General features: G+C 40.4%; 2 protein-coding genes across 2 annotated transcripts; one reads left to right on the forward strand and one right to left on the reverse strand.

Moving 5' to 3' along the window:
* Window positions 1–35,084: 35,084 nt before the first annotated feature.
* LOC129727516 (protein PTCD3 homolog, mitochondrial) lies at window positions 35,085–37,317 on the reverse strand. The gene is made up of 2 exons (XM_055685416.1): window positions 36,867–37,317; window positions 35,085–36,807 (listed from the first exon to the last, which is right to left on the reverse strand). Exons 1-2 carry the CDS (start codon window positions 37,221–37,223, stop codon window positions 35,146–35,148), a joined length of 2,019 nt encoding a protein of 672 aa, XP_055541391.1. The 5' UTR covers window positions 37,224–37,317; the 3' UTR covers window positions 35,085–35,145.
* A 9,758-nt stretch (window positions 37,318–47,075) lies between these two features.
* LOC129731348 (uncharacterized) lies at window positions 47,076–48,116 on the forward strand. The gene is made up of 2 exons (XM_055691248.1): window positions 47,076–47,169; window positions 47,243–48,116. The coding sequence occupies exons 1-2, from the start codon at window positions 47,155–47,157 to the stop codon at window positions 47,735–47,737; spliced, it is 510 nt and encodes a 169-aa protein (XP_055547223.1). The 5' UTR covers window positions 47,076–47,154; the 3' UTR covers window positions 47,738–48,116.
* Window positions 48,117–72,089: the final 23,973 nt, after the last annotated feature.

Below are 72,089 nucleotides of genomic sequence, written 5' to 3' on the forward strand. Positions count from 1 at the left end.
TTCAATGCATCTAAGATTTTAAATTCTTCACTAAATGAAAATCCCTCATTTTCCCCAGAACCAACAATTTTTTTTTCTATTTGCTTACTAGAATTTTGAAGGAGCGAGCTGTGATAAATAGTCTGAGATTTTTTTTTTTAATTTTGAATTAATGAACGATGTTTGTAAATATTTTACAACAATATCAATTACTAACTCTGATTAGGTATATGATATATAATTGGAAGCAGTTAGGAAAAACAGGAAAATTAATTTAGAGATTACCGTTAATATTGAAACAATTTTGAAGTATTTTATATAAAGTTAACTAAAAAATGATTACACTGTCTGTCATAGCCAAGGGAAGAAATCACGAGTAATGAAAAGAGAACAGTTGTATTGTAATAATTATATATTTTATATTCAATCTAATTCGTTTAACATCAATTCGTAAAATGCTTTCCATTCGTCGTTATTAACAAAAAACAAGATATTAACTTAGAAAGCCTAAACACTCTTTGAACGCGTCTGTTTGTCCTCGTAGCCTAGAACGATGTTGGAAGCCTACGGCTCATGGTGCAACCTCTCCACTCACTTCAGCGCGGCACTCCGTCGTAACCATGGGAAGTGAAGTCGATTCCTGCTGCTGCGGTTCCCGTTCGACGTTCGAGCAGCTTGGTAAGCTGCGATTCTTCTCCTTGAGCCGCTCGTTGACTTCACCCTGATCTTTTTTCCGCCGCTCATTAACCTGCTGCACATACAGCTGATAAGGTGTTGCTTTTTTCGTCGGCATCTCCAGCATCCGGTAGCTTCGTCCAGCCATCAGCATCGGTAGGCAATAGGCCTTAATGGGGACTGGCATAGGAGGACTGTTCTGTTCGGCAATCTTTCGATCAATATCCGCTTTCTGCTTGAAGGTGTGCGTTGGAAACCAGTTTGGAGTGCCACCGCCGGAAACTGCTTCGGGAATGCGGGGAAAATGTCCTGCCCGAACAACCGCACAATCCAGATGTTTCTTCCACCGGGAATATCCACTAATGTCATCCTGGCAGTCCCCAACATACAGACAACACGGCTTAGCGTGGCCGTGTTCGCAATGAGCGCAGTAACTTCTGGTGGGGCTGGAACTGCGTCCAATCGGAATGTTCTTATTTCTTCGCAGTAGCACACGCTCCATCTGGAAATCTTCTTCGGCGTGTTCGATTACACTGGTTGCACTATCCGATGACACATCTATGGCCGAGTTGTTCAATTGTTTCCTACGTTGGAACGATCGTTGCGCAGATCTAGGCTGATGTTGTTTTGGGTAGCTGCACGGTACTTCGACGCTGTCGGCTTCTTCGTCACGTAGTTCCTGATCACTGAGCGCCGAATAGCAACTGTCAATCGAATCAGTCCTGCTGATAGTCGCGGTTTTCCTCACTCGACTGTTCGCTGCACCCATTGCTATTGACCACAAAATGGTGTTCGCTGTTCGAGAGACTTATGCTACCACTAAGGGCCAGCAATCAGATTTTATAAGTAGCTGTCCTACCTAGCTCACGGGTAAAGTATTTACCGATTTAAACAGCTTATTATGGTGACCTTAGCGTTCGTGAACAATATTTTACCTATCTCTGAATAACATTCGGTGAGGGTAATGGAATCAACAAAATATCTTTATACACTAGAGATAGGTAATGAATGTAGTCTAGATCGCTTTCTCTAATCTTTTCAAGACGCCCCTCAACGAAAGGAGGTAAAAATGTTTTTGTGAATTTGACAAGAATTTCCGCTTTAGAAGCCTTTTTAATTGCTTCCGTTTTAGGTAAATCAATTTAATTATAATTTCTTCCTTAAATTTCGTTTCCAAGTGAAGAATTGAAAGTGCCAATGAAGTAAACAGCTACTTTTTTGAATGCTCGAAATTAAACAATCTTTTCTCACTCCACCCAAAAATGTCTGCTCTTGTGCTTCAGAATATCGCAATATTGTGCCATAAGACATAATTATAAAAAAATCTTATATAAAAACTTTTGTAATAACTTATTTGACCAGATATAATCCACCAGAGTGTAGAATGCTTTTTGTTCTACAATACTCACTCTTACTTACCACTTGTTACTCTCTAATTCTGACACTTCCTCTTCATTTCGCTCTCTCAAACATCTAATTGAAACTTTGTATGACTTGCTTAATTATTAAAATTAACTGACTATTCAAAAAGTGGCCGCTTTGCCAGTATTTCTTCTGCAAGATTTATCCTTAGTGACATTGAAAATCATAGCTCGTTTGAAAGGCCCAGACTAGATATTTAAATCTTTACCAATGTATGTACTTTTTACCAAACTGTTAAGTTACGACCGGCAATTCTGATCAGTAATAAACAAAAATAGGTAATAAATTTCAAATGTATGCGAAATGCGAAAAAAACGCACAAAAAAAATGAAAAGGTAAAACTTACACATGAGCACTGATATGAATGACAAGCGTATCACTTACTTTAATAGTGTTACTGTTAATAATATGAAGTGCGGAGTACAGAAAACACCTTGGCAATATCACAATAGATCTGAGCTCTGGTCGCAGTGATGAGTCCACACAGAAAAAAAACTCGTGCGGGGAAGCAGATGAAGGCGAAACCAGACCTTGACAGGATACGGATTTTCGGATGCTATGACATGTATCCCAAGACCGAGAAACGGTAATGGTTGGCTACACTCCGAATACCAAATACCAGCTTAATGAAAAACTGGCGAGCAAAATCGTTATTGCCAGAGACGTCAAATTTAACGAAGATTGTTGCCCTTACACTAAGACGGAATCACTGGTTCGCAAATCAGTAAGTGGCTTCTTGTTCAAAGTTTACGGCCACAGTTTCGCGGTCAAGCAAGAAGCACGTGGCATTGAGCGCTGATGTGGCTGGAGTGATTTGATAAGCCGGGTATCTGGATGATGTTGGTGTTAAGATTGTGCAACCGGTGACGATCCATGAGGACAACCGTAGTTTCATAGGGATGGCTCAAAACCTGACATCGAACACCATTTTATATACGACCACATCGCAGCTGAATGCCTACAAATGAAACCTATTTGAACCGAAAAGCTGTTGGCGGACATCTTCACGAAGGCGCTGATTCAAAGACCTACGACGAACAGTTTGGCTCCACAATCAAAAGGGGGTGGCGAAGTAGGCACTGCCAAGCGAGCGTTCATGGAGAAGATTTTCGATCATTCCCAATGGAGACGTGCAATCATTGAGATCGTTTTTCGATTAACTGTTCATCCTTCGTTACCGTTTGCCTTAGTATTTGCCCAGCGAGCGACGGATGAAAAAAACCGCGCCAGAGTTCACATGTTAGCCACGGCTGTGACTCGTCAGAGCGTAGGAAGATACCGGGAAGCTAGAGCTGCTGAAAAAAGACTCCATCGCCGGAAGAAACGACAGCATTGAGAGATGCGAGAAGCTTCTACAAGAAGACAAATGAAATCAGGAGTCGGAACGTGTCAGCCCTGTTACCGTTTCAAACCTTTACCCTATTATACCCATGTAGGGAGATTGCGTTTCATGCACTGAGGCACAGTATAGTAGCGTTCGGGATGTATTGTATGCAGAAATTGGTTGGGTGTGCGATAAAATTCAATGCTCCTCAGATTAATTATAGTTGAACTTCAAAACAATTATTATTAAAAAAGTTATGTAATTTATAAAGAACGATAAAATAACGAAATATCAACTCCTAGATTATTAGCAAGTAGGTACCTATAAAATAAAAATGTAATGGCTAATTTAAAAAGAGCTCGCGGTGCAATACGCAATCCCCAATTCTCCACACAGAAACAATCGTTCATTGGGAACGCAAGAACTGCAGTTCAGTGGCTAAGTAAGCCAGGAAATAAATAAAAAGAGCAGGTCAGTTCTTCCTGGGAAACCGCAGCGACGATCACTTTAGATCGATACGCGGAACTGAAAAGTTTACCCAAAAAGTAAAAGGTTTGTTAATATACATTGTCGAAAATAAGGTGAATATATCATAAAAGGAGCTACGGATTGGTAAAGAGTTGGTGATATAAATAGAGTCAGGTAGGCGATTTCAAGGACGAATCTCGATTTCTTATCCTGTACGAGTTAGCAACTCCGGCCCTAACCAACATATATATATGACACTGAGAGAGCCTTTTATTTGACCTCGTGGTAGGACCCATTAATTTTACGGGCATAACGTGGAATGCTACCGGAGAATTGGCACCGCCACCTGCATAGAACGATATCAGAAGAACAACAGTAAGCCGCCCGCGGTTGAAGCCCCGCCTTCGAGGTCACATGCGCTCGAACTGGACGCTGTGACGGGCCAGGGTAAAGCTCCTGCAGCAGCGAAAGAAGACCGCTACAATCGTCCAGAGCTAGGGTTGACATCGCCAGCTTACCGAGTGTCGGTCGAATTATCTACACTAAACTATCGGCAGCTCAGCAGAAAATACCGCCCAGCGGTCGATCCCCGCCTTTGAGGTCACACGCGCTCTGGTTTGGGGCTGTGACGGGCCGGGGAAGTATTTCCAAGCAGAAGAGCAGCATAACGCGAGCAGCAGCAGAACGGTCGGCCGGCCCGCGATAGATTGCACCGTGAGTCATAGTACTAAGTAAAGTGGATAGTAATAAAGAGGTTAAGAGGCTGTGGTTTTTTTGAATTACATTGATCTGAAAGTAGACCCGGAGCCGACCCTGAGTGCCTTCGTGTGTCTCATAGTCGAGCAGGCGTAAGTCCCCAGAGGAACGACCAGGGACTTGGGGCTTTCTAGCAGCCTGCCCTTCTGGCAGGTTGAGCGATAACAGCCCCTCTCATGTGCTACGATAGGGAGGGGAATCTGATTACCGATAGAACGGAGGTGACCAGGCGTTGGAAGGAGCACTTTAGTGTGTTTAAATGGTGAAGAAAATAGCGTAGTCGAAATGAGCAGGATGGTGATTGAGGATGATGGCAAAGCTGTGAACCCACCATCCATGGACAAGGTTAAGAAAGTAGTGAAAGAGCTGAGGAACTGCAAGGCAGTTGGTAAGGATGGCATTCCAGCCGAACTTTTGAAGTAGAATACTTATCTCAAGAAGTTCGGCTACATAGGGATGTGAAATGAAAATCTAAAACCGAAAAAAGTGAAAAATATGTCCAATTTCAAATGCTAATAAATCGGTTAGTATTCGATGGATTTCCTTCGTTCTTGCAGCAATAGATTGGAAAATCTTCTAAGATTCTTCCCAAAAGAAGATAATTGTAATTTAATTTTTCACACTATTGTACTATTGAAAATAGTCAAGCCTTGTCAAAACGAAAAATTCGACCTCTGATTGGTCGTTATATGATTGCTTCCCAAGCACGGTCGACAGAATCATATACCTTGCAATTTAAAACATGCTGTTTGGCCTACACAAGAGCCTGTTTCAGTCGAAGCCGCTCAAACCTTTTTGGTCTAACCAAAATTTTGAAAAAGAGACCCCATTCCCCAACCCATTCCTCCGCTTGTTCCGTCCGGGGAGGGTGAACTACTCATAACACCTGTGAAAAGGCAAACGCGCTGGGGCAGCAGTTCGTGTCGTCACACAATTTGGGACGAAACATCGTCAGCCCTCTCGAACTGGCTGTTTCTGAGGGAGTTACCATGGTCGACAATTCGAACAGTTTGGTCCCAGAGGAAGCACGAGTTACGGCGGATGAGCTCACCGGTCTAGCGAGGGGATCTAGGAATATGAAGGCTTTGATAACACATTTAACCTTGTTAGCCTTGCTGCTCAGAGGTTGGGAGAAAATATGACGGATGGGGGAGTGAATGTGAGCCTCAAGCTGCTTCTATACCAACCACGCAACTCTTATTCTTGCGAGCAGGAACTAAGGGAAAGTGAACCACCTAGCGGACCTCGACCATGGTGGAAAGCTTTGCCAAACATGTACTTGCTAACTATTACTTGCTCAAAAGCTTCTGTTCTGGGCACCTTCTCGTTAAATCAGTAGCGACGACGGGTGGAAACTCCTTTCGAGTTACGAATACCGGACTAAGTGACGGGTGTAAATTAGTGTGGATTATAAAACTTGCGTACATACATTTAACTTATAATATATTCATCCCGATTCGATACAATATTGCTCTTAACCTAGGTTTACTTGCGCTTTTCTGCCTGTGTAACTCTCATTGTACTCTTTCCAATTTTCCGCGGGTCGACCTCGCTGTACGGTTTTTTCTGCTTGCTGTTCCCCTGCTTTGGCTCACCGGCTTCGGACCACCGGTTGGGTACACCGGCGTTGGCAGCTACTCGTATCAGGGTATCTCTGCCGATAACCTGGGCGGGATCACGTTCGCGTGCACTCCGCACGACTGTGGCGTATTGTAAAGCACCGCTCCTGCGGGGTGGGGAATATTGGGCCAAATCGAATGGCGACCTGGCGACGAGCCACTGTCGGGAAAAATATCTGAGGTAAAACCAGAACAAAACACAAAAAGGCCCCTCCAAGGACCTGTTCGGGGACAATTAGTAATGATTTCAGGCTCTCTTAAAACTACGTTACACAGGCGTTCTAGTATATAAATATGAAATTTTACCTTTTTCTTGTACTATATGACTTTTCTTTAACTTTTAAAACACCCTCTTCAGCGCTTCTCTCTTCTTTGTATTCGTTGCTAGTACACTATATTCATTTTAAATAGAATTTAGATTAGATTTAGACATCGCTTTGTTTTACACAATCAACTTTTACATACAATAACTTTTTACTGAAATGACCTTTTCTTTAGGTTTTCACACAATTAACTTTTAAATCGTGTCTTTTGTTTTTTCACACAATTAGCTTTTATGTCCTGACTTTTCCTTTTGTACTTTTCTTCTTAATTTACACGGATTTACACCCTTGCTTTTCGTTTCGTCTTTTAGAATAAAACTGACTTCGCGCGCACTTCTAACTTCGCTACTTGTTCAACGTAAAAAGAGCGTTCACAGCTTTAGCTGAGCCTTATAAACCCTCTCAGGTTTCCCGCATTTTGACGTCTTTCTCTCTCTTGGCAACACTTCCCGGTCGTTACTTAGGATGGCCCGAAACCCTTGTGGCAAAATCTGCCAAAGTGCATCTGCTCGCAGACCGGTATGAGCGACCCCTCCGTCCCAGACGCGAAGCGTCAGACTTGGAGGGATATCACCCATACAGAGTGGAGTAGTCGTGGTTGTGAAGAAAAGCTTGCCTCCGTGAGTGACCCCTCCGTCCAAGACGCAAAGCGCCAGACTTGGAGTGATATCACTCACTTAGGGGGCTTTTTGCAGAGTCGTACTAAGGGAGTGAAAGGTATATCTGAGCAGCGTTAGCTTTGATTATTGTTGGCAGAGTCAACACTTTGGATTTGGAACCAAGGGTTACAACCTCGAGCTCAAGCACTTGAGCCACGGCTCATTTGCTTTTGTAGCACGTGTTTTCAACCGGTACTGGGAGCTTGACTACTTCCCTTCAATAGCAGCTGGAAAATTGTGATCAATGTGGCTAAGACCCTGGTCGTTCGAGACACATTCGAGATCGCCTAGGCTTGTTCCTGCTGACGATTGCAGGATACGGTGCGGTGGCTCCCTTATAGAGTGGTCCAACGTGGTGGTTTATCTTGGGACAGTCATCTGATTTTTCGGGCACATGTTGATAAGACAGTGACCAAATGTAGCATCCTCATCAGGGCATTGTACCTCCTGATTTGTAGGACATCAACATTGTGTCTGAAGAATAAGATGGCTGTCTACAGACAGATCATTCACCCCATGTTGGAGTACGCAGTACCGGTTTGGAAGGGCTGTGCGCGGTCATACAAACCGAGACTCTAGCGCGTCCAAAACAAAATTCTAAAAATGATTTTAAACCTACCCCCCTGGACAAGAACAAGCGAGGTGCACGAGCTCGCGAACCTGGAAACCTTGGCAGTGCAATTTGACCGGTACTAGAAAATGAAAAGAAACCAAAGTTGATATGCATTGAAGCAAAACACTTGCATTGTAAATTCCTTGTAAATTACCAAAAACAGAAATACATTGAAAATTTATTCAAAAAAAAGTAGTCGAAGCCGCTCATAATAGTTCTAGACAGCGACAACAGCAGTCGTCCTCCCTCAGCAGCAGCACTAGCAGTGCAGTGGATACCAGCGATGGCGGATACCGGCCGCAGCTGTGGCGTAGCAATGGATAGCGCACTATTTGCAGCGGATTCCAGCAACGATAGCAGCTGGGCCAGCTGATGCAGGGACAGTGGATACCAATGGCAGCATATAGCGGTCACAACTGTGGCATGGCTATGGATAGCGAACTAGTTGCAGCGGATCTCAGCATCGATAGCGGCTGATGCAGTGAGGCACTTTAGTGAAATGCAGTCTCTGTGCTATAGTGGGCACTAGTAAATGCATGCAATGAAAAGTTGACTCATTTTGACAACACGTGAGCCGTCTAGTTTTGAGTGTTATATCAGCATTTAACTGTTTACTTTATCACAACGAATACTTTGTTCGCACTGTCAGTGATAACGCAAAGATGTAATCGGCATCTTATCCGATACTGAATTGAACAACAAATTATCCCTTTCAGGATGAAATAAAAACCTGATGATTAAAGCGTTAATGTTTTCTCTTGAGTTAATTTACATTTTTAAATTTGTAAAAGTTATAAATTTTACTTTATTTCCGTGTCTCAGAGCGCACTGAATTATCTTTTCCTTCAGTCATGAGCACGGCATCCGAAAAAAATTTCATCTAAATTTAAAAATTGTCAAGCCCCAAAAATCAAATCATCACAAGCAACTTACTATATTATTGAAAATGGTCAATCCTTGTTGAAGTGCAAAATTCTATTGATCTGATTAGTCAACGTTTATTTACTAGAAAAAATGACTGACACGCAAGCAGCCGGGTTATCTTTCTTGTAAAAGTATTCTACTTCAACCTTGTGGTTGTGGCTTCGCACACAACTCTCCTGTCATTTTTTAAATTCGGGAGCGAACAGCTGTATCGTGCTTCACACCGGATCATGCTGAGAGTGTGGTCCGATGAAGAATTGCCTTCGGACTGGTTGGAGGGTTTCATATGTCCAATCTATAAGAAAGGCCACCGCCTGGACGGTAGTAATTATCAGGGCATAACCCTTCTCAACACTGTTTACAAAATTCTCTCCCGTATTCTGTTCTATAGACTGAGGCCGTTGTCGTAGACCTTTGTTGGCGATTACCAATGTGGTTTTCGAGGGAAACGCTCCACGACGGACCAAATGTTTAACCTGCGTCAGATCCTAGATAAATTTCGAGAATTTAACCAGCAGACGCACCATCTGTTCATTGACTTCAAGGCAGCGTACGATACAGTAAAGAGAAATGAGTTATGGCGAATTATGGTCGAACATGGTTTCCCAACAAAACTAGTTAGGCTGATACGTGCCACTCTTCACAGTGGTCTGGAACTGCAAATAGTCGGAAAACGTAATACGCATGTCGTTGGAAGAGTTCATGCGCAAAACCGAGAATTTCGTAATTTTTTATGAAGTTGACAGTTTTGTTGGAGAGGTGAAAGTTTTGTATTAACATTGCAGCAGTATGAGAGCAGACCGTAAGAACTTGGAAGAGTTAAATCAATCTTATAGACCTGCTAGCAAAAGCCCGTTCATTCTTCCCTGTGACTGAGAAAGCAGTTAAATTGCACTTGCTCTACCATGAAAACATGCACGATTGAAGGCTCGTTCAGCACATTACGTCGGGTGAAAACCTGGCTGAGGTCAACAATATTTGGACAGCGGTTGAGTGCCCTCTGCTTGCTGAGTGTTCATCGGCAAATGGTCAACAACAATCGTGAAAAGACACATGAACCGCTTCCGGAACGTTTGACGTTTGATGCCCGAAGATTTCATTGAGAATCTTGACTGTGTCTTCCATCTTCACGTCCTTGGGAAGCTTAGACAGGATGTAGTTGAGATAGCGGCTGTAAGAATGGGTGTTTGCTGGACCGCTATCCGCTGTAAAATTTGGGCCATCTTGTGAATCATATCTTGAATTCCCGGTTGCGGCTGCTGATCAACTCTATCTTCTGCCGTGTTCGTGGATTCTTGAGATCCTCGTCGCCAAAATAATATGTCCAAACGTTTAAATGAACTTAAGAGTTTTTAGTAAAGATCATCTATTTATATTCGAGGTTGGACAAAAAATAATCAAATTTTCCAATCTAATGTGGAGGACAACTTTTCACTGATTGCCTTGATATAACAATCACTAAAGACTAGTATTTATTTCTATTTTTCAAAACACACTTAAGTCGCTTTTTACGCGGGGGATACGTGCCGCGTAAAAGAGCGCGTAAATTCCGGAATCCGCGTAAATTCCGGAATCCACGTAAAAAAGGCGGATGAAAAAAACCCGCATAAAAACAACCGCGCAAAAAGCGACCTTAGTGTACCATTTTTTTACTTCTAAAATTTTGAAGAGCTTTCTGAAGCTTTTGAAGCCGGCTTTCTTTTGAAATTTGAGGAATTGCTTAACCAACTTCTGTTTTATGTAGCGACAATTTTGTACTTGCACCGGTTGCAAATAAACTCTTTCCGGAATGCCTCCTACGTAATCATTACTCGGGTATCAAAAAAAATATCGTTTGGTAACAATTTCGAACCACAGACAAACAGACGTGTCACTCGATAACGATTTCATCGACCAGAAAAATAACGATTATTTTGAAATTTTGCTTAGTGGGCGATAATGCCGCTCATAGGCGTAGCCAGAATCCCAAATACGGGGGGGCAAGCTCTTCAAAATTTAGAAGTAAAAAAATGGTACACTAAGGTCGCTTTTTACGTGGTTGTTTTTACGCGGGTTTTTTACGCGGCTTTTTTTACGTGGATTCCGGAATTTACCGGGTTTTTTACGCGGATTTCGAATTTTACGCGTTTTTTCACGCGGATTCCCGAATTTACGCGTTTTTTTACGCGCCACGTATCCCCCGCGTAAAAAGTGACTTTAGTGTGTTATGAAAAATAGAAACAAATACTAGTCTTTAGTAATTGTTACATCAAGGCAACCAGTGAAAAGTAGTCCTTGACCATAGATGTTCTTCACTAAAAACTTTTAAGTTCATTTCAACCTTTGGACATATTATTTTGGCAACAAGGATCTCAAGAATCCACGAACATGGCAGAAGATAAAGTTCATGTGTCTTTTCACGATTGTTGTTGGCCATCTGCCGATGAACACTCAGCAAGCAGAGAGCACTCAACCGCTGTTCAAATATTGTTGTCCTCAGCCAGGTTTTCACTCGACGTAATGTGCTGAACGGGCGTTCAATCGTGCATTTTTCCATGGTAGAGCAAGTGTAATTTTAACTTTTCCAAGTTCTTACGATCTGCTCTCATACTGCTGCAATGTTAATACAGAAATTCCACCTCTCCAACAAAATTGTAAACTTCATAAAAAATTACGAAATTTTCGGTTTTGCGCATGAACTCTTCCAACGACATGCGTATTACGTTAGCGGGATGAAGCAGAGATAACGCGTAGGCAGGTGCACTATCTTCATCGAACCGTGTTTCCAGTGAGGTTACAAGAGAATCAAGGTAAGGAATTGTCACATCCCGGTTCCAATACTCCAAGTTAGTTGATGCAGGCGGATTCGCCCGGTACTTTTGCCGCTGCAATATCCTTGGTGGATCAACTGATAAACCTGTGGAATTCCACGCAACATAGTGCAAGCATTTCAATCAATTATTTTTGATCTGGCTGTTATTTTACACAGATGTTTCTATGGGCTAAAAAATGTCGTTTTGTGCTATTAGAATTATTGAAAACAAAATTCTGCACCAATGTCAACATTTAGGGGGGGGGGGCGTTGCCCCCCTCTGGCTACCCCTATGATGCCGCTAGTGTCGCTATAAGCAAGCGTGCACATTCATTACCGAAGACAAAAACTGTCAGTGATGCCGCTGTTGTTGATTTTAGCAAGCGCGCACACCCATTAGCAACGACAAAAACCGTTTTATGAAAATAAGTTAGTAGGCAATAAGCGGACCACCCGCCAGATTATCTCATGTGAAAACTCGAGTGATTTTCAGAAAACTTCCATCCTGAAACATCTTGTCCAGCCAGTCTGCATCACAAACATAGGTAGATAAAATAAAGGGGTCCACTAAAGGTTAATTGACCCTATTCTTCTTGTTTCGATCTGGTTCATTATAAAGTTATTATGAATCTTTCAAAAAAAATCTAATGAATTTTTAATAATCTCTCGAAAACAAAGTAGAAATTTTCAGCAGTGAATCATACGTATGTATACAAAATAAATAGTTGAAATCCCTGATCAATTTTATTATGAGGTAATTAAAACGAAAAATGGAACCCGAATTCTCCGCACTCAGTTACGAATAAATTCTTTGCTGCGTGATAAAATGGTCTAATTTTTCAACATCAGACGAGCGGACGTTCTCAGTGACAGATGCTACACTGGATTCTAGGATAACCAATATATCGCCTGGAACTCTGGGTTCGTTAACATTAGTACACATGAACACTCGATTCTAGCCTAACTAAGTCGACTCAGTGCATAAAATGTGCGAGGTGACCAGGTATTAAAAAAAAATAATAATAATAATAATATTAAAAAATCTAAGACGGGTCGGGTACGGGTCGGGTACCGGCAATTTCGGGGTATTTTTCTTTCGGGAACGGGTCGGGTACGGGTAGTTGAAAAGAAAAAAAATCGGGTTCGGGTCGGGTACGGGTATTTTAAACAAACCCGACTTCGGATTCGGATCGGGTACGGGTTTGAAAATTCTCGATGAATCGGGTACGGGTAACAAATTTCCCATACCCGACCATCTCTAGCATCAACCATAGAGCTGTGGAAGAGGCCTTCGGACCTCTCAGGAGAGATGCTGCGAGGGTAGGGCTCATCATTAACTCTGCCAAAACGAAATACAGAGAGACGCCGAGACACTCACCGTTAAGGCAACTGTCAACATCAAAACGGGCGAGCTGTATAATTTTGCATTGCCGTTATTCGTTTTGATGTTGACAGCTGCCTTAACGGTGAGTGTCTTGTCATTTCTCTAATATACAGGTTCCCTATACATGGTGGCTGGTAGAGAGCGTGGTAGTCCGACGGATGTTGGTGCTGAGGTGGTGTTAGATGGGGAAACTTTTGAAGTAGTCGACGAATTTGTTTACCTGGGTACACTAGTGACATGTGACAACGAGGAGAGCCGTGAGATAAAAAGGCGGATAGCAGCTGCAAACAGGGCCTTCTACGGATTGCGTAACCAGCTGAGGTCCCATAGTCTGCAAACCCGTACTAAACTTGCACTCTACAAAACACTAATTCTTTCCGTGGCCCTCTACAGCCATTAAGCATGGACGTTCGGGGTGGCCAGCAGATTTCCAATTTCAAATTCCCGATTTTTTCCCGGTTTTCCCGGTTAGAAATTGGTGTTTTTCCCGGTTTTAAAACGCATAAATATGAAAGTTTAACCACATTCAATCATTCATCATTCATTGACAAAATAAATTTGTGAGAGAATTTGGATTTCAATATGTATTATTATTTCATTTAAAACTCCCAAAAGGGCTAACTACTTCGGCCAACATCTATTTGCTGTTGATTTTTCGAATTTTCATGGCTGAGGAATACAACTGCTAATTTTCTATCATTTCAAGCCTTGAGAAATTTCATCAATTGTTTTTATGCTTTGTTACGGATTTTGGCCTTATTCAAAGTGCTTCTCTAAAACTGAAATATAAATTTTTTTAACTAAATTCCCCATTTCTGACATCATTTTTTCTTTTAAAACTTAATTATGAATTGAATTAAAAAAAAAAAATTAAAATTTTTTATTGAATTGACTTTAAAAATTATTTTTGCCTTTCTCCTAGAAAGGTATAGCAATCACTGGAAAAACCAAAGGTATAAAAGTGGTCCCAATGGCCGAATGTCATATACCACTCGACCCCTTTCGACGAACTGAGCATTTTCTGTATGTATGTATGTATGTGTGTATGTGTGTGTGTGTGTGTGTATGTATGTGCAACTTTTTTTTCTCACTCATTTTTCTTAGAGATGGCTGAACCGATTTTCATAAAATTAATTGCAAATGAAAAGTCTAGTTGCGCCATAGGTTGCTATTGAATTTCATTGTAATCGGATTTTTAGTTTAGAGGTTATGTATCAAAATGTAAAAATCACGAAACATCAATATCTCAGAAACCACACAACCGATTTTAATCAAATTGGTTTCAAATGATCGGGCTGTCTCCAGAACCCTTAACTTTTGAATTTCGTAATGATTAAACATATGGTTCAAAAGTTATGTAAAGAAAAGTTATCCTGAGGTTGTTTAAACTCACTCACTTTTCTCAGAGATGGCTGAACCGATTTTCACAAAATTAGTGTCAAATAAATGGTCTAGTTAGTCATAGGTTGCTATTGAATTTCATTGCAATCGGATTGTAACTTTGTCCGTTGTTCAAGAAAATGTGAAATCACATAATGAAAGTAAACATATTGACTTCCTCCTAACGATCACTGGCTAATTAAAAGGTAGAAAAATGATCCAAATGGCCGAATGTCATATACTACTCGACTCAGTTAGACGAATCGAGCATTTTCTGCATATATGCATGTATAGGTGTATATGTTTGTGTGTGGGTGTGTACGTGTGTATGTGCACCTTTTTTCGCACTCACTATTCTCAGAGATGGTCTGACCGAACAGATTTCAATGAAATTAATTGCAAATGAAAGGTCTAGTTGCCCTATAAGACCCTATTGAATTTTATTGTAATCTGATTTCTAGTTTAGAGGTTATGTATCAAAGTGTAAAAATCACGAAACATCAATATCTCAGAAACCACACATCTGATTTGATTAAAATTAGTTTCAAATGAACGGGCTACCTTAAAAACTCTTTTGAATTTTATGAAGATTGAACATGTGGTTCAGAAGTTATGGAAAGAAACGTGTTCTGGAGACTATTTAATCTCACTCATGTTTCTTAGAGATGGCTGGCCCGATTTTTATAAAATTAGTGTCATATGGAAGGTCTTGTTGCCCCATAAGACCCTAATGATTTTTTTTACAAACGGATTATTTCTTTGCCCGTTATGTTTAAAAATGTGAAATCCAGCTATGAAAAGAAACATATTCCAAGACAACTTACTTGGACTCACTACTATTTCTCAGAGATGGTTGACCCGATTTCCACAGAATTAGTATCAAATAAAAGGTCTACCTACCTCATAACACCCTATTGAATTTCGCAGTAATCGGACTGTACCCAGCAAACAAATTGGTTCATATAACTCGCGCTCAACTCTGTTAAGTGAACCCTTATTTGGTAAAAAATGACCAAATAAGATGCATGAAATGCGCCTATGTGTACAAATCTGGAGGCCATATACGTACATTTAAAAAAAAAAAATGGTTACGATTTTGTGTAACCGATTTTGTGCTCTCTTGAATGGCCTCATTTGAAACTTCGTATTGCATTGTATACGACTTAGAGGGCTGACGCATTTTACATTTTTATATGACACGTTAAATGGCTTTGTATATAACCTAATATTGCGTTTTATAGGATCTAAATTTTATACGATATAAACAAATTGAATGTTGCATCTTATGTAATTTAAAACTTGACATGCACATTTGAGCGACTAAGAATTAACATCCTTATACGACTTCTGGTTTGCTGGGTAACTTCGTCTGTAATGTATCGAAATGTGAAAATCACGAAACTTCATTATCTTAGAAACTACACAACCGATTTGAACAATATTGATATCAGATGAACGGGCTAGTTAAGGGTTAACTGATGAATTATGATTGAACACGTGGTTTCAAAGTTTGGCTGCCCCATACGTTACCTTTTCATTTGATTGTAATCAAACTTAAGCAAGCGTTATGTTTTAATTTGTAAAACAACGAAAGTCTATTATCTCAAGTATTACACGACTTATTTGAACATAACTAGTGTCATACAAACGAGTCATCTCTCAAACTTACAAATAACAAACTTCATAAAAATTTTATATACTGTTCAAAAGTTTTGTAAAGAAAAGAAATTCAAAGACTATTCAACACTATAGCTGCTTTGATCAGTATATATGGCCTCAACATGATTTAAATGTGGTATCGTACTATCTGAACGTTCCCGGCATCGCTCGTGATTAAATTGTTCGAAATTAAGAGTCATTGCTTTTATTTCGCTATTTCGTAAGTACTAACATTATGTCAAATTTCATATTTTATACTTTAATTACAACATCAATATTTTAGAACCCAAAGAGTGAATATACCTTTTTGGATTCAAGCAATCATGTGAATCTATTTTTACAAATAATAAGTTTGAATGAGAGAGGCTGAGTCTGACCGCTAGGTGGATTAATTTAGGTTTTTTTTCTTGTTTTCTGACAACTTTTTCATAGTCATTTTTAGTGAATGAGAGAAAACATTCTAGGTGTTTTTCAGATTTCAAAATAGTTAGAGCACATTTTTTTTGACCCCGAATCGAGATAGTCTTTCGCCTTGCCTGAAACTGCAATGATAGCAATTTGTTTGAGAATAAATTTTTGCACACACTTCTCTAGATTCAGTTTGGAAATTGATTTTACATTGATGTTGTTAGTTTCTTTCAGGCTTCAATACAATTTTACTGCTACTTAGAAACAATTTTTGCCTTTTTGAGCTAAATAAGAAGCTTGTTTTGTATTTTCTGAATCCGCGTTCTAAATTTCCGAATTGTCCACAAAGATTCTATTTAAAAAAAATTAATTTATTACTTTTATATTAAAACTGAATTTTTTTATGTTTTTGGTGCATTTCTGACTTTAAATTGACATCTGATTGCTGACTTTTATCGGGGAGCTTCAGAAATATTTGAACATAATTATTATCTTTTTCTAGTCTCTGTAAACGTTTCATGGCAATTGTGAGCTGAATTATGAACAATTGTGTGTATTTCTGTCGTTGAAAATATTTTTTTCGTTTTCTTAAGGATCTCTTGAGGCTCAGTCATTGCCTCGACAATAGAGAAAGGACTAATTTGATACCATTGTTATCCTTACGTGGTATTTTTCCAGGTTTATTTTAGGCGAATAATTTTCGGTAAGGCCCTTATAGTTTTGACTTTTTAATTTGAAAAATTAGTCTTTCTGATTTCGGAGGAGTATGCAAGCAATTTGAGAAAAAAAATCACAGGAGGGTTGTGTGCAAGGCCACGACCGCAAGGTTGAAGTAGAATACTTTTACACAGCTTTACTTACGGCTGTACATTAACCTACGGCCTAATGCGCACGGCCAACACAATAGAAAGGTGTTTTCACATTGAAAATTAGACACGGCTTTACTGGAGTAAGTGTTGGCAAATGCATCTACCGCTAATACCGCCGCTATCGTACGAAAGCGCCTCGTTTCATGTGGGGAATAATATCAACAACGAAAAATGACTTGATTTTTGTATCCAGCGAATAAACACCGATGGTGCTCTCACACACGCAACGGTTTTAACCCGTATCTTATTGCGATTTGTAACATCAAGCGATTTCGTTTGCTCGCTGTTGCGTGTTGCATCATGTTGCAACTTGGCAGCTGGGAGACGACGAAATTCTGTTAATGCTGGGGGAATTAAGATACACGGACAACATGCACTGTAGAAGCTATTTCACATACAGTAAAATAGACGGGTTTAAATTTAAATTGCTAGGATCCAACACAGAATCTTGCTTGCGTTGTCAAAAATTATTAACTTTCAATGACTTGTTTATTTGCCTTGAAAAAGGCATTTTGATTTCCAAAATTGGATTTCCTGATGGCAATCTTCATGCTGCCCCAACACGGGGGGAATAATAGCAGTCTGAGGACACACGCTGAGAAGAACCGCGCTGCTCCTGAGACGTGGTGACCAACCACAGGGCTAGTGCTGCTGCTAAGGAAGGACGACTGCTGTTGTCGCTGTCTAGAACTATTATGAGCGGCTCCGGCTGAAACAGGCTCTTATATAGGCCAAATAGCATGGTTTCAATTGCAAGGTATATGATTCTGTCGACCGTGCTTGGGAAGCAATCATATAACGACCAATCAGAGGTCGAATTTTTCGTTTTGATAAGGCTTGACTATTTTCAATAGTACAATAGTGTGAATAATAAAATTACAATTATCTTATTTTGGGAAGAATCTTAGAAAATTTTGCAATCTATTGCTGCAAGAACGAAGCAAATCCATCGGATACTAACCGATTTATTAGCATTTGAAATTGGACATATTTTTCCTTTTTTTCGGTTTTAGATTTTCATTTCACATCCCTATGTAGCAGTACTTCCTGAGAGAAGTATTCTACTTCAAAAAACAAAGACAGGCTCTGCCTTTTAGGCCTCTACAATACTATTTCATAAATTTTCAATTGAACTTTAAATTATTTTTGTTGCCTCTGGTCTTTGAAAACATAAATTTTTTAAAATCGATTTTTGAAATTTCTGGCCTCAAGACATTTTCTCAAGCGGATTTAAGCTTAACCCTTTCCCGGTGGAGAAAAATCAGTTTTTACCTCAAGCAATGAACTTTAAACTCTTATTACTAATCAACTATATGCATAATTAACACAAACTGTATTGCATACTAAACATCAATCTATTCTCTAACAATGCTGAATAGCATCGTCGTGCATATTTTCAAGTATAATTATTGAACTCAAATCAAAGTTCGATGGCATCACCCGCCGGGAATGGGTTAGGTTACGATTCTTTTTATTTTTGCTTATTTTCTGTCGGTCTATTTCCGCCACTATTGTGTCAATCCCCGACACCCGGCGAGGCGACTGGCGACTCCAACTAGAATCTTAACTAACGGCCCGTTGATTAACTAACCAGCACCGATGGCTTCAATTTCCCATGCGATAGAAGAATCCAGAGATTTTTCGCCTCAGGAAATCTCTGGAGGATTGAATCTAGATCAGTTTTGGCTGAGCGTGAGGGGATAACGTCACCACACAATCATCGACACCTATGGCGCTAGGATCCTTTTGACTCTAACGGTCGTCTCTCTTAGCCGAGATTCTGACATATGACGACAGGCTTGTTACTCTAGCATCTTACCCCGAGACCAACTAAATGGTTCCTTTAGTCTTCCAGCGTTTGTGAGATGGCAGAAAATGTATAGCGTGTTGAACTTATACAACAAATCCCAAGCATGTAGTAAATGAAAAATAATGTTTAAAAAAAAACATGACAAATTTCCCGGTTAAGTATTGAAATTCCCGGCTTTTTCCCGGTTCTCCCGGTTAATTTTCGAATTCCCGGCTTTTTCCCGGTTTTCCAGATTTTCCCGGTACGCTGGCCACCCTGGACGTTGAAAGAGGCCGATCGGCGAGCTCTTGGTGTTTTTGAGCGTAGGGTTTTGCGTTCAATCCTTGGTGGAGCCCAAGACCGAGTGACATGGATACTCTGGATTCGGCATCGGATCGATAATCGGTCTGTCGGCGTAAAAGTAAGTAAAGTAAATAACCAAACGGTTCATTAGCAATATTTGCTTCAAGACATAAAGTTAAAATTGTGCTCAGTTTATTTCAGTTGACTTTCAATCAAAAAGCTTTGAGAAAATATGGTTTTCGTTGTGTTCGATAGCTTTTATCGATACAGGGCTGCGTTTTATTATCTTTTATCGCAAATTTATCATTTGTTTTAAGCTAGAACTTGATGAAACAATGTTAACAATTATTAGAACGTAAATTGGTAGTAAAATACAAAAATAGGTAAAGTAATGGAAACGGTAAAAAACCTAAATTAATCCACCTAGCGGTCAGACTCAGCCTTTCTCATTCAAACTTATTATTTGTAAAAATAGATTTACATGAATGCTTAAATCCAATAAATGTTTATCCACTCTTTGGGTTCTAAAATATTGATGTTGTAATTAAAGTATAAAATATGAAATTTGACGTAATGTTAGTACTTAAGAAATAGCGAAATAAAAGCAATGACTCTTGATTTCGAACAATTTAATCACGAGCGATGCCGGGAATATTCAAATAGTACGATACCACATTTAAATCATGTTGAGGCCATATATATTGATCGAAGCAGGTAAAGTGTTGAATAGTCTTTGAATTTCTGTTCTTTCTAAAACTTTTAAAGAGCATATCAAATTGTTTGAGAGATGACTCATTTGTATGACACTAGTTATGTTCAAATAAGTCGTGTAGTACTTGAGATAATAGACTTTCGTTGTTTTACAAATTAAAACATAACGCTTGCTTAAGCTTGATTACAATCAAATGAAAAGGTAACGTATGGGGCAGCCAAACTTTGAAACCACGTGTTCAATCATAATTCATCAGTTAACCCTTAACTAGCCCGTTCATCTGATATCAATATTGTTCAAATCGGTTGTGTAGTTTCTAAGATAATGAAGTTTCGTGATTTTCACATTTCGATACATTACAGACGAAGTTACAGTCCGATTACTGCAAAATTCAATAGGGAGTTATGAGATAGGTAGACCTTTCATTTGATACTAATTCTGTGGAAATCGGGTCAATCATCTCTGAGAAATATGAGTGAGTCCAAGTAAGTTGTCTTGGAATATGTTTCTTTTCATAGCTGGATTTCACATTTTTAAACATAACAGGCAAAGTAATAATCCGTTTGAAAAAAAAAATCATTAGGGTCTTATGGGGCAGCAAGACCTTTCATATGACACTAATTTTATAAAAATCGGGCCAGCCATCTCTGAGAAACATGAGTGAGATTAAATAGTCTCCAGAACACGTTTCTTTCCATAACTCCTGAACCACATGTTCAATCTTCATAAAATTCAAAAGTTAAGGGTTTTTATGGTAGCCCGTTCATTTGAAACTAATTTTAATCAAATCAAATGTGTGGTTTCTGAGATATTGATGTTTCGTGATTTTTACACTTTGATACATAACCTCTAAACTAGAAATCAAATTACAATAAAATTCAATAGGGTCTTATAGGGCAACTAGACCTTTCATTTGCAATTAATTTCATTGAAATCTGTTCGGTCAGACCATCTCTGTGAATAGTTAGTGCGAAAAAAGGTGCACATACACACGTACACACCCATACACAAACATATACACCTATACATGCTTATATGCAGAAAATGCTCGATTCGTCTAACTGAGTCGAGTAGTGTATGACATTCGGCCATTTGGATCACTTTTCTACCTTTTAATTAGCCAGTGATCGTTAGGAGGAAGTCAATATGTTAACTTTCATTATGTGATTTCACATTTTCATGAACAACGGACAAAGTTACAATCCGATTGCAATGAAATTTAATAGCAACCTATGGGGCAACTAGACCTTTCATTTGACACTAGTTTTGTGAAAATCGGTTTAGCCATCTCTGAGAAAAATGAGTGAGTTTAAACAACCTCAGGATAACTTTTCTTTACATAACTTTTGAACCATATGTTTAATCATTACGAAATTCAAAAGTTAAGGGTTCTGGAGACAGTCTGATCATTTGAAACCAATTTTATTAAAATCGGTTGTGTGGTTTCTGAGGTATTGTTGTTTCGTGATTTTTACATTTTGATACATAACCTCTAAACTAAAAATCCGATTACAATGAAATTCAATAGCAACCTATGGCGCAACTAGACCTTTCATTTGCAATTAATTTTATGAAAATCGGTCCAGCCATCTCTAAGAAAAGTGAGTGAGAAAAAAAAGTTGCACATACATACACACACACACACATACACACATACATACATACATACAGAAAATGCTCAGTTCGTCGGAAGAAGTCGAGTGGTATATGACATTCGGCCATTGGGACCACTTTTATACCTTTGGTTTTTCCAGTGATTGCTATACCTTTCTAGGAGAAAGGCAAAAACGTCAAAAAAGATTTAATATTAGAAAATGAACATTTTATAATAACTTCTCGGTAGTATCGCTCTGAATGAGGATCATTCGAATGTTTTACTACATTTATTATAAACATTATGACACTAGTTGTCAAGTAGTGATTAGCCCCTTTTGTTTATTATTTGATCATTTTCGAAAGATTGTTTTCTAACGACCTATGATTTTTTTAAACGTCATAACTTAACTAAGAGTTGATTCTTTCAATTGCTTGCCGTTGTATATCAAACAAAACTTACAAAATAAGTAAAAATAAATATGATTGAAAAAAAGTACCAATTTGCAAAAACAATTACCCATGAAAAAATAGCAGATTGCTCAATTCAGACGTGCAAAAGTTTTTCTCTGAATTTTTTTCAATAGCCATAGCAAAGCTTGAAACATCTTAATCATTGATGAGTTTTTTAAATCACTCTGTTATACTGCGATATACCCTCACACACGCGCATTCAAAGTCTGTCATCTGCGCACCGTCTTAGAAACCAAGGGGATGGCAGCCCTATCTAAACTCTACACGTTTGACAGGCAGGCGCCCAGCAAAAGTTCCATATACTTTTCACTTTAGTCGGGAAGACTCTTCTCTTCACTCATTCAACATAGAAAGAGATAGCATGTTGCCATCCCCCTGTTAGAAACCCTTTCAAGGGTTCCGAAACACCATAATAGCCTTATCCCATCACAATCCCATCTGTCTTCTTCTTTGTTTTCGTCTTCTTCGAAATGTACAAACATTTTTTGACAAAACAAACTGTTAACAAGTATTAACAAAATTAAGCGCGTTTGCAGAACAGTAGGTAAACCTTTTTTTTTTCTTAATTTCGAAGACTTTATGGTGATATTCCAAAATATCTAAAATCAAAACAGTTGATTTTACATATTGTTTAAAAATAATAACCAATAGCATAATCGTATACTGTATTTATAAGCAATCTTATGATTTTTAATAACTGCTCAAATTTTTCACGTTTCGGCAAGAGAATTATCGCTTTCTCCGTACAGTTTAAACGTCGTAGCACAGACTAACGCACATAACACTTCGAACAAATTTTCCATAAAACCATCGTGCGGATGACACCAGTACTTTACGATAGTTACACTAGCACCATCTGCTGCCTGGTTCGCGCTGCGTCTTGTATTCCGAAATCAGCACTAGCGTACGTGTATTTGTCAAATTGGGAATTACAAAATATGTATGAGATTGCATGACAGCGCCCCCCAGTTATCGCACGAAGACTGTTATTAGATTGGAAATTTGAAATGATCGTTTTTTTGTGGTGGTGGTGATGGAGCTCGGTTCCAGTGTTACGTCTGTTAGTCTGTGGTCGTAGTATACTTTAAAGATTAATTTTAAACATAATATGAACAGTATATTGGGTCTTGTATTAAGAGGTTACAAGCCTTTTTCATACAATTCTTATACGTCTGCAAAATACTGATAGATAGTTTTTAAAGAAAGTAAACTAAGGAATCCAGAAAAAATACAATTTTTGACCGGAAGTGTTGCCAGATAGATATATTTTGTATTTGAAAACTATATTTACATTTTTCGGCAAATGTAGCCATTTTCATTTTGAATTTGATAATTTCATCGTGTTGGAGAATTTCACGTAAGAAACAACTATCACCCCGAGGTAAAATGAGTCGTTTTCGAGATATACCATTTTTACCGAACATGTTTTAAATTTTCTCCATTTTGCGTTCATCCTTCTGTGGCCCACAACTGCACTCTTTCTTAACTCGAAGCCCAATTTAGATTTTTTCTCGTTCCTGTTTTTTCAATGTTTGGATTTTTTTTTTGCTTTCAGCAGTATACACTAAAGTCGCTTTTTACGTGCCGCGTAAAAAAAAAACCGCGTAAATTCCGGAACCCGCGTAAAAAACCGCGTAAATTCCAGAATCTGGGTAAAAAAAACTGCATAAATTCCGGAATTCGCGTAAAAAAAACCTGCGTTGTTTCTGCGATCCTAGTGAAGTGAAACCGAAATCCGCGTGAAAAAAATACCGCGTAAATTCCGGAATCCGCCTAAAAAAAGCCACGTAAAAAACCCGAGTAAAAAGCGACCGTAGTGTATTTTCATTATTCTTGTATATGGGTCATTCCATGTCAAGTGTCCCTGGAAATTCATCGACTATCTCCGATTTCGACCAAAATTTGTGGGTCGATGTAATTTGGGCCGAAACCTATGAATACAAAGTGTTGTACCGATTGGTAGACCCCTGGCCAATGGGACTGCCTCCGCTCTGCGAATTTAACGAATTTGATGAAACACCTTTTTTAATTTACAGATATCTCGGGACCCTGAAAAGCTACAGGCGATATTGACACATCATTTTGAAGGGTGTCAGATGTAGAATCGCACTTCGTGGTCAATTATTTCTGCAGTGTTTCCAACTTTTCATTTGTTTTATTTTAGAACTTAATTTGCAATTTCCATGAAATACTGCCCCCCCACCCCCTCCCCTTTGATTTCTATTTTGACCACGCCAATGTGTTTAGCAGACAATTTTACATAAGAATCACTTATCAACAAAAAAAAAAAACAAAATGTAGGGTTCCAGAGATACAGCATTTTCAAAATTGCAAGATGCAAAAAATCCCGTTGAAGAATCATCTTCATAAGTATTTTAACAAAAGTACTAATGAATTGTATGACTATTTGAAAATCATTCCAGCTCGATTCCAGTTGATAAAAAAAACGATCCACAGATACTGAACCACTAACAGAATAACGCAGACAATGAGGATGTTTTCGAAAAACAAAAACTGTTCCTCCTTCCCCAAGGACGGTACTTGACTGGCTGCGCCGACGACGGCGGTTTTGCAGCCAACGAGCCTCGATCGACTAGCCTAGCGAAACAGGTGCTTTAGCAGTATGCCCCTGCGCTAGCGCAGGCAGCTGTCAGTCCAACCGATCTGCATTCTCCGTTGGCGTCTATCCGTTTGTTGTTCCTGCGGAAAGAATAGGGGGCGTGCTGGGTTAGGCGCATGCGGAAAGGATTATCTTGAGAGCTCAAAACATCAATGTGTTGGGATTTTCCCCGCCGGTTTCATTCATAAATATTTCGATTGTCTGCTGCGGGGCTTTTGTGGGTTGCCGTTCGACGGACACAGGAAAGGAAGGAATTGTTATTGGAACTATACGGGCCAGCCGATGCGCGATTTGTTGTAATGCTGGCGAAATTGGTTTACTTCCTGTACAACATCCTGTTTCCTTGCTGTGGTTTGCAAATGTTCGTGGACTTTCTAATGAGTCTGATCGCACGAATCGCCTCAGGTAAACTTTCGTATCAGGACATTTTGCGATAGGTAAAGTATTTTATTTGTTTGTTCAGTTCAAGAGGCCTAGATGTATTGCTGTGTGAAATTCCCCATTGAAGCATGAATGAAACTCAGCTAATTCAGTACCCGGTTAATCGATATGTTTTCGACCTGCGAGTTCTACCCATTGATCGTACTATTTTTATCAGGTAGGAATGTCTCTTTCACATAAATTTTGTTGCTGTCCTGTGTCGTTAATTCATTCATCCAGAGACTCCGACAGTAGTAATACGAAAAAATGGGAGCAGGCGGTAGTCGTAGTAGTGGCAAGGAACCAGTGCACAAGTTGATTGCGGCCTGCCTAGACGTGAGAAGTGTTGAGTTTGAGGACATTGTGGATTGCAGTGAAGTAATGTCGTGTTGTTTCCCTACGAGTCGTTTGTCGCGGTGCTCGACGAAGTCAAACGACGCAACAACTGTGCAGCAACAAATCACAGCACGTATCGTGAAGATCAAGCAGTCGAATGAAAGTTTCCACATGGAGAAGAAAATTCTGAAACAAAATAAAAACGTGCCAATTGGACGGAGTTCCAGTCCGAAGCGAAGCTCCTGCCAACACTGTGAACATAGCCATCAGAAGAAGTGCTGTCTATTACCCGGAGATAGTGCCGAAGACTTACAAATGTACCCACGTTGGAAGGACTATCTGGAGCAAACGTCGATTGTCCCCGGGGATTATCCTCTCCTGCCGGAGGCAGTCTCAGCGGGAAGTACCCCAAACTGGTTTCCAGCTGCTACACTAGTTAATCCAATCAACGCTACTCAGCTGTCGGTGATTTTTCGATCGTCAGATCCAAAGCGGCATACAAGCAGTACTATCGACAGAGATTCGTCGCAGATATTTTACCATCTGACCGTTCTTCATGAACTCGATAACGATTTGGAAATCCTGCCGGAACAACGGCCGACTCCTTACCAGCTCTACATGCAGCAACAGTTTGAAGGTAAACACCCGCACGTAATCGTTTGGGTACCGGCAAAACGGCAGCCAACGCAGCTCAAATTGGAATATCCACTGGGGAGCCTAGTGGATTCACCGCCCCCGCCAGTGTTGCGATCTCTTAAGCCGAAGCAGAAGAATCATCAGTCCAGGGCGAACCGCAGGATAAGCTACAACGAGTGTTCGTGAAGTCATACTCTAGAAGTAAAATTGTAAATAGTGAATGTTTTTACCGGGACTAAACGCAATATATAAACCGTTGAAAGGTTAACTAAATGGTTGAGTGACATGTTAGACTTAGTATTTATTTTATAGCTTAGTTGAAATTGTTTAATATATATCTATCAAATTGAACCACTGGTTTTGTGCTGCATATTTTGAAAGAAAAGTCCTGCTGATTGGGTCATTCCGGCTCTCTTATATCTTTCTCATATTTATGTTTCGCATAAGCAAGCTCATATAGATTTTCGTCAACCTAGGGTAAATAATCTTATAATTTTCAATCTCATTTGACTGGTGGAAACCAATGAAAACCTACCTAGAAGACAACTAACTCAAACCTTAATAATTCTGTTCTAATTAAACTGCATCATGCTTTGAATTTTCTGGAAGGAGAAGAAAGCATGGGAGAACGGAACAATGAAAATCCATCGTTGCTGATTGCATACAATAGGATATATTTGTCTGCAACCTTGTATGCGAGCCGTTCACATCGACATGCTTCTTCAAAGGATTGCTCGTGATAAACTCTTTATCAGAATTGACTAAAAATGATCTCTGTGACGTACTCCCAGAGCATTGATAATAAGTTTGATGAATATGCGAAATTTGGAAAGGAAAGCAAAATAAAAGTTTTTAACACTTACTTGTTTCACCCAAAGATTCATAGTGGAGCTATTCCACAAAAAATATCCCAGTTTTAACATTTTTTTTTTAAATTGTCATTTTTTATTTGGCTTAAACTTTGCTTGGACGATTCTATACACAAAAGATACCATTTTGTGCTATTGGTTGAATCTTCAGAAACACGACTCATTTTTGAGAAGCTATTGAAAAATGCTATTTTGGGAAGGTATTGATGAATACAAATATTTTTAGGGACAGAACGGGTTTGTTTGAACGGTGTAACGACTTCGACAAAGTTGTAGATAATAATTTTATCTTTCCGAAAAAATATACACTCTAAAAAAAATTGTTTAATTTTTGTGGAACTGCTCTCATCGATTCTTTTAGGGACCATCCATGATTGATGTCACGCAAAATTTGGAAAAAATAACTCCGCCCGCTCCCCATTGTCACAAACTGTCATAACTTCCTTGACCAAACCCCTTAAATTACGTCACGTTTTCATAGCCCTCTCCCACTTCTTTGGTTATAATTGACTAAAAATTGAGAAATTCGTAAAAAAAAGCATTTTTTTCTAGATTAGAACGATTTTGCTGAAAGAAAAACTGAAAATGATTGAAAAAAATCTTTTAATAGATAACTAGAAAAAGCGTTGAATTATCCTTAGTCCAAGGATTTTGTTGATGGAGTTGCAAATCAACCATTCTTCTTCACGTTTTGTCACCATTTTTGTAGGATTAAAAGTAGGCGACGTTGGGTACACTGGTTTAATAGGCAATCTGACAGCCACTTCTACCTCCTGATTAAACCGGATTTATTTCAATGTGGCTAGCTATGTTTAGACAAAAAGTTTCAACATGGAAACCGAGTAGAATTGATAGTCTATTTGGCACTAACCTGTATTTCTAATTATCTGCTACATATCACCCATATAACACGATTTTTTTTGGTGCGTAGATTTGAATCCACATTGACCAGCTTACCCCGTAACCAACTAGCCCCGCTCTACCCTATATTCAAAATCACGTTGCAATAGTATGGTGTAAAACTTTCGCCTAAAAGCGTTGAGAATTGCGCTAGGGCGACAGATGTTGTTCGGAGACTAATAACGAAGAAGCACTTTTCGAAGATTCTGAGTTCATTCTTTTTTTTTGGTTTTTTCTGACCTTCAGAAGCACTCGGTGATTATGAGCTTGATTTAGGATCATTTCCCTTTTTAAGCCTTTTCAAGGTTTTTAGCGATACTGAGCTTTATTTGGGATCTTTTTATATTTTGTCTTTTTCTGGTCTTTAGAAGCACCTTTAGCGATTCTAAGCTGAATTTGGAATCATTTCATATTTTGGCCTTTTCTGGCCTTCAGAAGCTCAATTTGAGATTGTTTTCTATTATGGCCTTTTCTGAAATTTAGAAGCACTTTTCGGTTATTCCGAGCTCAATTTTGTGATCATTTTCTATTGTGGCCTTTAGAAGCGTTGGTATGATATTCAAACACTAGTTATGGGTATTGTGGCATCTTTGATGTGATATTTTCGATCAGTGTAGAAGGCTAGAGGACAGAGATAGAACGAAGCGAATAAGAATAAGAGTAAGAAGAAAGTAATCAGAAGAGTAGGCACGGGCGTTAATAAAGAAGCACGGATTTTCGCTAAAACTAAACCTAGATTTCTTCCTCAAATAAGACCGGAGATCCGAATTGCCGTGTTCATTTGGCTTTCACATTGGCGACGAGGTGAAAATGTAAGTTGAAGTTAACTATATTTCTCGTATCAGCGGAAAAAGATCGTCTTTCGAAATTGCTTGCATCATTCATGAAAGTAGTGAAAGTCGAAATAATTCAGCGCTATGCCACCCGCCATGTGTATTACATGTGTTGGTGAGATCACCTCTCTTGACAGAGTTAACAGGATAAGGAAGTGAAACACGAAACTTGGAAAACATTACACGGCGGGTTCGCTAAAATTTTATAGAAGGGTAGATTCACCCAGAAAAAAACGGAGAGGCGGGTTCGCCAATTGCGTTATTGCACAGTGTTTACTTGTGAGTTGTCGTGAAAATTCTAATGGCGGTGGGTTCACCAAAAGGAAAAAAAAGAATATAACGGCGGGTTCGCTGAATGTGAGATGGTGGGTTCATCATAGACAGGAGCTACAGCGGGTTCGCTGAATTTTAATGAACGGTGGGTTCACCGTGGACAAAGGCAGATAGCGGGTTCGCTGACAACATATGAATGTTGATTTTAAAACATACTGTTGAAATGTATTGTAGGGCGGTATCGCCAAGAATGATCTGATCGGTTCAATTTGAGCTTCACAATTTTGATGTTTATTTTATCTATTTTACTCATGACTAGGGCTGGAATGGATTGTCGTATTAAACCATTCATAACTACCATCGAGTCATCTCACCTACCGATTGCTTGGGCCAAGTGGAAAAGGGACTTGGAGGCCTATTTCAATTCGGAAAAAATTGAATCGCAGTTGGACAGAAGATCAAAATTGCTGTATTTGGGAGGCTCAGATTTACGTGATGTTTATGACAATTTACCAGACAAAAGTCGTTTATCGTATGTAGTTAAAGATCTACCATATTATGATGCTGCCATCGCCAAGCTGGATGCACATTTTGAGCCTTTTCGGCGCCGTACTTATGAACGACACCAATTCAGGCAAATTGCACAGGAATCTAATGAAAGATTTTCTGATTTTCTACTTCGGCTGCGAGCTCAGGTAAAACGATGTGACTATGATAAACCTGATGAAATGATACTGGATCAGATTGTGGAGAAGTGTGGTTCGAGCAAACTTCGCCAGAAACTATTAAAAAAGGATCTGAACCTGGTGGAGGTGGAAGCCCTTGGTACGAGTCTGGAAGAAAACGAGAAAAAGCTGAAAGAGTTCGCAGATGTCAAACCTTCGGTGGACGTTAACAGAGTATCTGATCCGATTGCAAAGCGGAATACTATCAATGGACCTAACTGGAACAAACCACCATCTGTGTGGCAACCACATTAGCAAAAGTCATGGAGAAGTCGATCAGATCCAGTCTATTTTGCTTGTGGTAAGCGAGGACACGTAATGGGAGCAGAGTGTTGCCAGGCGAAAGTTGCGACATGCTTGAATTGCAGAAAATTTGGACATTATGCGAGACAATGCCGAAAGCGTCCAAACCAAAATCCACGACCGACGTTTTCTTCCGTGGCTCCAAAGCGAGTTCGAGTAATCGAAGAAACCTCAACCGAAGACCAGAAAAATGAGAATTATATTTTCTATGCAATGGGAGAAAACACATTCCCCTTCAAAGTTGGGGGTGTGGAAGTACTCATGGTTATCGATTCCGGTGCAGCCGCTTACATAATAAGTCACCCTTCATGGCAGCAGATGAAACAGAAAGGAGTGTTGGTAACGAACATGACGACGGTAGTAGATAAGATTTTGAAGGGTTATGGATCGGACTATCGCTACTATCGAAGGAGTAGGACGACAAACTGAAGCACAGTTTTACGTCGCCAAGAAAGGACAACAGTGTCTTCTGGGAAACGATACTGCGAAGTTGCTGCAAGTACTAAAGGTGGGGTTTGACATTGATCGAGTTGGAGAGGAATCATCAATGGAGTTTCCAAAGATCAAGGGCGTAATTGTTGAGATACCAGTCGATCCTAATGCTCTACCTGTTCGCCAAGCATATCGACGTGTTCCCTACGCTCTTGAAGCCAAAGTCGAAGAGAAACTGGATATGTTGCTGGTTCAAGGGATCATTGAACGTGTCCAACAACCTTCCGAGTGGGTCTCTCCTATGGTACCCGTCATCAAAGATTCTGGGGATATTCGATTGTGTATTGACATGCGTCGAGCCAACCAGGCTGCAATGAGGGAGCCTCGCCTATTGCCCTTGGTCGATGAACTTCTGGGATCAGTCGATGGGGCAACCGTTTTCTCAAAAATCGACGTTAAGGATGCCTACCATCAACTAGCGATCTCTCAGCGATCGCGTCCAATCACCACCTTTATCACGAAAACCGGCTTATACAGGTAGATACTTACGTTAATATTTGAATTGCATTTTACTTGTTGTCTTATTTCTTTTGCATTGCTCTTTAATGAATAAAATAAATCGCAGCAATTGCTTATTGTTGTAATTATTTTTTAATTATACCATTCGTTTTTAGATACAAGAGACTAATGTTTGGGGTGTCGTGTGCTCCTGAGATTTTCCAAAAAACTATGTAAACAGTACTGGTAGGGTTGAAAGGAATTATAATATACCTTGACGATATTGTGGTGTTTGGTGCCTCCAAAATAGAACATGACAAACGGTTAGAGGAGTTACTCAAGAGATTGGAACAATATGGGGTACTCCTGAACCACCAAAAATGTGTGTATCGTGCAAACGAGATTGAATTCCTCGGCCACGTGCTAAATGCCAATGGTGTGAAACCCACCGAAAGTCGGATCACAGCTATAAGAAGCTTTCGAGAGCCGAAGAATGTGAGCGAACTCAGAAGTTTTTTGGGATTGGTCACATATGTTGGTAGATTTGTATCCAACCTCGCTACGAAAACTGATCCTCTCCGACAGCTTTTGCGGGCTGGGTCAACATTTACTTGGAAAGATGAACATAGCGCTGCCTTTGAAAAAATCAAAGAAGCTGTAAGTGATGTTGGCTACTTAGGGTTCTTCAATTGGAAGAATAAGACAAAATTAGTTATCGATGCAAGTCCCATTGGCTTAGGTGCCGTTCTTTTGCAGGCGAACGAACAGGGTGAGACCAGAATCATAGCATTCGCCAGCAAAGCGCTCACTGATCTAGAGAGGAAGTATTTTCGGACAGAGAGAGAAGCCTTGGCCATAGTATGGGCAGTGGAAAAAATCAGTCTGTATCTGCTGGGAACTAGATTTCAACTCATCACTGACTGTAAAGCGTTGAAATTTCTGTTCAACCCTTGATCTCGCCCTTGTCCACGCATTGAGCGGTGGGTTTTGCGTCTCCAGGCCTATATTTACGAGATCATCTACGAATCTGGCTCAAATAATCTGGCCAATGCACTTTCTCGATTGTGCGTAATTCCACCTAAAGCCTTTGATCACTCAACCGAAATGCATATCCATCAAATGGTGCAATCTTGTGTTCCGGACGCTGTTGTACTGAAGGATATTGTGGAAGCGACCAAGAAAGATGGAACCCTTCAAGAAGTCCTGCTATCTTTGGAGATGAATACCTGGACAGAAAATACTAGAGGGTATAAACAGTTCAAGCCGGAACTACACACGGCAGGAGGAGTTGTCATGCGTGGAGATCGCCTGGTGATTCCAGGGACTCTTCAAGCCCAGGTTATTGCTTGTGCCCATGAGGGACACCCAGGGATGAGCGTAATGGAGAGACGTCTACGCCAGAAAGTTTGGTGGCCGAAGATGGACTCTCAAGTCGAGAATTACGTTAAAAGTTGCAACCTTTGTACCTTGGTTTCGTCTGTAGAACCTCCAGAGCCGATGCAAAGAACAAGAATGCCCACCAAAGCTTGGTCAGAGCTACTACTGATTTTTTGGGACCTCTTCCTAATGGGCACTACTTGCTAGTTTTAATCGACTATTTTAGTCGATTCGTGGAGGTGGTGATAATGAGGCAAACCCTTGCGGAACTTGCAGTACAGGCGTTATACGAAACATTTTGTCGGTTCGGTTTCCCTGATATTCTTCGATCGGACCACGGACCACAGTTCATAAGTGACACAATGAAGACTTTCTGCAAGGAGTTCGACATTGAGCAACAGAAAACTACACCCTATTGGCCGCAAGCAAATGGGGAAGTTGAATGCATGAATAGATCCATTTTGAAGCGTTTGCGTATAAGCCAGGAATCAGAGAATGCAAACTGGAAATGGGATTTGCGGAGTTATCTTCTCATGTACAACTCCCCGCCGCACTCTACGACAGGAGTTGCCCTTTCGCTGTTGATGTTTGGAAGGATGCTAAAGGACAAACTGCCGAGCGTTACAGGAGCACCGGAACAAATATCGGAAGGTATAAGGGATCGAGACTGGAATCTGAAGCTCAGAGCAGCTGAATCGTGCAACAAACGGAGACAGGCCAAAGAAAGTACGTTGCAGGAAGGCGATGTGGTAGTGGTGAAAAGAACATCGAAGAATCACAAACTGTGCAGTAACTTTAGTCCAGAACCTTTCGAAATTATCAGCCGTTCTGGGTCGGAAGCTGAAATACGTTCCAAGCAAACGGGGAAAATATACTACAGGAACGTTTCTCATCTTAAGCCGATAGTGTCTGATATACGCGAGGAGGAACTTGTTGAAGAACGCTTAAGTGAGGGTATTGAAGCAGAAGAATGCACCACTGACTACCGGGTTATTGATGAACATTCGAGGCCAACAACGGATGATCCTCCGGAGACGAGGCGCGATCGCAGAATTCAAAAGCCGCCGAGATATTTGGCAGATTATGTAAAAACAGTAAACTTTAATAAAAAGTAAAGGGGGAGTGTGGCATCTTTGATGTGATATTTTCGATCAGTGTAGAAGGCTATAGGACAGAGATAGAACGAAGCGAATAAGAGTAAGAAGAAAGTATTCAGAAGAGTAGGCACGGGCGTTAATAAAGAAGCACGGATTTGCGCTAAAACTAAACCTAGATTTCTTCCTCAAACAAGTACCGGAGATCCGAATTGCCGTGTTCATTTGGCTTTCACTGGTATAGCTAATTGTAAACATAAATTTATATGTTAGGTCAATCGATTTCAAAACTAGAATTTCGCAAGCAATCGGTCGATTACTTCACCGTGGACACCCCGGAATCGTTCGGATGAAATCACTAGCAAGAAGCTACATTTATTGGTCCAAAATCGATGAAGTTAAATCGTTTATGCGTCAGACTACACTCGAATTATAGCCGATACCAACGAAACAAAGGGACGGGATGTTCATTCAAATCCCAAACCCTAACCAGTGACGTTGGAGATTCTACTAGAAACGTTCGCGAGATATGGACACCCGCAAATACTGGTATCTGATAATGGTACCCAATTCGTTGGGGATCGGTTTATGCGATTTTGTCAATAAAACAGTTTCCAGCACCTGACGTTAGCCTCGTCCTATCCACAGTCAAACGGATAAGCTGAACGCTTCGTCGATACTCTAGAAAGAGGGCCGAACAGAAGAAGGGAAAAAGCACATGCAAACGTTTCTCTCAGTTTACCGATTAATGCCAAATAAAATCGTTCCAGAAACAAGACTCCTGCACATTTATTTTTGGTCAACGAAAAACAGCATACTCAGTTTAACAAACGACACGGTGCGATGAAGAAGGCTTTTGATTCCGAAGCATTTCCGCCCAGAGTAATTACAATTCTACCACATGGGTTCCTGGACAAATAATCCAGAGCAAGGGTTTTGTTAACCACACTGTGCTGGTTGAGAATGGGCGTCTAAGTTGAACACATACAAACCAACTACAAAAGATTTCGGGGGAAAGTGATGCTGGCTTTGAGCATAACATACTTACTGACGAATTCCAACTTTAAGTTCCGCAAATCCTCGTTACACAAATACCACTAGAAGATCTGGAATTGATTGCAGACTTTGAACCAACGGTATTTTTTATAAATTGAATTTTTCTTATATTTAGTGTTGGTTGTTCGAATTCCAACCATTCGCTCAGTGAACACAAATCTTCATCAGTATAATTTTAAAAAACAATCATTATTAGAATCTTCACTAATATCTAATCTCATTGAAGGTAGTGCAGTGGAAACAAACCTTTCTAAACGTTATGCTGTCACGATAGAGATTAATAAAACTTCCAGAAAATTAATTCTGAACGGCATTTCTTCTCATTGAAGCATTCATGCGTAATGACGAACCTTCAGACTCCTAATTACTTTTATAAATGTCTCAGACATGATATAACCCACTATCGGATGATAACCTTTTTTGTCGTGCGACCAATGATCGTATAAAATTGGTTAGTATCCATTCGCTGATAAACGTTAATGTATTCGTTAGACACTCGCTAATTTTCGATTTAGCACTGCATTCTCAAAATATACTCGTTACCATCCAACATAGAATGACTTTTCGACCCACAATCAATTAGCAAAGTCGCATCTTCTAACTGTGTATTTTTACCTAAACATTAAAACTGCTTTAACAAATGTGTAAATCATTCACTCTTTGCTTGATCCGCCTTTGGTTGCTCTAGTGCCGCAGGCCCAACAATCCGCTTGATTTTTCCCGTGAGTGTCTCATCCAAAGTTAACGACGTCATGATGTGCCTTCCCAGTTCGGCACTTTCCGGGTAACCGTTCTCGGCGCAATACTGCAAACATCCTATTGCCAAGCTGGGCTTTCGTTCATCGATGCAAAGCTGGATAAACGAACGCAGTCCCTCTAGTTTCGGATCTCCAACGATGGAATTCTGATGACTGTGTAGTTTCTCGAACAGAATCTGTGCTTTGTCCATGTCCTTTCCGCGACAGCAAATAGTAAGGATATCGCCAAGAATCGGTCCCGATAGCGACGTTTGCTGTCGGTTGCGTTGTTCCGAGGCAATCATCTCTTCCAACCGGGTGTACATGTCCCAAGCGATATTAGTGTATCGTTCAACCGTTTCCGGGTCGGTTGCGGGAGTTGTGATAATCATCTGTAGTACCAAAGTAAGTAGATTCTCTCGACCGGTGTGTTCGAATTGGATCATGTGAGACCAAATCAGTGGCAAATGTTCCATGGCACAATTCACATCGATAGACTTCAGAATTTCTTCCATTATCGTCGGTTCCGGTATATAAACATTTGGAACTAGCATGTGGTAAGTTTGCATGAAACTTTCCAGTGGTTCGGCACTGCAAAGAAGACTGAAATAGTGCCGGTAGTAAATGGATTCTCTATACGAATCTCCAATTAGGTTGTAATTGTCCTTGTAATGAAGCAAAGCGTTGACTCGTTTCGCTAAGTCGTTATCATGCAAATGGTTTCGGCAAACGTCCATCGCCATCGTGAAAAATAACGTGTCCTTTGGGTCCATTATTGTAAATTCTTTATTTTCGATTTCATTCATAATATCGTGAAGTACATGGCTGGTGGGTCCACGAGGACGACAGAAAATGGAAAGAATGTAGTACCAACTGGCAAGCGAAGGTTCGATTTCAAGCCTTCGAAATTCGGCCAAAGTTTTAAGTGCATAATTTCTGGGATGATTGTAACCTCCGATAGTACTAATCGTATGCAGTATAGCATTTAGTGTTCCAACATTTGGCCGTAAACCTTGGTCCTTTATAGCGGTCATAACTTCACAAACCTGTTCCCAGCGCTTCTCATAGCTTTCCTTGAGTGAGGAAACTATCTGAAGCAAACTGTTGAAAGTGTTCGTGTCAAGTTGAATATTCTTCTCGATTGATTCCTGATAGAGTGCCCACGCTTTCTCAACTTGGTAAAATTTGGCCATTCCACGGATTAAAGCACAATAGTGCTTTGGTTGCTTGTCCTGCACCTCGTGAAAAAGCTGCTCCGCCAATTCAAAATCTTTCCAAGTTTTCCTCTGTCTAAAACCCTTTTCAGCAACTCCTTGCCGAAACCAACGTTCTTCAATAAACTCTTCGGGAAGTGTTTCTTCGTGATTGAAGAAGCACAGGAGTTCAAGGAGCGATTGCTGCACTTCCGGTTTGATTTCCACATTGTTCTTTTTTAACAGTTGATACACCAGTAAAGCATCTTTCACTTCAGCATTGTCGATCAACTGTTGCAAATCTGATTCCTCCACTTGACTTTCCTCTGTGTAAATCATTGTAGGGATAAATGCCTTTATCGGTGGGTCTGCTTCCTTGTGCTGAAATAGGCATACAATCCTTGCTCAGTTACTCAGATTATCATATACAAGAACCTTACCTGAAAAAGCTTAGAATTTTCCTGTCTGATCCATCGGGCAGCCTTGCGACCAGCTTCCTGAGCCATGGCATACGTTTTCTTGCTTGCGTTAGTGATTGGTAGCAAAAATGGATCATCATGATACTTATAGTGAGCCGCCGTAGGATCAAAACCGACGGTGCTGGATAGTGCGTTTAAAATATCGGTAGGTTCACGCTCTATTCGGGCCGGAATTACAATTTTCTCCTTCGCGCTAGCCGTTTGCGAAATCGGGCTGCTGCTGGTGCTGCTGCTACGGTGCCGAATACTCACCATTAACGCACTACGAAGTACTGGATGCGAACGTAATTTGCTCGCATATTGCGGAAACATATTCATTTTGATATAAAGGGGTTGCAATCACTGATAAATATTATTGGAAAATAATTTCGCCCGGTATGGGTTGTAAATCGTGCAGTGTGCTGGGTTATGTCACTTTATTTTGTCAATAAAGCAAATGCTGTGTTGCCAGGATTTTAGAAAATTGTAAGTTATATGAACGATAATATCGATATTCGTGAAAGTTAGATAAACAAACACTACTATCATTCGACACATAGGTGGCGGCGCTGAACTTTAATTTTCGTTCACGGGATATGCATCACATAAATACATGCAGCGTAGCAAAGTGAGCGAGAAACAAAACCTTTCTCCTTCTTCTGCTTTAAAACGGGACATATGCTACGCTTCTCAAGATTCTCAATTCTTTTGCACACAGGCTTTCGAGATACTCTTTATTCTTCATGCATTCCGCTGAGTAGCAGCGATTCCGTGCATTCCGTCAACCTTTCATTCATGAAGTTTATAAACGTCTCATTGAATAGTATGTATTCCACCCACCTCCCTGACACGTTCGTAGCCTGTATTTTCGTATACGTGGGAATGAAATGGCATGTTACACTGCTGTCACAGAACGGAAGGTCAACTTCAGGAATATGATCGAACAGAAAGTGCACACAAAAAGGACTGAAAAATGACAATTGAATTTTCTGTGCTCTCGGGCAATATATATTTGTCGTGTACGTTTATGCCGCTTTGCCAGTGGTGTAATGTGGCATAATTTATTCGATGTTTTGAATTGACGGTTTTTTCAACAGTTTAACCCGTTTAATACAATCTATTACGTTCGATGCAAAAACGTTTGGGGAAAAATTCGCAATTATTCACATTTGTGGAGTTTGTCATATTACAATAGTGTAACGAAGGTATTGTAATCGACAAATGTTGATTTGAAACACGAATAACAGTCAATGTTATTGAAAAATCGTGCGTTTTAAACCGTTAATGTTGCAATTCTTCCATTTACAATTGTATCATGTGTTATCGACGGTTATTTTTTAAAATTGTTAGAATATAAAATGCAGCTCGTGAGTTTTTTTTTCCAACTCAAGAAAGTACTTTAAGTTTTCAAAAATCATGGCACAGATGGATTTTTTAATGCAAACTTTCCGAATATTTATAACAAATGAATCACATCTTTATTCGTAAATGAAGTTTATAAACTAGTTTCATCCTCTTATTACATTAAATTACATGTTTTGCCGATTGACTCTAGTCCATTCTGAAGAATATAGATTTTCTACTCATTGATGCGACATGCGACATGCCATTAAAATAAATATAAGCAGGATAAGGTTAAGTGTTAATAATCTGATTATTTTTACAGTTAAAAGGAGTAGATTACTGAAAAACAATAAAGGAACAGTTCTACAATTATCTATGCCGGTATCTGAGTCAGCTGTTTCGAAGGATGCTAGGGGCAAGACACTGCGTAACCCAATAGGGGATTAGTAAGCCTAACAAAAAGAAACAACCGGTGTCATCTTGCAACCTGGATAGCTCAACCCAACGAGTGAAAGTCTTTCACTAGTTGGGCTACGAATTTAGTGCAACGAGCAAAATTCGATTGTATTCATTGTTACTAAGTGTTTATCGTTGCATTTTCAGACACTCCTCTAGTTACATCAAAACTCTTCGAAGTCATATTATCGTCGTTGTGATGTTGGTGTATAGAAACATAATAAAACGGTATGTCAAAAGTACAACCTGCTATATTGCAAAAAAAAATGCCAAAAACTAAAGTTGTTTATTAAAACAACCGATGACCAAAATTCATCGCATCTTATAAAATACTATTTCGATGCATTCAAATTATAAATCCGGTAAAGCTATATACCTTGCTACTGATATTCATTCATTTTAGAAGCAATTCACAACTTGAAACACATGAATTTGCGATTTTCATTTACTTAGTTAGTAGGGATCTATTAACAAGTAGAAAAAGTTATTTGCTGTCGCTTGGTGATGCTTCGTCTCCAACCGTACGAAACAAAAAAACACTTCCTCGCTCATGCCTACTTGTTGATCAAACCGTTTCACCATGTCCTATCCCTTTCCGACCGAGCACACACAATTGTATAGATAAAAAATGATGGATAACGAAACCTAAATCGAAGCAATTCCTATATAAAAACACTTGCTTGTCGCGGTTTTTTATTTTTTGTAGCAGCTGCGATGTTGACACTAGCGTTGTGAACAATAAAACAATGAATATGACGTTCAAAAAGCGAGAGAGAAGGTTTTGTTTAAGTCACCGTCTACCTACACCGAGGTGCCACAAGCCGACATGTGCAGGGACCTGGGCGGCAACCTTCTCTCGAACAAGTGTGAGGTGATTGACAGGTGGAAGCAGTACTACGATGAGCACCTTAATGGCGATGTAGCAGAGGACGACGACGAAGTGGTAGTAGATCTCGGTGTACGCGCAGATGACGACAGAATCCCAGCCCCTGACCTCCAGGAGGTTAGAGAGGAGATCGGCCGGCTGAAAAACAATAAAGCCGCTGGAGCTGACCAACTCCCCAGCGAGCTGTTAAAACACGGTGGTGAATCACTGGCTAAGGCGCTACACTGGGTTATTGCCAAGATTTGGGAGGAGGAGATAGTACCGGAGGAGGGGATGGAGGGTACAGTGTGCCCCATCTACAAAAAAGGCGACAAGTTGGATTGCTGCAACTACCGCGCAATCACGTTGCTGAACGTCGCCTACAAGGTACTCTCTTAAATTCTGTGCCGTCGACTATCACCGTTTGCAAGGGAATTCGTGGAGCAATACCAAGCGGGATTTATGGGTGCCCGCGCCACCACGGACCAAATATTCACGGTACGGCAAGTCCTACAGAAGTGCCGTGAGTATAACGTGCCCACACATCACTTGTTCATCGATTTTAAATCGGCATACGACACAATCGTTCGAGACCAGCTATGGCAGATTATGCACGATGACGGCTTTCCGGATAAACTGACACGGTTGGTCAAGTCGACGATGGATCGGGTGATGTGCGTAGTTCGAGTTTCGGGGACACTCTCGAGTCCCTTCGAATCTCGAAGAGGGTTACGGCAAGGTGATGGATTATCGTGCTTGCTATTCAACATCGCTTTGGAAGGTGTGATACGTAGGGCTGGTATCGACACGAGTGGCACGATTTTTAGAAGGTCTGTTCAGCTCTTTGGCTTCGCCGATGACATTGATATTGTAGCACGAACCCTTGAAAAGATGACGGAGACGTACATCAGACTGAAGGCTGAAGCCGGACGAATTGGGCTGGCCATAAACGCATCGAAGACCAAGTACATGAGAGGAAGAGGTTCCAGAGAAGACAGTGCCAACCTCCCGCCACGAATTCATATTAGCGGTGATGAAATCGAGGTGGTATACGAGTTCGTGTACCTGGGCTCACTGGTGACTGCTGACAACGACACCAGCAGAGAAATTCGTCGACGCCTTATGGCAGGAAATCGTGCCTACTTTGGACTCCGGAGGACTCTCCGCTTGAATAAAATCCGCCGCCGCACGAAGTTAACCATCTACAAAACACTGATCAGACCGGTAGTCCTCTACGGCCACGAAACCTGGACTATGCTCGTGGAGGACCAACGCGCCCTTGGGGTTTTCGAACGAAAGGTGTTGCGTTCCATCTGTGGTGGAGTCCAGATGGAAGATGGATCATGGCGGAGGCGGATGAACCACGAGTTGCATCAGCTGCTGGGAGAACCACTCATCGTTCAAACGGCGAAAATCGGGATACTACGGTGGGCTGGGCATGTCGTTAGGATGTCGGACGACAACCCGGTGAAAATGGTTCTTGATAACAACCCGACTGGAACAAGGCGACGGGGCGCGCAGCGAGCAAGGTGGCTCGATCAAGTGGAAGACGACCTGCGGGGCCTCCGCAGACGAAATGGCTGGAAAGCTGCAGCCATGGACCGAGTTGAATGGAGACGACTTCTTCGAACAGCAAGGGACACTTCGGCCTGGAGCTGACTGGTAAGGTAAGTAAGGTGCCAGATCTCTTCTCACAGCGCAATGTTGACTAACTTTTTATTTCGGCTCGTATAACCAGGGATATCAAATGTGCAGATTTCTATTGATTTGCAGATATTTGCAGTTTTCCACGGTTTCTACAGATTTTTTTCAAAGTCTCCATATATTTGCGCAGATTTTCTCAAAATTTGTGCAGATTTTAACAGACTTTTGCCTGCGCGAGCGAAATTTTTTCGGATCACGGAGAGATTTTTTTTAGATTTCGAGCAGTTTTTTTTTGTTTTTCGAGCAGTTGCAGACATTTGTCAAAAATATCTGGCATCTCTGCAACAGACTAACAGACGTAACATTGGAGTCATAAACATCATATCACGGATAATAGCATCTCTGGGTCAATCCCAGACTAATCAGAGTCTATGTGTAAAGACCATTTTACGAGACGTTTCTGAATTCAATTCATGAATGAAATTTTGACAAAAAGCTCGGAACCGCTGGCATAACGCACGTAAAAGAAACATCAATATCAGCAGGATCCGTGACACCTATCAGTTCGTAAAATGGTTTATATAGAGTCGTGCAAAAAGATAGTCTATCGTTTCGGCAACACAGTTTTTGTGCCATTTGTTCAGCGATGCCAGATTGGGAGACATGTCTTCAAAACGAAGACATTTACCCTGCCGTGAGAACATCCTTGTTTGTGAAGACAAATGGAAGACATTGGAAAATATGTGAAGACATAAGAAAATATCTAATTATGACCCGCATTTTGTAGAGGTGGCGACCTTTGTTTTTGCTCGACAGTTTTCGATTTGTCAGTAATTGGGTTGTTTAACTATATCAGTTTTTTATATCATCTGAAAGATATGCATTTTCTAAGTAAAACGTGATTTAAAAATTTTTTCTGTCGTTGTCCTTCGCTTTTTAAATCACGATTTAAAACTGTTCGAAACCTGCTCGAAATCGCTACAATGACAGTTCGCCCATATACCAACTGTCATTGTAGCGATTTAGAGCGAATTTTTATTCTTCATTTAAAAATCGTAGGATAATGATATAAAGTTTAAAAAAATCACGTGTTGCTCAGAAAATTACACTCCTTCAGATGATATATGAAAATCGGAAATCCGTGGATAGCTAAACAACCCAATTTTTCCAGCCTTTGGTCGGTACGAGCCAGGAGAATGGCAACATGCTATCTCTTTCTATGTTGAATGAGTGGAGAGTCTTTCCGACTAAAGTGAAAAGTATATGGAAGTTTTGCTGGGCGCCTGCCTCGGGGCATTTATTTTTAAATAAAGCCCCGATATGTTGGCTACTGTCGAACGTGTAGAGATTAGATAGGGCTGCCATCCCCTTGGTACGAGCCATCTTGGACTGGAAGACAATCATTGGAATCATTGACCACTAAGTGTTCTTAGCGCCACCAACATACGCACCCCCCAGTTGAGCTTTTATTTCGTAATTTATGGAGGCCTCTGAAATGTGAGGGGAACTCAATTCAATTTTGTTGTCATTTATTGGCTTGCGTTTTTAGTAGTCGATGAAAATCGGTAATTCTTCTAGAGTTCGTAGGAAATTCAAACATGAAATGTCAGCTGTCACATTTTTTCGTAAATTTCGGTTCAACCTAACTGAAATTTTGGCACAAAATATTCGAAATCTTGGTAGTGTTGCTGAAACATGGTTTCCAATATATTGTTTTGCTGAATTATTGCATTACCGAGCTCGCGAATTTATTTTATGAGTACGGTGCTCCTACAGACCGTTATTATCAAACAAAAAAATACCATCAAAACGGTGAACGCCAGTTTGTTGATTACAATGTTCTTTCTCTCTGCACGCTCCTTAAAATGAACTCAAAAATAATTAGAAAACAATTCATTTCCATAAAAAGTGGAACAGCACGAAAATTGAGTAACTCCGTAGTTATTCAAAATTTAATTTACGAACTAATTTCATTTTTTTCATGTGACTTACATTTTAAGTTTAGTAAAGCGGGCAATGTATGTAGTTTTTCGAGAATGCGAAAATGAACGGGAATAGAAGGTGTGACTTTTAGGCTTAGAAAAAATTTGTAGATTGCGGGTTCGTGTCCCGTCTAGACGAGGGAAAATTTTCTAAGCCTAAGCCTAAGTCACACCTTCTATTCCCGTTCATTTTCGCATTCTCGAAAAACTACATACATTGCCCGCTTTACTAAACTATTCAAAATTGTGTAATCACAGCGTCAGCAAACACTGTGTATTTATTATACAGAATGATGTATACAAATAAACTCATTTTTTTTCGTGTTCAATAAAAAAAATTATCAGTTTATTCAAATTATCCAGTTATTGACTTTAAAACTACTAAGTTTTGAAATTAAAACCTACACAGATTTAGATTTTAAAACTAAAAAGTTTTTGAATAGAAAAATATTCATTTCTGAAAATCGCTCCGAACGGTCTCAAATTATATTTAAGTATATTGTGCCATCATCTTTTGTGATGCATAATCACTTCATAGTTACTCTCTCACACTTTTCGATTTTTGACTCGAACAATCTGAAAACTTTTGGTTTTTTGGAAAGAATAATGAAGAAAGTTTATATATCTTCCTTGAAACCTTTTAAAATGTCAGTGACCAACTTCCCATGTTGATCAAAAACCAGGGTGTCGCTTCTGAAGTAGAATACTTCTCTCAGGAAGTTCGGCTACATAGGGATGTGAAATGAAAATCTAAAACCGAAAAAAGTGAAAAATATGTCCAATTTCAAATGCTAATGAATCGGTTAGTATTCGATGGATTTCCTTCGTTCTGGCAGCAATAGACTGGAAAATCTTCTAAGATTCTTACCAAAAGAAGATAATTGTAATTTTATTGTTCACATTATTGTACTATTGAAAATAGTCAAGCTTTGTTAGAACGAAAAATTCGACTTCTGATTGGTCGTTATATGGTTGCTTCCCAAGCACGGTCGACAGAATCATATACCTTGCAATTGAAAACATGCTATTTGGCCTATATATTATATTATTTATTATTATATATTATATCTTAAAGAGCCTGTTTCAGTCGAAGCCGCTCATAATAGTTCTAGACAGCGACAACATTACAGCAGTCGTCTTCCCTTAGCAGCAGCACTAGCAGTGCAGTGGATACCAGCGATGGCGGAAAGCGGCCACAGCTGTGGCGTAGGAATGGATAGTGCACTAGTTGCAGCGGATTCCAGCAACGATAGCAGCTGGGCCAGCTGATGCAGAGACAGTGGATACCAATGGCAGCGTATAGCGGCCACAATGGCTATGGATAGCGAACTAGTTGCAGCGGATCTCAGGATCGATAGCGGCTGATGCAGTGAGCCACTTTAGTGAAAAGCAGTTTCTGTGCGATAGTGGGCTCTAGTAAATGCCTTCAATGAAAAATTGACTCATTTTAACAACACGTGAGCCGTCTAGTTTTGAGTGTTAATCAGCATTTCACTGTCTACTTTATCACAACGAATACTTTGTTCGAACTGTCAGTGATAACGCAAAGATGTAATCGGCATCTTATCCGATACTAAATAGAACAACAAATACAATACAACAAATCCTTTCCAGGATGAAATAAATACCGTTAATGCGTTAATGTTTTCTCTTGAGTTAATTTACAATATTAAACTTGTAAAAGTTATAAATTTTACTTTAGTTCCGTGTCTCAGAACGTACTGAATTATCTTTTCCTTCAGTCATGAGCACGACATCCGAAAAAAATTCATCTCAAAATTCAAAAATTGTCAAGCCCCAACCATGACAAGCAACTTACTATGTTATTGAAAATGGTCAATCCTTGTTGAAGCGCAAAATGCTATTGATCTGATTTATCAACGTTTATTTACTAGAAAAAATGACTGACACGCAAGCAGCCGGGTTATTTTTCTTGTAAAAGTATTCTACTTCAACCTTGCGGTCGTGGCTTTGCACACAACCCTCCTATTATTTCACTCTTGTCAAATAATGGTGTCGTTTTTTCATGCTTGGTAAATTGGTAATTGTTACACTGTTAACTTGAACGTCCTCCATGATAGCTATGTAAAATTTATATATAATGGTTTTGGTGTTGTTTTGGGGTATAACGCGGGCTTTAAGACATTACTGTGTTATTTGAGATTATGCTATATCTCAGTGGCGTAGTGAAGTAAAAGAAGGAGGGGATTATAAGTTATGTCATCATATATTAATTGATAATTTGATTATTTAGTTCGGTACATAGAGATCGAGTCCTGCAACCTCAAAATTGAATTGAAAAGGATGCATCTATTTATAGTTTGTTGTTTATGTTTTAATTGAGTTTAATTCGGTTGAGCGACCTCTCTCTAATATAATTTATATTGAAATGAAGAATTTGCACCCTTTTCAAAGCTTGTTTTTTGATTATGTAAATTGTTAGGTTGGCAAATATCTATACTTACAAAGTACCATTGAAATCTGAAAGGCTAGAACCAATTGCTGATGCAGTGTGTATCAATTTCCTATGAATATCAGCCAATTTGACAAAAAATGGACATAACTCAAAAATGCTACCAACGATTTTTTCAAAAATTTACCTAGAGATGAAGAACATCATAACGAATAAACTAGCGTTCACCGTTTTTATGGTAATTTTTGTTTGATAAAAACGGTCGGTGGGAGCACCGGGGTGAGGGTTTCCAATATTCATTGAATATGGTCTGAATTTTTTATATCTTTCCTACTAAACCATTCAGATTACGGCTTATTACCATACATGGATGGAGAGTCGAAAAGCTCAAACTTTGTTTGAAACATTAAGTAAACTTTTTGTTGTACCCATCCCTAAAGTCAAGTCAATCTATTCAGTCTTTGTCTATGAATAGATAGATTGAGATGCACTCATTTAGCCAACTATTTAAACCTAATTACATTTCGTTATCACGAACTTTTACCAAACAACATTTACAAAGGTATATTTTTTCTAAGATTTCTTGTATCAAATTTCTTGTGCAAGTGAGAAGAAAATATAATCATGCCCTCCATTGCACGAAGTTGTGATTCGTGAATCATCAGTTTGGAACCAGTGTGGATTCGCCAGTTACCAATAGTTGCAGAGAAGATATTGACGAAAAATAAACAAGAGAAAAACGTAAGCATGTCATACTTTTACGCAGTAGTTTTTCAGGCTTCAGGATAGCTCAATCGGAGTTTTTTTTCTTTTTTTCAAATTTCACCCTTCAATATTAGTCCACAAAGCGAAATTTTGTCATAATCTTTCGAAAAGACTACTACCGTGAGATGGAGTCTACATAAGTGCTCCATAACGACAATTAACTATCCCTCTTTTGAAGCAGGACAGGTATGGCGCAGCATGACTTACTCCATTTCTCTGGAAATTTTTGTCAGTGATCGTCAATAATATCAGCGCGATTCAAGTTTTCGAAGTTGCTAAATAATTAACGAAAACGAAAACCGCTAAATACCGGCGCTCATTAAGTCACACGGTAACTGATGTCGCAGTGAGTCTGTCCGTTGTCATAGAAGCTTCCCGAATGGGAACGAAAATAATCTATCTGGATTTAACCTCGAACCAAGCTAATAGATTGTACTACCAGACAGATGGATAAAAATAGAAAATGATGCCTATTTTTAGATGTTTTGATAACAAGGTTCCAGGCTCACCAACAATGGCGTGGGTGGGCAGCTGGCCCTCATCAGCCATGCGAACTGTTTAGGTAGTTGCGACGTGTTTTGTTGATACTGGTACAAAAATAAGTCACGGCACAATGATCCATTTAGCACAAATTTCGCAACCAACTGTTAATTGATCCACTGGATCTACGCCATTTCGATCGATCAACCGCTTTTATATCAACTGTCTTAGCCGAGTCCAGCCAGTCGCCGAGCAATTCCCGAAGCGATAAGATCTTAACCTGTTTTTTGAACTGTCAACATTGTTTTTAACATCATCGAAATGTCGGAAATTGAGGTAAACATTTTTTGCCAAAGTAACTAATTGAACACATCAAAGCTTATTTTCGATTTTTTTTTAATTAATCTAGATTTACAATGATTCTATCCAGTTCGTGTGTGACTTGTGCTCACTAAGATACTCCACCTTCGAGATCCTGATGACGCATAACCGGATCAAGCATTACCACTCGATTCGCTTCCGGTGTGGATTTTGCAACGAAGCCTTCATGAACGAGGACGATCTGCACTGTCACTTCATTCTGACGCATCGCGTCGACCCGTACAATATGGAAAGCGGCCAAATGGTAGAGCAGCGGCGCGCCATTACCGAGACGGTGCTGAGTGAGGACGAGAAACGGCTCATAATGTCCCGTTGCGATTGTTCCGACTCTGAGGAAGGGGATGACGATTCCGAACCAGAGCTGGAAGATGTCTTGGATGAGTACGAACAGCTGGAGCTGGACTATAATGAGTTGTTCAAGCAGCGGAAACAGAGCGCGTTAACAGCGGAGGAAATTTTAGAGCTGACCGATGTCTTCAAGAAATCCACCGATGGACTCTGTATTTCCAAATTGCACTTTTAGGATGTGCGCTGTTCGGTCGTTTAATGCTGACCCACGGGAGGTGCTAATTTTCGGGCTGGATCCGAAACGGTACCCCTGAGTAAGCTGGCTTTACCTTCAGCATTGCGTTAATTGAATTATTGGAGCTGACGTACACTGTTTGGGCGATGTGCTAATTTTATTCGTACATGTGTTTTTCTTTAGTAATTTTCATATTGAAAATAGGTTTGTTTGTTGCTACGCTACGTGTGAATCTGCAGTATGTGATTTGCTATTTTTATATGATTTGTTCCTAGTAGTAAACAAAAATAAAATTATACATTATAAACTGAATGCATGAAATGATTTCTACAGTGCTATCCTCAAAACAAGAAGCGAAGTTTATTATAAAATCTTCAAACTCTACAGAACAAATGCTAAGTTTTGATAAAAAATAATAACATTTATATTACGTTTAGAGAATGTACAGTATATAGAATTTAAGTTTTTTATTTAATTTAAATGTTGTTATGTAGTAAAATAACACAAGATCAAAAGTTTCATAAAGGTTCATAGGAACATAAACAAAACCCGTTGCGATGGAGAATCGCATCAGTCATCATTAGTTCTTTCAGGTCCAGTTATTTTTTTGTTATCGTACAGACTGAGGCCTCCGAACTCTATATTTTTCCACATGGGTAGGGTAAGCGTCGGTAGCCTTCACCTTTATTTAGTTCGTTTTCATTGTATACTGCCTTGGTTCACATTACGACCGCAGCCAACCCGTGGTGTGTCTAAGCACCGGGAGACGGGCGAAGTGGAGCCGTGATGAAATAATACTAAAAGGGGCTGGCTTACTTACTTTGCAAGATCAATGATCGTTGACGTAGGGCAATAAACTGTTGAGATTATTTAATCAATTATTCGATCATTTTCCAAAGCTCGTGGATTAGAGCAGATTAGACGTAACACTGGAACCGAACCTACAGTATTTCAAATTTTCAGTCGAATAACAGTCGTCGCGCGACAACACCGTTTGTCATGCGATCTCACACATTTTTTGTGGTTCCCAATTTGACATATACTAGCGCTGCTTTAGAAATACAGGACGCAGCGCAAACACGGCCGAAGACGGTACTAGTAAAGGATAATTTTAAAAGAATTTGGTTTTTCTTTAAAAAAACGCATAAAAATTACAAAACTGTATGAAATCTTTATTTGAGCCGATAAATTGGTTTATGCCATTTACTTTTTAAAGATAATTTCATTCAAATGTTGGCCACGTCTACGTTTTAAATGATCCATACGAAAAGTCCAATTTTGAGTAACTTTTTCGGGCATTGCGGCTGGTATTTCGCGAATAACGCGTGTAATGTTGTCTTCCAAGGCTGGAATTGTTGTTGGTTTATCCGCATAGACGAGAGACTTAACGTAGCCCCACAAAAAATAATCTAGCGGTGTTAAATCGCATGATCTAGGCGGCCAATTCACCGGTCCATTTCGTGAGATGTATTGCTCACCGAACTCATTCCGCAATATGTCCATTGTTTCACGCGATGTGTGGCACGTGGCTTCGTCTTGCTGAAACCACATGTCAACAAGATCCAGCTCTTCATTTCCGGTAAAAAAAAATCAGAAATCATCGCGCGATAGCGAGCGCCATTGACCGTAACGTTGCGATTTTGATCATCTTTGAAGAAGTACGGACCAATGATGCCTCTAGCGTGTAAACCGCACCAAACCGTGCATTTTTCTGGGTGTATCGGCGATTCTTGTATTGTCTCTGGTTGCTCTCCGATCCAGATGCGGCATTTTGTTTATTAACATACCCATTTAACCAGAAATAAGCTTCGTCACTGAACACAATTTTTCGGTGAAAAAGTGGATTTTTGGCAAGTTGTTCTAAGGCCCATTCACCAAAAATCCGACGCTGCGGCAAGTCGTTCGGCTCTAATTCTTGTACGAGCTGTATTTTGTAAGGCTTTACACCAAGATCCTTTCGTAAAATCTTCCATGTAGTCGAATAACACAAGCCCAATTGCTGCGAACGGCGTCGAATTGACATTTCACGATCTTCCACTACACTGGCTGATACGGCAGCAATATTTTCTTCTGTATGCACTCTATGTATACGTGTTGGTGGGTTTATGTCCAACAGAGTAAAACTGGTTTGAAATTTCGTCACAATAGCTTGAATAGCTTGCTCAGTAGATCGATTATGACGACCATAAAATGGTCGTAATGCGCGAAAAACATTTTTCACAGAGCACGAATTTTGGTAATAAAATTCGATTATTTGTAAGCGTTGTTCAGGCGTAAGTCTGTTCATGGTGAAATGGCAAACCAAACTGAGTCCATTAAACTTTGACAGGTGTCAGAATTCCCGCGTGAACTGTTAAATCTGTTGTCGTCATGTTGGGGGATTACAATATACCTTTTCGAAAACCACAGAAACTCGATAATAACAGAACGCTTATATTTATAATGGAGGTTAGTATGATGAGCTTTCGCCCCTTGATGTTTTTTTCCAACAACAACGAAACAATCGTATAATAGCACAAAATAATAGTTTTCAGAAGAACGAGAAAGCCGCAGTCTGGATTCAATATACAGTAACTGTTCACTAACTGGGCACACTATAACTGGGTGCTCGCTAATTGGGACGAGTCCGAGTTAGAAAAAGAACAACTATCAGGCAAAAATCTCGATCCCGTCTAAATCATACACTGAACAACCAATCCTTTCTTCACTAACAAAGCCAACTCTAAAGTATACAAACTGCAAGCTGCACTACTTACGAACGATCTTGCGACAAGTATTTTCTATGTCTGAACTGGCTGGCTGGTAAATGGCTGGATAATGCGTACCATCGATGCCAAGTGCACCTACAGGCATAAAATATAATCCTTAGCCTCTTATCCAGTCACTCCTATCCCGACCTCCAAGCGGTGCCAGCTGGAATACGAGCAACCATGGGAAGATCGGGTAACCAGCTCCGGTGAAAACTTGGTCGTATGCTGGGAAGGAAGGTGGGCTATTTTGAGTTTCCGAGCGTTTGTCCTCCATATTGGGAGCGGCTCAAAACGGCGTCTGTGATCCAGGTTAGGAGCGGCCGATTACCGTCTTTGTGCCAACGTGAGACGCTTAACAGTGTTGTGTACGATGGTCCTATGGCTAGGGATACCATCCGTCCTGATTTAGCAGGACATGTCCTGATTTTAAGATCCGTTTGGAGCGTCCTGATTTATTTTTCATATTTCAGCATTTGTCCTGATTTTTTCTGAATGATGCCGGATTTTCAGAAATGTTGAAGATTGTTCAGTACTTTTACTTTGACTTTGATTTTCAAATGAAGAACAAAAAACTGCTCGAAATGTCTTCAATGACGTTTCGCACACGTACGGTATAGGGGAGAGTTGTTATTTAAAGTATTTCGAGCAGTCTGTTATTCTTCATTTAAAAATCGAAGGACAACGATATACATTTTTTTAAAATCACGTTTTGCTCAGAAAACGCGGCTTTTTCAAATGATATATAAAAATCAGAAAACCTTGTAAAACTTAAGGATCCAATTTTAAATTTTATTGATATAATTTGTACCGGAAAAAGTTGTCCTGATTTTTAACCCCGGCGAGACAGGGGCCCCGGTTAAATCTCGTTTGACTGAAGCAGCCTAAAGGCTCGAGCACAATGGATACGTTTGCGTTGCGTTAACATTAATTTGATAGAAAATGTATGGACTAAATGTCAAATTGCCGCAAACGCAGCCGCAACGTATCAATTGTGTTTAGACCTTAACGTCGCCGAAAACTACGTGCATTCGCTCAAAGCTGCGCTGCCGGAAGAGGACCAGATGGGAGAAGCTTTTCTCGACGACTGTTTAAACACCATCAAAACAGCCATCAACAGCGTAGTGAAGAGCGTCATCGGGCATGTGAGACGAACCCAACGAAACGAGTGGTTCGACGATGAATGTAGGAGAGTGATGGATCAGCAGAAGTTGCTCGGGCGGCTTAGATGCGCAGTGCCACTCGTCAAAATGTAGAAAGACATCGGCAGAAAAAGATGCAGCGAACACAAATCTTCCGGGAGAAGAAGCGCCGCCTGGAGGAGAAGCAGTATGCAGAGCTTGAACAGCTGCATCCAGAGCCGGATTTATGGGGGGGCCCAGGGGGGCCGGGCCCCGGGCCCCCACATTTTTGGGGCCCCCACAAATTGAGAAAAAGATTTTTTCTCTTTAAAAAATGAGATTTAATCAAAAGTTCGATTTACAGTAAGAAAATTTGATCAGACCATTTCAATCTGACACTTTCTTTCAGTGTTAATTTTTCGCTAGCGCCAATATCACAACTACATCCATAAGAGTTTACCTTGGATCAGGGTTGCCACATTTATTTCTGTATTTTTGCTCGAAAATGTCTGTATTATCTGTTTCACGGGCTAAAAAATCTATATAAAAAATCTGTATCCAGCAAACTAAAAATGTTGCATGAAAATCTTCTTCCTTAAAGAATATATTGAAACAAATCACCATTTTTTGCTTTGGCCTAATTTTTTATTGGTTCCAAACTTATAATTAGGCGAGTTCATCAAATGTAGTAACTGAACACGATATTGCTTATTTATCTTTACGTGATGTTCATGCATGTTTTTGTTAATTTAATTTTAGTAGCTCCTGCTTGGTTAGCAACGTAGCTTTTAGCTTTTAAAATTGAGCTCATAAGCTTAGGGGCCATGAGATTTCTGGCTTTAGACTTGCTACAATTATATATTGAAAATATGCGTTCTACAAAAGCCGAAGAATGTGGAATTATTGAAAAAACTCAACAAATGATCTCAGTAACGGAAACATGAATTTACCATTGGCATTGTGGCGTCCAACTACTCAGACCAAGTTAAGTCATCTGTTTCATCGAATCTTCCGGTCAAAAAGTTTGTTCTTAGCGAGTAAAACTCGTTATTCATGTCTTGTCGATCAGTTACTGTTACGAATTTTGGAAATCAAATCATTTAAATTTTCCAATTTCACGAATGTTTAGAATTGAATAAAGCTACCGTTTTTACAACAGGATCGATAAAATCGAACAGCTTTGCAATTTGTTTCACAAATTTTAAATAGAAATCCCGTCAAATATTTCGAAACGTTATTTTCCGCCTTCGTCCAAGCCTCATCCCTCTTCTTCTGCAACGATACTAACATGAACAGCATCAGGTTTTTTCACAAAAGTTTGAAAGTCGTTGAATTGAATTTAACCTTCCAAAAAATTGATTTCATTTCGAATAGCAAAAGATCCTGTAAAATCTGTATTTTTGACAATATTCTGTAATTCTGTAATACAGATTCTGTATTGCTTTTTTAGTTCAAAAATCTGTAAAATACAGAAAAATCTGTATATGTGGCATCCCTGCCTTGGATTCTCTTGGAATGACACACATTAACGCACCATTTGAATCGAACCAGCGCGCATGGGAGATAAAGCAGAGAAAGAAAATAACCCACAAGTTTTTTTAATGCATTGCTTTTGTAACTAGTCCGAATCAGGAACACCAGATGTGCTTTGCAAAATGCAGATTTTCTGAGTTCGTGTGCAGATTTTATTGACCTGCAGATGTGTGTAGTTTTTTCCTAGTGTCTGTAGATTATTGTCAGAGTCGTCTTATATTCTCGCAGTCTTTCTCAAATTGTGTGCAAATTTTTGCCTGTAGATCGCAATTTTTTCAAATTAGTTTTTTTTTCAGGTGTCAAGAAAAAAAATCGAAGATGAAACTAATTAAAAATAGGTTGCGTACGACTGTGGAGAATGAAAGGCAGTCTTAGCATTATTAAGTTTCGAGTACGAGTTTACTGAAGGAGTTGAATGTTGATTATTTAATTAATAAGTTTTCTGCAAAACAACACGTAAGAAAAAAATTTAACAAATTTTTGATAACTTTTCAATAGCAAATAAATGTTTTTTACTCGTACGATAAAAAAAGGTTTTGTTTTATTTCGGGGCCCCCACAATAACTGGGCCCCGGGCCCCCACAATCGTAAATCCGGCCCTGGCTGCATCATTATCAAGGAACGCGAAGGTTCAACCAGAGGAGAGGACAGGCAGAGGACCATGGCGTCGAAGACATGCCAACCCCAATGATAGGCAAAGTTAAGGATGCCATCAAACAACAATGAATCGACTTGGAAGGATGGCCTCGGAGTGGAGCTTATGAAGATGGGGTCCGGAAAAACTGGCCACCTGTTTGCCCTGGCTGATTGCAAGAATTTGGGATACAGAAAGTTGCCGGAGGAGTGAAAGGATTAGTTTATTCGCCCTATCGATAGTAGAGGTGAAAAATTGGACTATGGGAATTATCGTGCGATTACCGTCATGAATGACGCCTACAAAGTGCTTACTCAAATCATTTACCACTGACTCACCGCTAGCTAACAGATTTGTGATAAGCTACCAGGCCGGATTCAAGGAAGGACAGGTTTTAGGCACCAACTATTCATCGACTTCAAAGCCGCGTAGTTATGACACTATCGACCGAAAAGAACTATGGAATTGCGGTCGAACAGACTAAACCCCCGTACGAAATGTAACCTGTACAAAACGCTCATAAGACCGGTTGTTCTCTACTGGCATGACACGTGCTCGAGGAGGCCCCTAAAGTGTTTGGAGTTTTGAAAAGTTCTAAGGACGACCCTTTGGCGGCGTTCAGGAGAACGGAATATGGAGGCGAAAGATGAACCATGAGCTCGCTGAGGCCCCCCTAGAAAGTTTCGAGTCCCCCCTAGAATTTCCTAGAGAATGCTTTCATTCAATATAAACACATTCCATACTTCTTATCAGAGCATCAAAATCAACACAAATTGAGATGTCATAATTAATTGGCTAAGAACTAGTACTGCATCCAGGACCGATTCTCAAACCTAGCTCTCTTACTTACCTTACCAATCAGACGAGAGCCGTAGTGGCTCGTGTTGTATCAAGAACTGTTGCCATGCTGCTCGGTTTTGGGCTGTGTTTCGCCAGTTCCCCAGACGTCTCATCACCCGCAAGTCTCTTTCGATCTGGTCGATCCATCGTGCACGCTGCGCCCCTCCAGTTCTGGTGCCGGCAGGGTTCCTGGAGAGAAGTGATTTCACAGGGTTGGTGTCCGACATCATTACGACGTGACCAGCCCATCGCAACCTATTGACTTTCGCTAGGTGTGCAGCGTTTAGGCCCTCCGCCAGAAGCGTCGTTGTATCGATTCCGTAGAGAACTACCGGTCGTATTAGGTACATCGTCAACTTTTTGCTTCGTCGCACTACACTCGATCGAAGTGTTCATGCCCGAGCCAATATCTCCAGGTGGTTTTGTGGTTGACCTTCTGGGGAAATAACAAACTTTGGACTGCCAGTCTGCGGGAAGCTGCGAAGTAGGTAGCAGCTAAGCGTAGAACGTTTCTTTCTCTACATCGGGTCGTCCTTCGTGAGGGCAGCGCACACTGAGGATAGTGTAGTTGTAGAACCGGCTTTTTATTCTCAACAAACACAACCTGTCGCTGATCGTCTGCCACTCAATCGCACGACTGTGCATCCTGCCCAACACTATGAAGCCGGTACTCAGTTCATTGGTTGTGCCGCCGCTCTGGTAATACTGTGCCCTGCGGCTACAAATCCGCCGTACCTTCTCTCCTTTCCGACAAAGCTCCTGCAGCGCATTTTAGTATGCTGCTTTACTAGGGCTGCGATGCCCTAGCGACGGAGCTGCCGTTTTGAGTGTAGCTGGCGAGACACCGTATTTTAAAGTTTAACCGCCCGCTTCGAATCAGTCGTTGCCCTATCCTGGGAAACAGACGCTCAGACAAGCTGCTCTCCAAGGAGCACAACTACTCCCTCTCTGTCAGCATACGACCATGTTCCCACCGATTCACCGATCTTTCCTTGGTTGCTCGTATTCTAGTCGGTACCATATGGAGGTAGGGATATGACATTATGCCTTGGACCACACTGGGATCTAAGTTATGCCAACTAGTACGGGTGTACTGCTGGTACACACTGCCCAGCCGTTTACCAAACCTAGCTCATCCAGTATCGAATCAGTGTTTTTGAAAGAGGTTGGCATTGACGCTGTGGTCAAGATATTCGATACATCTTTGGAGATTCAATCACGATTGAAGTGATTTTTTCTAATGTTACGACACTATTTTCGCGTTATTAAATAAGCGCATTCTAATTTTTTTCAATGAAATGCATGAAAACTAGCCCCCCCAGAAATTTTCCTTAGCTGCGCCCATGGGTATAGTTTGTGCTTGTTGAGAATAATAGGCCGGATATTGGGTCGAACCACGTTGTTGCGGTATCTTTGCGCTTAAAACTGTTGACTGTTTGCCATGCGCGACATCGCCGAACCCTGCGGCTCAACATCAAGTAGCTCCGGGACTCCCAGGCTGTGGGGAAATAGACGCAAAAGCTCGAAGCGGTACTACCCACGGCGGAGGAGCTTGGCGCATCGTCTCTCGAGGACGGCTGGTGCAGCATTCGCACCGCTATCGGGAAGACCGCACCGAACCTGGGCCGATCAACGAGAGATAACATTGTCAATAACAAACGGGCACGGAACGACATGACCACGACTCTCAGACGAAATTAGCGCCAGCAGGAGGATCGTGAGGAGCTGAAGTAGCTGTACCGTGGCAGTGATACGCGGAAGTTCTATGAGAAGGTAAACCAGTCCCGCAGAGGCTATGTGCCGCAAACCGACATGTGCAACGGGACCCTTCTCACGGATGCCAGCGAGGTGGTCGACAGGTGGAAAGAGTATTCGACACCTGAATGGCGATACAGTAGACAGAAGCGAAGCAGGAATTGGCCTAGGAGCCCTAGAAGCAGATGACCGAGTACCAGCCCCCGATGTTTATAAAGTTCTTTGTGGGATCGGGTAGCTGAAGAACAACAAAGCCGCAGGCAAAGACGGACTACCGAGCGAGCTATTTAAACATGGGAAATAGGCGCTGGCTAGAGCCCTGCAATGGGTCATTTCTAGGATTTGGGAGAAGGTAAAACTGCCAAACGAGTGGATGGAGGGAGTTCTTCTGCCTCATCCACAAGAAGGGCGACAAGCTGGATTGCCGCAACCAGTGTTATGAAAATGACTGCAAGACAATGACAGCAAATTTTTAACTGATCCGGCTCTCATTGTATTGCGCAGCTCTCTCTGTTTCCCATACGTTCGGTAAACAGTCCGACAGCAACTGACGACAGCCCAAATGCAACTCCATACGGGCTGTTAGTTTTCATCTCCTTATGTCTGTTTGTTATTCCAAGCTGTCGTAAATGACAGCCTATAATCTTCCGACATCCTTCAGCACGAATCCGAGCGGGATGTCAGGTGATTATGATACACGACAGTAAGGCCGATGAAAGAATGAAAGAGAGATGGTGCGAAGCACGTTTTTTCTTACGTGGGGAATAATATCAACAATGGAAACGGTTTGCTTTGTATTCAATATGCCACCGGCCTGCAGCGTTGCCAACCCTCCAGTTTTTCCTGGATATCTCCAGTTTTTTTGAAGATCGTAAGCGAAACAGCTGAAGGTTGAATATTTCCAGTTTTTGAAGTAGAATACTTCTCTCAGGAAGTTCGGCTACATAGGGATGTGAAATGAAAATCTAGAACCGAAAAAAGTGAAAAATATGTCCAATTTCAAATGCTAATGAATCGGTTAGTATTCGATGGATTTCCTTCGTTCTGGCAGCAATAGACTGGAAAATCTTCAAAGATTCTTCCCAAAAGAAGATAATTGTAATTTTATTATTCACACTATTGTACTATTGAAAATAGTCAAGCTTTGTTAGAAACACAAAACGAAAAATTCGACTTCTGATTGGTCGTTATATGGTTGCTTCCCAAGCACGGTCGAGAGAATCATATACCTTGCAATTGAAAACATGCTATTTGGCCTATATATTATATTATTTATTATTATATATTATATCTTAAAGAGCCTGTTTCAGTCGAAGCCGCACATAATAGTTCTAGACAGCGACAACATTACAGCAGTCGTCTTCCCTTAGCAGCAGCACTAGCAGTGCAGTGGATACCAGCGATGGCGGAAAGCGGCCACAGCTGTGGCGTAGCAATGGATAGTGCACTAGTTGCAGCGGATTCCAGCAACGATAGCAGCTGGGCCAGCTGATGCAGGGACAGTGGATACCAATGGCAGCGTATAGCGGCCACAATGGCTATGGATAGCGAACTAGTTGCAGCGGATCTCAGGATCGATAGCGGCTGATGCAGTGAGCCACTTTAGTGAAAAGCAGTTTCTGTGCGATAGTGGGCTCTAGTAAATGCCTTCAATGAAAAATTGACTCATTTTAACAACACGTGAGCCGTCTAGTTTTGCGTGTTAATCAGCATTTCACTGTCTACTTTATCACAACAAATACTTTGTTCGAACTGTCAGTGAAAACGCAAAGATGTAATCGGCATCTTATCCGATACTAAATAGAACAACAAATACAATACAACAAATCCTTTCCAGGATGAAATAAAAACCGTTAATGCGTTAATGTTTTCTCTTGAGTTAATTTACAATATTAAACTTGTAAAAGTTATAAATTTTACTTTAGTTCCGTGTCTCAGAACGTACTGAATTATCTTTTCCTTCAGTCATGAGCACGACATCCGAAAAAAATTCATCTCAAAATTTAAAAATTGTCAAGCCCCAACCATGACAAGCAACTTACTATATTATTGAAAATGGTCAATCCTTGTTGAAGCGCAAAATGCTATTGATCTGATTTATCAACGTTTATGACTGACACGCAAGCAGCCGGGTTATTTTTCTCGTAAAAGTATTCTACTTCAACCTTGCGGTCGTGGCTTTGCACACAACCCTCCTGTTAGTTGAAAATTGTTCCAGTTTTATCCAGTTTTCTGTTCATAACCACATTTTTTTAACCCATTCCCATTACATGTATGGTCTTTTCAATAATTTGTGCATTCTTGCGCCTCGGTTGTAAGATTTTATTCGAAATCTACTCAATTTCAAGTACGCCAGTGACTATAATCTCCATGTGTAAACAATTTTCTTTCAGGATTTTTGGTTACATGCAATAATACGGTGCAGCATTTTTGAATCGAAAATCAAATAAATTTATGTGAAAGCTTCATATTTATATATCCAATTTTCTCCAGTTTTTTATTTTGAATTCTTCCAGCTTTTAAAAAAAAAAGTAGGAGGGTGGTATTCAAGACACGACCGCATGACGTTGACTACCGTATTCTTATATTCCATTAAAACAAATAGTAGAAGGAATTGCAACTCCAGTATTTGTTGCAATTTTATCTAACAGTGCATTTCTGAATGCTGAATACTAGAAGAATGGATCTCTCTTATTTAATCGCTGTCATTTCATACATACCGCATGACGTAGGACTCTATATTTTTCATCTAACAGTGCTTTCTTATTTGCTGACATTAGAGCGCTTTGAACAATAATTAATAAATAATATAAATGACATATATGGATGAAACCTTATTTATATTGGCATCCCCGCTTCCCAGGTATTCAAATTAGAAAAGCATTTGTTCGTAGTTTAAAATAACAAGAAAAGGGGCCAGGTGCCGAATGTATTTTTGTTTTTGGTTAGTCCGTCCAGAATTCCAGCCATTTTAGTATTTTGCAGTGCCATTTATTACTAACAGCCACCAGCATAACGAGTAAAACCGGCACGAGATGACCGGTACTCTTGTCTTTCCTCCTTTCAGCTGCTATCACCTAGCATCCGCATGTCGCTGGTGCAGTTTTGGAATCAAAATGATGGGGCGCCGGCCGCTGTCGTAAAATTAACACCAACAAACAGATGCATATTTGCAAGGTTTTATCCGCTAGCAGCAGCATTTTGTAATGAAACAGAAAATTCAATTAGCCGCTTCTGTAACAAAATTTCGAGGCACCAAAAGGGGCCAGGTGCCGAATATATCCATGTTTTTGGTCAGTCCGTCCAGAATTCTTTCAAGATAGCGTCCGTATGTAGCCGGTACGGTTTAGTAATGAAACTGATGGGGTGAAATGTTCGAACGGTACGTTTTATACCAAGGCTTCGTCAGATAAATAAAAAGAAGGTGGAGCTACATAGGTGATGGAATGGTAAGGAAAAATTTTTCTTGAAAGCTACGCCGGCCGCTGTCGTAATATTAACACCAACACAAACATGCATTTATGCAAGGTTTTATCCGCTTGCAGCAGCATTTGGTAAAACAGAAAATTCAATTAGCCGCTTCTGTAACAAAATTTCGAGGCACCAAAAGGGGCCAGGTGCCGAATACATTTTTGTTTTTGGTTAATCTACTAAGAGCCACCAGCATAACGGGTGAAACCGGCACGAGATGACCGGTACTATTTTGTCTTTCCTCCTTTCAGCTGCTAACACCTAGCGCTGTCGTGAAATTAACATCATCATAAACATGCATTTTTGCAAGGTTTTTTTTCGCTAGAAACAGCAATTGTAAAACATAAAATTCAACTAACCGCTTCTATTATAAAACTGCGAGGCACCAAAAGGTGCCAGTTGCCGATTTCTTGTTTACTGGTTTCCGTCCAGAATTCCAGCCATTTTAGTACTTTGCAGTAGCCACCAGCATCACGGGTCAAACCGGCACGAGATGACCGGTACTATTTTGTTTTTCCTCCTTTTAGCTGCTAACACCGAGCGTCCGTATGTATCCGGTACGGTTTAGTAATGAAACTGATGGGGTGAAATGTTCGAACGATACGTTTTATACCATGGCTTCGTCAGATAAATAGAAAGAGGGATGGGCTACATAGATGATGGAATGGTAGAGACAAATGTTTCTTGAAAGCTGCGCCGGCCGCTGTCATAATATTAACACCAACACAAACATGCATTTTTGCAAGGTTTTTCCCGCTAGCAGCAGCATTGTGTAAAACAGAAAATTCAATTAGCCGCTTCTGTACCAAAATTTCGAGGCACCAAAAGGTGCCAGTGACCGATTATAGTTTCCTGGTTAGTCCGTCCAGAGTTCCAGCCATTTAAGTGTTTTGCAGTAGCCATTTACTACTAAAGCCACCAGCATTACGGGTGAAACCGGCACGAGATGACCGGTACTATTTTGTATTTCCTCCTTTCAGCTGCTATCACCTAGCGTCCGCATGTCACTGGTGCGGTTTTGGAATCAGAATGATGGGGCGCCGGCCGCTGTCGTAAAATTAACACCAACAAAAAGATGCATATTTGCAAGGTTTTTTCCGCTAGCAGCAGCATAAACATCGGAAACAGAAAGTGACAACAACAATAACAACAAAGTCAGATCGATTGTATCCGTTAGTGTCGACTGTGCTTGGGAAGAGAGGTAGTGATTGGCTGCGCGGTATGATTTAGACAATCGATATTAATTACCAATTTTTCAATAGTGTATCTCAAACAATAGTTTGTTTTTGTTACATAAATTTAACCGTAAAAGAATTTCTGATCGATTGATGCCAAAACCTCGAAATCCTGATTATAGATGACTGCAAAATAAGCGCTCAAAACCTGACCACTTTTCTCTGGTTTTCCCTGGTTGAATTACTAGATTTTCAAATTCAGGGGCCTATTTCGATATAGACGTTAGTCAACGTCAAAAAAAAGGTTGGCATCGCTGCCGGCCTGTGAAAAAGGAGAAACGAAAAATTGCGAGTCGATGACAGCCGCAGCCGATCAGCAGACTGTCACACTGAGCAAACTAGGCTGTCATGTCCGAAAGAACAAAATACATGCGCAAGAATGAACTGTCGTACGCAACACAATCCAGTTTCTTTGCCTTGTTTAAGCTGTAACTGTATGTGAGCTCTCATGAACAGCTCATGCATGAGGCTGTTAGAGTGAAAAGAGAGAAAAGTCGTCAGTATAATGTCGCTCTCCAGTCATTCTCCTAAGCTTGGCCGCAACTACCGCGGTACCTCGTGATAAAATGCCGCCTACAAAATACTCTCACTGATCCTGTTCCGTCATGTGTCACTGCAGGTCCAAGAACAGCAACAACCTCAAAACTCAAGTCTCTATACTGCCCATAATTCAAAAATTGGCTAATATGCCATTTTTACCAAAATCGAGAAAAAGTTCCTCGTGATGGTACACACCTTAAACAAGGTCCCTATGGAAGCCGATTGTCAAAAAATGCATTTGGGAAGGCAGCAAACGTGAAACAATTTTGGCTAATATCCAAAATAATTGAGAATTTGGCTAATATCCAATATCCAATATGAACCTGTGGTATGTTCACGAACCAGTGTATTATTACTGAACTGTGTTTCTTCTAACTTTTGAAAGTGTGTTGTAGCATCAAATTTGACTTTTTCACGAAGAATATTTGATGCTACAAGAATTTATTTGTTGTCTGCGAAACCCAATGATCGAAACGTGTGACTGTTTCCTTCTGTCATAAATCTTTACATTTAAAAAATGATATTTAGCTCTTTGGTTAGGAGTAATATTAATAAAGAGAAGATTCAGATTTCATTTTGGTTTGATGAGAAAAAATAGGAAAGTGGATTGTGAGATTACCATGAATAATAATATTTTCGTTATATTATTATTTTGCTGCATGTAACAATTGTCTCGTCGTCCTTTTCATCTTCACTTGTGCTTCCGTGTTGTTATATTGAATTTAAAACCATTTGCATCACCAACGAGTACGATATAATTCACATCGTATGGATATTAGCCAAATTGCACACCGTTCTGTCAACTGACCTTTCATTTATAATTGAAAAAACGGCTACTGTGTTAAAAATACGTGGCGGATGAAATTTTTCTACAGATTTCTCTGTTTTAACTCAACGGCAAGGCTCCAGCATATATGAAGGGTGATATACTCAATAAAAAAGTTGTCATGAACAGTCAAAATATGTTGTACCGACAAAAAACTTTCAAATGCGTTTTTCTCGATTTGATGCCTATGGCATATTAGCCAATTTTCGAATTATGGGCAGTATAGCAAAGAGATCCAGAGACGCATCCAGGGTGGAAATCGTGCCTACTTTTTACATTTAAGTTTCGAACGAAAGGTGCTGCGAACTATCTACGGTGACAAACGGACGACGAAGTATGAAAGTGGTGCATAAACCATGAGCTGCACGCGGTGCTTGGAGAGGACCCCATTGCACACCTGGAGAAAGTCAAAGTCAGAAATAGTGGGACGCAGCGTGCACGATGGCTCGGCCAGATCGAAAGAGACTTGCGGGAGATGAGATGCCTGGGGAACTGGGAAAACACTGTCCACAACCGAGCAGCTTGGCGACAGCTCCTTGATACAGCACAAGCAGCCAAAGCTCGTCTGATTGGTAAGGTGAGGTGCGCGTACATACCTTTCCTTCAATTCTGTACTATCCCCCCGCTGACTTTCATTCCAACAACCATAAATCCCTCTTATTATAAAACTGGCCTGAGTATAGGACTCCTTCGATAGGACTCCTTCCTCTTGACATAATAAATCCCTTTTAGAATTAACTTGACCAGAGAGGAACGTTATGTATAGTCTCAGTCCAGGGAATTATAATTTGGCGATACTGGTGCGATAGAAAGAGGCTCGAAATAGTAGAGCAGTAAGCTTGAAGCAAAAGGGTAAACTTTCACACACACAAGCACGGGTAGGGTTGCCACCTCTCCGGGTCTCACCCGAATTCTCCGTGTTTGGGAAGTGATCTCGGGGTTTCCGGGTGAACGCGAATTTTCTCCAGGCCTGGGAGGTAGTTTCCGGGTCTCCGGGGAGAAGCAAAATTTCTCTGAGCCAGCGAAATCATTTTCAACTCGCTCTGGAAACGGCACAAGTCATACGCACTTAATTGCCAAATAGTAGAAGGGTGGTATTCAAGACACGACCGCATGACGTTGACTACCGTATTCTTATATTCCAATAAAACAAATAGTAAAGAGAATTACAACGCTTCTTTTACAAAATTTCAAGGCACCAAAAGGTGCCAGTTGCCGAATATATTCTTGTTTTCTGGTTAGTCCGTCCAGAATTCCAGCCATTTTAGTATTTTGCAGTAGCCATGTATTACTAACAGTCACCAGCATTACGGGTGAAACCGGCAAGAGATGATCGGTACTATTTTGTCTTTCCTCCTTTCAGCTGCTAAAACCTAGCGTCCGTATGTAATCGGTACGGTTTAGTAATGAAACTGATGGGGTGAAATGTTCGAACAGTACGTTTTATACCAAGGCTTCGTCAGTTAGTTAGAAAGAAGGAGGGGCTATATAGAGAATGGATTGACATGGAACGCAAATAAACATTGGAAACAGAAAGTGACAACAATAATAACAACAAAGTCAGATCGGTTGTATCCGTTAGTGTAGACTGTGCTTGGGAAGAGAGGTAGTGATTGGCTGCGCGGTATGATTTAGACAATCGATATTGATTACCAATTTTTCAATAGTGTATTTCAAACAATAGTTTGTTTTTGTTACATAAATTCAACCGTAAAAGAATTTCTGATCCATTGATGCCAAAACCTCGAAAACCAAATTCAGATGCCTAAGTGATGAGTCCACACAGTGAAAAAAAGGTGTGCACGTATGTTACAAAACTTATTAATTTTTCGTTTCGGTAAAACTTTATCTTTTATCCTTTGAAAATACTCTACATCTAAAAGACATTCATTCAGACTTCGTGCAGAGCATGCCAAGCAAGATAAAACGTTCATTGCTTAGTCGGCTGCCGTACAGGGAAGTTGATTTTCGTGTGTGCTCTACAGCTAACGCTCATACATAGGCCGTTTTGTTTTAGTGCTCGCCTGCGCACTCACAGAGGAAGAAGTTATGAAAGGATTTGGGTATTTTAAAAATCCAAATCTTCCGAAAATCAAAATTCTAGAGTGCAGGAGAATGTACTTTAAGAACAACATGGGCAACTACTCCCCGAATGACTCTTTTAGAGTAACTTTCGAAGGAAAAGTGCTCCCCGATTTCTTCGAGCTGTACAAGCTTCGATTACCGGTACGACTTTTCATCCCAAAAGTCATGTCGTGTACAAATTGTCTGCAGCTAGGGCACACAAAAACCTACTGCAGCAACAAAACTAAATGCTGCAAGTGTGGGGAAACTAAAAAAAGTAACCACGCTTGTAGCGAACAGGAGGCAAAATGCTCTCTATGTGGTGGCGACCCACACAAAATTGAAACTTGTGCAAAATACAAACAACGCTCTGACGCACTAAAAAAATCGACCAAACTACGCAGTAAACAGTCCTTCGCACAGATGCTGAAGACTGCGTTACAGCAGGAGGAAAATCGTTACTCCAGTTTGGAGAACGTTAATTCCAATGATGATGAAGAGGACTATCAACCTCTGCTGTCAACCGGAGCTGTGCGAAAACGGCCAAGTGCAACTTATCCTAAACTCCCTAGAAAGGAGCAGAAGAAGACGCATAATGATACCCCACGTGGTCCCGCCCTTGAGCAAAATGCTAAAGCGCCACCACCAGGTTTTAAGGTTGATTGCGAAAAAGAATTTCCCAAACTCCCAGGGAAACGAGCTGCTCCCACAGCTAAGTTGTCATCGGAACCAGAAATACCGTCTTCTGATGGACGTATTTCATTCAAAATGATTGTTGAATGGATGTTCACCACTTTTGGTCTATCCGATGCCCTTAAAAGTATGGTTTCGGCTTGGCTTCCAACAATTTGCATGTTGGGTAAGCAACTAAGCACCAAATGGCCCCTCCTCGCGCTCGTATCCTTCGATGTCTAAACCAGACAACAGAAGTGACGAATCGACAACAAGGATCATTCAATGGAACTGTCGAAGCTTGGTTCCCAAACTAGATAAATTTAAACTCCTGCTTCACGATAGCAAATGCGATATTTTCGCGCTATCGGAAACTTGGTTATCAACTGATACAACACTAACAGTTCAAAACTTCAATATCGTCCGCTTAGACCGCGGAAACTCTTATGGCGGAGTGCTCCTTGGTATCAAAAAATGCTACCCATTCTTCCGAATTCCTCTTCCAGCAATTGATGGTATAGAAATTGTTGCTTGCCATATAACAATTGCTGGTGAGAGCCTCACTGTCGCATCAATCTACATTCCACCCAGAGCTAATATTAATCGGCTGCAGCTAACACAAATAACGGAACTGCTTCCGACACCACGCCTTCTTTTGGGAGACTTCAATTCTCACGGTATGGCGTGGGGAGCACCTGGAGATGATAGCCGGGCTATTCTTATTGAAAGCTTACTAGACGAGTTCGATATGACCCTATTGAATATACCTGGGCTAGCTACAAGAATAGCAAGGCCTCCAGTACGAGAGAGCACTTTAGACTTGTCTATGTGTTCCTCCTCAATAGCTTTGGATTGTAAATGGGAGATTATTCAAGATCCCCATGGTAGCGACCATTTGCCAATAAGTATTTCGATTATGAGCAGGCTCCAGTCTGCTACCACAGTCGAAGTAGAGTATGATCTCACCCGGAATATTGATTGGGAAAAATTCTCGAACATAATATCCTAGGGGCTCGAAACAAACGAAGAGCTTTCTCCATCCGACGAATACAACTTCCTTGCAACATTAGTTTTAGATAGCGCGTTGCAATCTCAGACGAGGCCCGCCCCTGAGAACAAGTTGAAAATTCGTCCTAACAAACAATGGTGGGACAAAGAATGCACCGAGATGAAAAAAACTCTAAAAGCAGCATACATAGCATTCAGGAAAGATCATTCCATTCAACTTTTTGATCAGTTTAGAGAGCTGGAACTTAAACAGTCTAAACTACACAAGCTGAAAAAAAGATCGTACTGGCAAAATTTCATAAGCACGTTACCCAGAGATGCTTCTATGAGCTACCTCTGGAATACGGCTCGGAAAATGCGCAATAGGTCCGACAACAATGAGGCTAATGAATACTCTGAACGTTGGATATATGATTTCGCGAAAAAGGTATGCCCGGATGCTGTCCCATCACAGCAGAAATTCAGAGACACAACAGCGATTGAAGAACCAGAATTTTCAATGCTGGAATTTTCAATTGCCTTCGCGTCTTGCAGGAACAAGGCTCCAGGACCGGACAGGATCAAATTTAATTTGATGAAAAACCTGCCGGATTCGGCCAAGATACGGTTTCTTAAACTGTTCAATACACTTATCAGGAACAATATGGTCCCGAAAGGTTGGAGACAGGTTAAGATTATCGCTATCAAAAAGCCAGACAAACCTGCTGCAGATCATCGCTCGTACAGGCCGATTGCAATGCTTTCATGCATACGCAAATTGCTGGAAAAAATGATCCTGCGTAGGCTCGACAACTGGGCAGAATCAACTAACCAACTGTCAGAGACCCAGTTCGGCTTTCGTAAGGGCAAGGGCCCTAACGATTGCCTGGCATTGCTAGCCACAGAAGCGGGAATGGCTCTTGGCAGCAAACAACAAATAACTTCGGTTTTCTTGGATATCACAGGCGCATTTGATTCAGTTTCAGTCGAAATTCTTTCCGAGAAACTGCATCAAAGAGGATTCTCCCCTATATTGACAAACTTTTTGATCAACCTGCTGTCTGAAAAGCATTTACTTTTCAACCACGGTTCTTCAACAATAACACGAACAAGCTACATGGGTCTCCCCCAAGGCTCTTGTCTGAGTCCGCTGTTGTACAACTTCTACATCAGTGACATCGACACATGCTTGACGGACGGCTGCACAATGCGCCAGTTAGCTGACGACTGCGTTGTATCAGTCACGGCGAATCTAACTGAAGACATGAAAAACAGCCTGCAAAATACGCTAGATAATCTGACCGGTTGGGCCAGTTGTCTTGGAATCGAATTCTCGCTTGAAAAAACGGAGATGGTAGTCTTTTCAAAGAAGCGACCACCACCTCGTTTCGAGCTACTTCTGTCCGGAAGACCCATCACTCAGTCACCTAGCTTCAAATATCTAGGAGTATGGTATGACTCTAAGTGCACATGGGAAAATTTTCTGAGATCTCACCATCGCTTAACAATTCTTCTGTTGTATTTGATTTGACGATGAAACATGAAATCCATGGAATCCCCGAACACCTCAGACCAACAGTTGTGCCATCAATATTTTCGGCAAAATTTGGTCACCTCCCAGAAGATAGTTCCTTCTTCACGGACGGATCTGTAATGGATGGACATTCCGGATATGGCGTTTTCAACACGGATCATCGCATATCCCGCAAATTGGCACAACCATGCTCCATATACGTAGCTGAATTGGCTGCCATACACAATTCGCTGCGAATTATCGAGCTCAAGACACCAGGCAATTATTTCATCTTTTCGGACAGCCTCAGTTCTATCGAAGCTCTCCGATCGATTAAACCGGTCAAGCACCCGTCCTATTTCCTCCCAGAAATTAGACGGATATTAGAAGTGCTGGTTGATCGGTCTTTCATTATCTGCTTTGTGTGGGTCCTCTCTCATTGCTCAATCCCAGGCAATGAAGAAGCTGATCTATTAGCGAAAAGGGGTGCCATAGAAGGAGATATATTTGATAGACCGATCACCTATATCGAGTATCTTCACCTACCTCGACAAATGGCCCTGGCAAACTGGCACGAAAGGTGGGATAAAGACGACCTTGGGCGATGGATGCACTCGATCTCGCCTAAAGTGTCTACGAAAGCTTGGTTCAAAGGGTTAGATTTAACTCGGGATTTCATCCGAGTTATTTCGCGCCTAATGTCCAATCACTATGTTGCAAACGCACACCTCTATCGAATAAACTTGGTCGATAGTAATCTGTGCGAATGTGGAGGATACGAAGACATCGACCACATAGTTTTCGTATGCCCAAAGTATCATAGAGCAAGGACCAAGCTTAAAGATTCTCTCAAAAAACAGAAAGTGACGTCTACGATTCAGGTACGGGATGCGCTTGCTAGCCGCAACCCCGCGCTTGTAATACCTATTTATGACTTTTTAAAAGAAATCAAATATCAAATTTGATTATCTCCTTGCTGTTTCTGCTTATTTTTCCCAACACAACTACCCTCAAAAAGTTTCACACTAATTCTGTTCCTTTTTTCTTCTTTCTTGTGTTATTCTTTTTAGAGAAACATGAATCATTGCTTCTTTCTGAGAGACATGATCCACCAAACTTAGGTATAAGTTTTGATTTCGAAGAGATAAGGAACCATCACACCTCAATGAATAGTATTCAGAATTGATATTTAACATAGAGAAGAAATTTAATGTTATTGTTAGTCGTAGGTTTGAATGACATGTATTTTTAAATTGTATTCATAAAAAAGAAAAGATGAGAGGGTTTTTATGCCTGTTTGAGGAGGAGCAGTCGGGATACAGGCTCTACTCAAGCTGGCTTTTCCCTACTCCAAAAGACATTCGGCCCCGTTATGCTTCGCGGTTGGGCCTAAATAAATATTAGAGTTATAAAAAAAAAGATAAAACGTTATAGGAACTAAGCTCAGCAATACAACTAGAGGATTAAGAGACACGACCGTATTATTAGCATTTTACCTAAATTATTATTAATCAATCTTTTCAATAATTTTTATCTATTTATTTGCATAAATGATCTAAAAATTATAATTCAATTCCGATTTTGGCTATTCCGTTGACAATGCCAAATTCTTATAATAAAAATCATTCAACAAATTTATTCGTCTTGTGAAAAATGTTTTAATTTTAAAAAACAAGTATGGTTAAAGCCGCCGTAATCAGACAAGATAATCTGGAAATATAACTGGTACAGTCGGGCTCGCTTATCCGAAGTGTAAACTTACAGTCAATGAGCGTTAAATGATTATTTTCTTTTTTAAGTTACCTACTTGTAAGATGCAGTATTATGTATGGTCAAATGGTCGAATATTTGACGTTTTTCCGAAAAAAATATTTGACCGTCAGAATAACAGCTTACCCGAAACAGGTTGGTTAAAAAAGGTAATTTTTACATTGTAATAATCATAAGAGTTCGTGTCCTGTTTAATATATATTGAACACTCCTGTCGAATATTTTGTTACTCTTTGGCCAAACTATCTTTGTGTGTTTGTCAGGCAGTGTAATGACGTTTGTCAAATATTTTGGCCAAAACTTTTTGTGATTGTTGTTTGGCCGTGTTGTGTCACAAAAATTTAAAAAAAAACAAACAAACAAATTTTCTTTCGGTGACCGTCATTGCAAGCCTGCTTTAACGCGGTCGTCGCTTCTGAATTGTTGTACTTGTAATCTGCCCGTAGCGAACTTCCAAACCCGAACTTTTCTGACAAGTACTAAAATATCACGGTAATAACTTTGTCTAATAAGTTTGACAAACAATTACTTTGTCCAAATTTTTGTTAGAATTTTATCTGTCAAAAGGAGACAAATATTTGGCATTTGGTCGAAGAGTGTACTGTTAACTTAGTATATTTATTTGAATTATTAAGTTTGATTGTAAACAACACAAATTGAATAAATCTGGTTTTCTCTATATAGAACACCTGTTTTTGTCGCCCCTCCTGTATCGGCTACATCCTGTATCGGTAAAATTACCATATTTTACATTACAGTGGTCCTGATAATATTCAAAATTTCAAAATAAAAACTAAAAAGGAATATCACAAAATACTGCGGATACCCGAGTCAAAAATTCTGGATAACCGAATCCGACCTGTTTTTGTAGATCCCAAAGCAGCAACGAATGACATCAAAAGGCTGCTGATCAGTTGAAATGTGTTCAAAAAGTTGAATTTCAGCTCAACTTTTCACTAATTTGCTATTGCAAAATGTCCCTGTTAGCGTGTCTCTAGTTTTGACTACCAATCAAGACATTGTACATTGGGAAAGAAATGAACCCGAAGCGAATTAGGTAAACAGGGTGGCAACCTGAAACATAGCATTTTTCATGTAAAATTGGCCAATAACTCGGAAAGGGTGAAATAGGGTGAAAAGGGGCAAAATAGACCACTTTCCGTGCCCTGCACAAAATGAATCCATCACCAATCAAATTGACCAATTTTACATAAGAAATGAATCAATCTTTTCCGGATTTACCTTCAAACACATTTACCTTCAAACGATGCATCTTTAAAGCCCCAGCTGGTATCACGCGTTACACATAAACATTTGCCCTTTCAGCGATTTAGCATGCCCTGTACCCACAGCCGGAGATGATGAAAAACGGCCCGCCAGTACATACAAATGGCTATCACACATAATAAAATCGCACCGAGCGTTATCATCTGTTGTGCGTCGAAGCTCTAAACAGTTTATGTTCCTTTTAAAGTACTTTTTAATGGAGAAAAATTTCGTCTCGTTTATCTCCGATAAGCCTTCGGGTTGTGTTCTCGCGTAGTCTCTCTCCGCAGGCAAGGCGCGAATCCTATTTGTACGAACCGAGCCTGAACCGCGCGCCGTATCGATCAACAATTTATCAACGTTTATTCTGAGCAGGTCACACATAAATATCACTATCACTTCTTTCTTAAAACGCGATACGGCGGCATGCTGTGCCGTGCGTACCGTTCAAGCCAATCGACAACATGGTCGTTTCGATGAAAAATAAGAGCATAATGCCGTGCTGGGACAGAATAGCCGGAGGTCAATGAAACGGCAGCGAAAAAAATCCTCATGATGGGTGATCATTATATTACTGGCAAAGAGCGGACCGAAATGACACTATGTAAGTCATGAAAAATTACTTTTTGTGATAGTCAGTTAGCAGTAAAGGGGTGAATCAGGATGAGCGGAGATCCGTTAAGATTATCCTGCAGCTGAAAAAAAAAACATTTTAAACTTCATCCCTGTCGTCAAACGGCCTTGCACAACTAATAATTTACCCTTAAAGTACATCATCGCATTGTTCGCAATTACAGGCCAACCACGTTGGCGGCCCTGAGAGCGCAAAGGTGACGCAAAAAAAAGAAATTAAGTAATATAAAAATCCTGTTCAAAATAAGCGATAAATCTTCTCCCTCAGCATCCTCTGGAGCTGTGGTCAGTAACGCAAACGCAAATTTACCTCAGCGCTCGAGGCTCGAGGCATTCGTCGATCGCCACACGACGACACGGACTGCTTTCCAACCTCTTTCATGTGAGTGCAAAAAATCGAACCATTATGGGAGTAAATAAATTTAAAAGAAGTCATAAATGAATATTAATCGTCGATTATTATTATGTTTCGCGGTAGCATAAATTACTCCTGACTGGTGCATATGGACAGGCGCTTCTGAAGTCGCGCATACAGGTCTGTTTCACGAATGACCTGCGAGTTATGTGTATATTTAAAAAGCGTTTAAATTTATTTTCGCTTCTGTTATGACAGGGGTGAGTACTAGTAAACCTGACACCGTCTGATTTACTTAATTGTAGAAAGAAAGAGGTTTACAGCTATGAGTATCCGTGAAGCCACAATCCACCACTTGACCATAACGGAAAAGTTATGAACAAATAAAAA

Source organism: Wyeomyia smithii, chromosome 3 (assembly GCF_029784165.1).
Source record: "Wyeomyia smithii strain HCP4-BCI-WySm-NY-G18 chromosome 3, ASM2978416v1, whole genome shotgun sequence".
In the NCBI taxonomy this organism is placed as follows: Eukaryota; Metazoa; Arthropoda; class Insecta; order Diptera; family Culicidae; genus Wyeomyia; species Wyeomyia smithii.

Coding starts and splice junctions, on each gene's coding strand:
- LOC129727516 (XM_055685416.1), bottom strand. CDS start 37,223: ATGAATATGTTTCCGCAATATGCGAGCAAATTACGTTCGCATCCAGTA. Junction 36,808..36,866: donor AAAATTCTAAGCTTTTTCAG/GTAAGGTTCTTG, acceptor TGCCTATTTCAG/CACAAGGAAGCAGACCCACC.